Source organism: Corvus hawaiiensis, chromosome Z, assembly GCF_020740725.1.
Source record: "Corvus hawaiiensis isolate bCorHaw1 chromosome Z, bCorHaw1.pri.cur, whole genome shotgun sequence".
Lineage (NCBI taxonomy): Eukaryota > Metazoa > Chordata > Aves > Passeriformes > Corvidae > Corvus > Corvus hawaiiensis.
Window position 1 is genome coordinate 74,099,618 of NC_063255.1, and position 72,089 is coordinate 74,171,706.

Consider the following 72,089-nt stretch of genomic DNA (forward strand, 5'->3'; position numbering starts at 1 on the left):
TCATTTGTTCTGAAATCTTTTGTTGCATTTTGTCTTTTTCCTTATGGTTACGTATTTCATGAAGCACTTCAACTTTTTAGATTGAACAAGCTTGTTTCATTCAATTCTTTGTGGAAAACAAACTTCTCTGTAGTATTTCTGCACATTTTATCCTTCAGAAGTGATTTCATGTGAAGTTGAGGAAACAAGTGGTACACTATGGAGAATAACATATAAAAGAACTTTATCAAGTACGTTTGACTGCAATACACACATAAAAGTGCTGGTCATATTTGCCCATTTGATGAGCTTCTCTGGACTAGGCAAATAGATTATTCACCTCACAGTCTTTTACTATTTTTTATCTGAGCACTCTAGATACTCTCCGAGAAACCACTTATATTTTGCCATTTTCTGGTAGGTTTTGTATCAAGTCTTAAATGGCAAGAACTGAAACTTCTATAATGGCTTTAGATATTGTCTCAGAGTAAAGCAGTTTATAAAAGCTGGTTAAATCTGCTGCATTTCTCTGTAAATTGCTTTTGGGGACATAACCAGTGCAAAAATACACTATATTTTATTCTCTATCTCTCTCTTCCTGTCCCTGTAGCTTTCTCCTAAAATATGTGTTCTACTAGCATGGTACAAATTCTCAAAAATTCAATGCAATTTAATTTCCTCGATTATTAAATTCCCTATTTAATTTCCAGATTAGACCTACACTGGACACCACAATGCTACCCTCCTCCCCAGCTTCGTTAAAAATGTTGTTGGCTTCATCTGAACATATACTGAGCTCCACTAGCTTCTCTTTTTCCCTTCCGTTCTGTCACCTTCCTGTGGTGATAAAACAAAACCACCAGTTGGTAGAGTTACAACTAGATGAAGATAACAAGAAACGTAGCTGATCTGGCAGAGCAAGAGCGGTTTTCATGTCTTATTAGCAGTATAATAATTTAGCAATTTCATGAGTTACTCTTACTACACAAGTATGTAGGCACTCTAGCAAAAATCAGGATGTTGTTTCAAATGGCATGTCCTACTTTATTATAATTAGGAGGATATGAAAGAAAATCAAAAAATGGAAACACAAAAAGAAGACTCTACTATATTCTTTCTGAAACAGACTGGTGTGCCAGCTGGTTTATGCATATCCTTAGACCTCTCATGAAGCTGTTAACTGGGATATATTTTGATACCCACTTGAGGAAACAACATTCTGGACTATAGCCTGAAACTATAATTAATTTCAGGGCTTCAGATCGTCAGTGACCAGCAGAGGAATGCTTCACTGGAGAGCAGCTTTCTGTGCTCCTGTGGGCTTGGGAAGATCACTGCTGGCTGTGGGGGGGGACAGCACCTTGGAGGGACCCTGAGGTGGCCAAGGAGGAGAGTGGAGAAGGCCCAGGAAGTCCATGGTCCTCCAGCTCTAGCCACCACACACTGTCCCCTCAAGACGCCACAGAAGCAGCAATAACAGCTGATTTTCCATTTTCAATTTATCTATTTGAATAATTAGAAACATATTCTCTTGTCTAACTTACTTGTTTTCTTTTTACAGAAGAAAGTCTCCATGTAGTTTCTGTGCTGCTATATGAATACTGGAAAATGTGTGCTTCTCTCTAAGAACAGACAGTTGGGAATTCAAGACAATGCCCTGGCTTTCACTGTGAAACCAAAGTCACTGCTGATGTCTCCAGTTTCAATCCTCTTTCTCTTGACTCTAAAATGTCTTGGACTCTTAAAGAGGGAAGGACTTTTCAGGACTAACTCATACTGCCCAGAGATGATCACCAGTGGTGACAGCTAATTGATCCCCAGACTCTCTCCCAGTTATTCTTGTGCAGAGGAGTCAAACAATTTATACTAAATGCAAACAAACTCAGACTTTCTTATGCCTTTGACAAATTCTCATGGTTCATGTCTGCAATTGAATCAATGTGTTTAATGACTGGGAACTCCCGCACATGGAAACTTTCTGAGAGAATAGTATTTCAAAAGGATAGCATCTGCAAACGTCCATAGTTTTTGTTGTGGGCAGGTCATGTTGCCTAAAGTGGGAAAGTACTATATCTGGTACATTTTGCAACCTTTCCCTTTTTGCAACACTTACACGGAATGGGGTTTTTTGGGTTTGGTTTTTTTTTTTTTTCCCGTGTCGCAAAAGAAACATTCCTGATTACTTTTCTCAGGTACTTGGTGGGTGCTTTCGTTGTTTTTTTTTTTTTTTTTTTTTTTTTTTCCCGTCAGAAAAAATGTTGTTGGAGAATATCGACGTGCCGCTCTACCCGCCCGACGTTCAGTGAACCGCTAAAAGCTGTTGATACTACGCGGCCGTGGTGCGAGAGGACGTCCCTGCAGCGCCGGCCGCGAGGCAGGAGCGGGGGCAACCAGCAGGGCGGGCCGAGGACTGGCGGCGGAAGCACTGCCACCTGCCCGGCGGGGCCGGGCCGCCGTCGGGGTATTTAGCGGAGCGTTGGGCGCGGGTGCCGCTCGCAGCCGCGGCTGGCAACGGCCTCGGGCGCCATGAAGGGCGGCGGCATCGAGAATCCGGCGTTCGAGCCGCCCAGCTCCGACCTCGGCCGGCGATACGACGCGGGCCCCGCCGGCGCAGGTGCCGGCGCCGCGGCCCGCGCCAGGCCCTGCCCTGGCCCCGAGGAGGGGCCCTGCGGGTGGGGCCCCTGCACCCCTAGAGCTCTGCAGCTCTGCAACAATTCCGAGGGGTACTTGGCTGCCTACAGCCTGCTGGCCATCTTCCAAGGTAATCTGTTCCTGCTGCCCAGGGCACATGCTGCTCCCCGTCCCGGGGCTGGGGGGAACCGCCGGGAGCCTGGGCTGGGGAAGGCAGGGAAGGAGTGGTGATGTTTTTTGTGGTGGGTAAGGAGAGACAGAGTTCCTCTAGTGCTGTTTCTGAACATTGACGGTAATGGCTTGACTAAGGGGAAGAAAGTACACTTGTGCCCTCGATGGGGAAGTTGCACGGTATTACTCTTTGCAGTTCACTGTTTCTCCTTTCTTCTTTTCCCACGTTCTTTATTGACCACTGCTGAGTCCACGGTCCTACCAGCTCTTTGCTTCATGCTCTTGTCAATGCTGCATCCCCACTGATCACAGGGAAATAGTGCTTTATGTGCACCACAGCCAGAGACTTACAAGCCAGGGATTAAAACACCAATATAAATACAAAATTGTAGTACCTCTCCACTTTACTACCTGCTTACCAATTAAAACACTATCCTGGCCTGGTTGGGTGGGACTTTGTGAATCCCAGTGCACCCATCTTCCTAAAACTTAACTAATGGTTTAAGTTCACCCTTGGGAGTAACCTGAAGTTTAGTTTGCCCTACATTCCTGTTGTTCAGGTTCAGAGATTCTTGTCCATATTTTTGGTTTTCTGTAATGATTGGTTAGGACCTCAGCAAGCCTTAGGCTTAAAAAGTAGAAATTAACTGAGGGGAGGAGAAGAATTAGTGTAAAAAATATACAAAATTGACGTTTGTAAAACTTAGATATTTGTCTGCCAAAAGGATGATTGAGTTCATGTTCATAACCTTTCAACTTTATTTGACTAGCTAGAAAAGAAAAGGGTGTTTCCTGAAAAATTTGCTTTAAAGCTCATTGTTGTTACTCATAAAGAGATTTCTATAGAGGGGTAGAGGGAAATGTTATATATTTGGAGTTAGAGGAGAGGGCAGCCTACACCAAAGAAACATAGGGTTTGGATGTCTCTGTTCCACCTGGAACCACACTGAGGCAACTGGAATGGTATGAGAAGAGAATTAGAGGCTCTGCTTAAAACCTAGAAGGACTTTAATGCTACTTGTGATGCTTGGAAAGTCCTTGCATGAACTAGTGTCTTGGTATGTGTTTCTGTGAACTTTTTCTGATTTTAGTCCCTTCAGATTCTGATATTGTCTTAGCGTATAGGTTTAGCGTTAGAAGAGAAGTATTTAGAAAGTTTTGGGATAAGCCTGTTGTTTCTTGCTTGGATTTGAAAGGCCATGCTATAGCTGGTAGGAGCAGAAGATGATTACTGTTGCAGTTGTCCTGTCATATTTATTTTCTCTATAAATAAAAAGGGGGGGGGAAGGGTGTGAAAGAACTTCTTACATCATAGGTTTCAATAGTAGCTGAGTAGTAGAAGACTTTTAGAATACACATATAAATATTTTTGAGTGGCATAAGAATATGGATAGGCAATTGGAAATACCCTGAATATGACACGAAAAAAATTGTTAAACTAAACAAAGTGTCTTAACTATTTCTAAGATGTCTAAATTTCTTAAAATCAGTCCTTCTGATCTGATTGTTGAGCTGACTAACAAACTCAGCATACTTTAAAATCTTGTTTGTAGTCTGGTTAGGTTCCCGATCATAAAAATAACTTGTGTATCATAAGAATCTGTCCCCTTTGGAGGTTTTGGGTGTTGCTTGTGCCACTCATCCAGGTCTTGCTTCTCTTATCTAACTGTATATGTATGCCAGGCACCTAACTTACCTAGTTCAGGTTTAGGGCCTTAAAGGAAGGCTAACTAAAGGAAACTTAAGATGTTTGGTTTGGAAGCTGGTTTAGGCATGGCTATTACAGATCCTGTGACATTCTTGATGTGTTACCTGGATTTTCTGACAAGAACGTTTCCTTTGGTTAGAATATAAAGGAAACTGGGTGCTGAAGACTCAACCTGCAATTCTTTTGGAGATGTGGGAAAAACAAGGGTCATCAGTAAGAAATTCAGGGTTACGTGTGAAACTTTGTGAAAATATTCAGGTCTTGCAGCTTCAGAGTTTAGATAAAAGCAAACAAAATACAACTAGGATTTTGAAGTTATGTGTCCTAATACTGTACTCTAGTTTGGGTCTGATCATTTGACTTACCCTCCAAATTACAGAAAGCATCACTGTGGAAGATAAGATATATCTATTAAACTTTCTAATGCACCTCTAGAAAAGATTATTTCTTAATGCATTGAGGATTAATGAAGTAATCTGTAACACACTTTTGATGAATGTAAGTTGTTCTACTAGACTTTTTACATGAGTGAACATAGTAGGTGATTATCTGCAGTGACCTGGTATATTGTGAGTCTAACTTAAGGCATGTGTTTGTCAGAATATTTTCTAGCTGCTCTAGAGAATAGGTTGTTATCATTAGCACCTGATATGCTGTATTGCAACTTCTCAGAGGATTTCAGGTAGAACTTAACTCTAATTTCTGGCTCTTTCTGGTTGAAGTACATGTGAAACCTGTATTTCCAGAATAGAAAACACTTCTTTGCCTAGAATGTTTTTACATGACTAATACTTGCTTTGTGTATGGCACTTAGAGTTGCCTAAATGTATGATTGCATCTAGTAATACAGTAACTGGATATGCTGCAGTTCACAGTAGTAGAAAACAAGGTAGAGGTTATCTCACTATTTTGAGTACAAGAAGGACTGTTTATTTCTCATGTCATTAATAATTTTTAGTACATAAAGCAACAGAACCACAGTTTGAGACTGGTCCAGTCTAATCTACCTGAAGTCTTTGAATAATGCTAATATTTTATAGGCCAATTAGGCCTGGTACTTTTACCAAGGCCTTTTTAATTGCTATTTTTGTGTGCCTGTTGTTAAAGCCACCATTCTTATAACAACTGCAAAACACATATTTTTGTTGAATGGATGAAGAGAAAAAATACTCTTTTGCTTTGTGATAGCAAATAAAGTTGGTTTATAATTAATCTGGATTTTATGGGTCAGTACACACTGTACCTAAATCTCTTAACAGATGTGGCAGGACAACAAAGTTTTGGTTGAGAATAGTTAAAAATTAATTTCTATACTACAATTTTAAGTGTTGGGATGTCCTTGCAGAATTTGTTTTTCAGATCAAGTCATTATCAGGTAGTATCTTTTTCTTGGAGAGGCTTTAGTGATTAATCACTAGATTATGTAATTGGAGAAGTTATGCTGCCATTCATCACATCTGCATTTTTACAGATGAAATCTAATTATCCAGTATAATTACCTGGAAGGTTTTATGGCTTTTAGGATGTAAATTAAAGGTAGTGACTTAAACTACATAAAATACAATGCCTTCTAGGCTCTGTAATCCACTTGCTGTGTAGCATACCTTCACACGAGTGTTTTAAAGCCTTAGTGAATGTTTGAAGTTCTGGCAGATGGGAAAAACTTGTTTGTTCATTCCTTCATGCTAGTATTGTTCTTTGGTTAATGCTTCTAAAGAGGAAAATAAAGTTGCTGAATGTGTAACTAATGGCAGTGGAAGGACACCTGAATACTTGTGTCAAACCCATGTGCATTTAAGTGTGATGACTAAACTGACAGGTGAAATTGTCAGCTTTAATAAAGAGGCCGTAGTAGGGTATGGAACTAAGATTGTGCCAAGAGTTGTTTCCATATAGAAAGCTGAAGTTTGGCCATTAGAAAAACATTTATATTTGGAGTAATTTTTTTATTACATTTGAGTGCTCTAAGGAGATGTTGAAGTTTGGCTCAAGTAGTTGTACTTATGGATGGTGCAAAGCTTGTTGAAAACTAACTTGAACACATTTCTGTCACTAGTCTTGTGTTCTCATTTTAGAATGACAGTAGAGACTCATGTTGCAGTTTTAGAGTAGGGGTAGAGGCTCATCAGTCATCTGTAAGGTTACAGAACTCAGATGTATTTGCATCTCTGACTCTAAGACTTCGCAACTTTTTTTTCAGGTATGTATTTTATTATGGGCACAATTTAGTTAGGCTATGATAGATTAAGTTATCTGACAGTGTTATAATTACAGCGATCTATTGTGTAACTGAATCCTATTTTGGGACTGCTAAAACCAAACTCCTGAAAGTTTAACTACCTGGTCTTTCTCATAGAAACAGAATTTGAAGCAGGATGGAAGATTCAAGTTAGTCTACAAAAAATGCTTTTGTAAAAATGAAGAGAGTGTTTAAGCATGCAGTGGCAATTGCAGCTTACTTCTACTTTTGTATAATTTTTTTTGCAGTTCATCTGTGCTTCAGTAGGGCAGCTTGTGCAGTGCCTTTTTTCCAGGTTGTTTGATACTTTTGCTTCAGGGAAGTTAAAGATTCAGGGGGGTAAACCTTTTTTGCTCTGTTGAAGTAAATCCCCTCAGCTGCTCTGAAACAGCTGCAAAGAATTTTTAAATAGCCTTACACTTTTTGTATTATATAGGATACATGTTCATTCAGAAGCCTTCTTTTATCTTCCCTTTGTGGTGGTGGGGAGTTGGTTGTTTGCAGTAATTTGAAAACTATGTCCTGAACTTGCTCCAGTCATATCTTGTATTCTAATACAAGTTGTAACCTTGACTATTTTAAAAGTATCTTATGACATTGTAATGCATTCTATTTGAAATCTGTGCTTCTGACAAATCCACAGGTCCTGTGCAATTTGGCTGGCTAAGCTGGCACTTATTGATCTACTATATACCTGTATTTTACAGCTAATAAATACCATTTAAAGGAATCTTGTATAAATATATATTAATTTTAACCTTTCCATCACACAAGGGTAAATTTATCTCTGCAACTCTATTGAATTAAAGTATCTTTGACTAATTATCTCCTTTTTTTATTTTTGTAGGTATTGTGGTAAATGGCCTGATTAACATCAGTATTTCAACAATTGAGAAGCGTTATGAGTTGAACAGTTCCCTCACTGGCTTAATCTCTGCAAGCTATGACATTGCTTTTTGTGTATTGTCACTGTTTGTATCTTACTTTGGAGAAAGAGGGCACAAACCACGATGGCTTGCTTTCTCCGCATTTATGCTAGGACTGGGCTCACTTGTATTTTCCTTACCACACTTTAGTAGTGGAAAATACCAATATGGAGGTAAACTTGAAGGTAAGCTTATTGTTACCTTTTGAAAATTACTCTAAAAAATTTAAATCTCTGTATCAACTTGGTGCAACATAGTTAATCTCTGTCAAAGTCCTAAAATAGGGTGTTATCTGTAACTAAAAATAAGATGATTCTGTGAAATCTGTTAAGTCCTAGAGCTGCCTTTCTGCACAGTAAACTTTATTTTTCCAGAAGAAATTTGAGTGTCAATATCAGTTCTTAGTCATAAACAACATTTAAATAAAACGCTTTTTTTCCCTTGCCTTGATGAATGCAATTAAAATTCACTTTAAAGAAACAATTATCTGGCATCTCTTTGTGACTAGGAATCAAGTTAGGTCAGCAAATAGGAGAGATGTTAAATGTTAGACTTAGCATCTTGCTGAAAGGTAACTACTTCTTGCATTTCTTTGTGGTTTTGAACTATTAAAGGCATCTTGATTAATTCATTAACAAGTTTCTCTAAGTTCTTTTAAGAAAGATGTTGATTTTAACTTGCGGATTTATTTGAAATAAAGAGGAGACAAGCAGTACTGAACAAAGCAGTACTTAAATCATGGGTGTAGCTATCTGTCAGTTCTGAAACTTTTTTCATTAAACAAGACTTAGCGCAATATGATTAATGCCAACTGTATTTCAATTTAGTGACACATCTATAACTAATACAGAAATGTTCAGATATTTTTAAAGCAGGATGACTTGATCTTTTAGGATTGTCTTGTTTTTGCAGTCTTTAATCAAAATTATGCCTTCAATGACTAAGCATATTAGAGTGCTCACTAAAAAGAATCAGTAGCTAAGCAACCTGATGAAAGGTTGTTGATTCTCAAATTAATTTCTCTAGTGGTAATTAATTTGTCAACTTTTATGAGCTGTCTAGATGTTAGTTTAAAAAGTTTGGAAAGCTGTTTTTCCCTGTCTAATAAATGAGGATCTGAAATGGAAATTAACTGAACTTTTAACTGAACAAGGTCAAAGGAAAACATCTTTACAGTTTTGGGGGCTATGAGCAGATATTTACTTGTTAGCTCTTGGTAGAGGGGCAACAGGTTACTTGCTCCTGGGTCTGCTACAATTCAATTTCTCTAAAATTTTGGTTTCAGTATTGACCTTCTTACTTCACTATAGGATGAAAGGGAAGCTGAATTTAATACATAAAAGTTTAAACCTGATTTTAGTTGGTTTTTTGTGGTTTTTTTTCTGGTTTTGTGTTTTGTTTTGGGGTGGGGTTTTTTGTTGTTTTTTGTTGTTGTTGTTTGTTTTTGTTTGGGTGATTTGTATTTGTTTTCTGTTGTTGTTTTGCGTTGGTTGGGCTTGTTTGGTTTGGTTTTTGGGGATTTTTTTTGTGGTTTGGGTTTGTTGTTTTTTTTTTTTTTCCCCCCATTTGGGACAAGATACTGACAATATGGGAGAGCAGATTACCAGCTATTGCAACTGATCTTTCCCCTTTCAAACACTTCTGGTTGAAATCCCAAAGAATATGTTACTGTTTCATCCAACATCCATCATTGAAGATGGCTGTAGATACTGGTACCTTTATTAGGGACATTTTCTACATGGACTTGTGAAATCTAAAAGTAGTGGGGAATTTTTGAATTGCAATATGTTTTCTTCACCGTAGTACTGTCAGCTGACAGCATGCCTGCTGTTTTGACTGTTGTAATGCAGGTGCCTTTGCTGTGCCTGTGTGAGTACATTTAAGATCTTAAGCTGATTTAAACAAAACACTATCAAAGATAAATGACTAAGAGTGCCCGGAATGTGTCTACACCATGGCAGTAAACATAAATCTTCAGGTGCAGTGCAACAGTATCCCTTAACTGTCAAGTAAACCACTGTACAGGATGATGGGATGTCTGGTTTAGCTAGTTCTGAGGTTGATGAAACATTTTAACTGTACAATTAATTGCAGAATTTACTAGCACCACAACCCCAAAGGCTTCCTTTTTCATTATTTGTGTGAGTCACTTACAGAGATCTTAATATTTTTTCTTTAAGCTTGTATTTGAGGCTTTGTATTAAAATCTACCACTTAATTTATTTCTGAACAGCTCTTTACTAGTTGGTTACTTGATTAATAATGTTTGTCTGTTATATGTCAGTACAGTGAGTTTTACATGTAGGATAACTTTAAAGTACAGTTCGATGCAAAATTTAATATGGCTGCCATATTAATTAATAAGTCTAGTCTGAAATACAAAATACATCTAGCCTCCAGCATAAGTCTTACAGACTTCCTGGAACTTACTGCTTTATCTTGAGATAACAATTTACTTTTATTCTGAGGATATATGTATCCTACTCTACAAATATATTTGATCACTTATTTATCATAATACCTCTTCCTGGAAATAGTTTAATCCATGTCATATTGAAAGATTTGCTAATCAGTGGTCTGCCTATTATTAATCTTTTTTTTAAGCCACCGTAAAATGTGTTTTCTATTCTCCAGAAAGGTTTTAGACTCAAATTTGTTACCCAAGTGTGACCAGCTGTTTGTTCTCGTAACTTGTCCAAGTTGCCTGAGCTGCCGGTGCCGCAGCTGGCTCCGGTATGTGCAGTCGGGGGCTCCCCCTGCTGGTGTGTCCTAACAGAATCAACTTAATTTCATAAATCAGAGACGGCACAGAGGACTGTAAAAACTGCAGATATAATAAGCAGTGTACCTTTAAACTTCAGTCTCGGATTTTATTTTAAAAACTAAATATGTTTCAATATGTCTGTGACACCAAATGTGAATCATAGTTTCTCACCTGACACAAGGAAGATAACTTCATTGTGAAGACAGTCAAACATTGGGACAGATTACCCAGGATACTTCCTAAGTGGAAAGGAAGGAAGACTTTAAAGACTCTTCCTTTTGAAGTGAGGTTTTCTTATCCCTTGTGTTGGCCTGTTTCTGTGCAATGGTGCTGTATCACTTTTTGTGTGCTACAGGAAGTAATGATTAAGGTAAATTTTCTTAAATACCTAGTGTGTGGCCAGCACTTCCTTATGCTTTGTTTTGTGAGCCCAAAGTGTGGATTGATCTTGCCCTTTCTTTGCTTAAGTAAAAAGTGTTCTCAGATGTAAAAGAACTTAAGGAAAATAAAGTCTGTAATAATTTTCTGGTGAAATAATGTGAATTAATCGGTCTAGTTACCTGATCTGGAGGACATTTTCATATATTTGTTCAGTGGGGCTCATTGCTACCAAACTGAAGGGTTTATCCTCTTTCTTTGGGTTTTATGCCCTTATGTTGAGAAACACGGAAAGAACCATGCTCCTAAATCTTGTCACTTGGTATTCTGTTAACGAAAGTGCAATGATAGCAAGAGAAAGGAGAAGACAAAACATACTCCCTGTCTTCACTTCCTCTTTGCCTTCTTGTAGTGCCAAATATTACAGCAGCAGACACAACCTTACACTGCTGTACCACTACTTTCCTCATTGTGTGTGTGCACAAATACAGAGGATTTACATTAACTTCTCTTTTTGGAGGCATGGCAGTGTGTGTTCTATGAGAGATAGTGGCATAGGTTTTTAAGGTTTTTCCCTTTTTCATAAGCAAACACTTCCCAAAAGAGTGAACGTAAAGGGAGGATTATCTTCACATTTTCTGCACTTTCCATCCGGCCCAGATTTCCTCAGGTTGTTCAGGCTGCTCTGTCACTTAAGAGTGGAAGTTGTTAGTGCTCCTCAGAATTGTTATAAGGTACAAGAATAAAATGAAGCATCTGTTACATAGGAGTATTCATAACCTGTGGAATGACCATTTGACAGGTGGTAGGTTGTTCAGTTTTTTCATACGTCTGGTCAATAATACTTTCAACAAGCCAAAGCATTTTAATAGGGCTGTTCATGTTGCCTTCCTGGAGAGGAAACAGAAACCAAGCCCAAGAAAAAGTGTTTCTTTTGGGGGATATGATATTGTGGAAGGCTTGGCACTGCCATGTTAGATATATTAATAGGTATGAATATTAAAATGGGAGCTTGACGTAACAGCATTCTTTTGTAGTTTAGCTTTTGGTATAGATTTTTCTTTAAGTTGGACGTGATGAGTTAGGTTACAGAATTGTAAAATCTTGCTGTCTCTGTTTTTCAGACACGTGTCAAACTGCAGAAACCATCTTTGCTAATGCCACTTGCAGTGCCAGCACAAACTCTTCACTTCACAAGTATCTGTATGTCTTTATCCTCGGACAGCTGCTGCTGGGAGTTGGAGGAACCCCTCTGTATACTTTGGGGACAGCTTTTATTGATGATAGTGTCCCAAAACACAAGTCTTCCCTTTATATAGGTAACTTAAAAACTGTCCATATACATTGTCTGGATAGATCATAGACTGCAATGTCTTCCAAATGTTTTTATTAATTCCTCTAATTATACAGTCTTGTAATTATTACTTATGTACATGAAGTATTTCTACATCCATTACTGTGCAATTTAGTTATTAGTCTGCTCTAAGTACCAAGTCTTTTCAATTTTTATTTTGTAGAGCCTGGTAAAGCTACTTTGAGCACCCCTTCTGTCAATTTTTCATGTCAGTAACTAAAAATTGTTAAATGGTTAATGTAGCCCATCTGTTAATAACAGAGTAAGTTGTAGCAAAAACTTAACTTTTTAGTCACAGATGTTGAAAAATCTGTCAGGTCAGAATCAGTCAGGTCAAAATCAATCAGGTCAGAAGCTAGAGCATATTGTTGTATCCTTTAATATTTTTGATGTACCTTCTAATAGTAGGCTGTCCACTCAGTCCATAAACACTGCTGTGCCTCATGGGATCAATCCAGTTCTCTAGCCACATAGAAATTTGGCACTTGGCTGTACTGGAAGTACAGAGGTTGCTTTCCTGGGACTGTTTAAAAGCTAAGGAATACTAATACTTAGCAATGGTTTTTAATCTTTTTCAGTCACCATTCTCTAGGTTATGTGCAATTTTATTGCAAAGTTCCTTGCAGTCTAAGTGTTTTCTATGGGTATGAAGATATTTATTTCCCCCATCTTGTATGTAAGCTGATTAAAAGCATATTATCTATACTTGTAACTTAGAGGAGGAATTCAAAGCATCTCAGATTCCAGGACTGTTTTCCAGACTAAATCAATATTTTAAGGGACAAAACTGAAATAATTATCTGTTTGCATGCAATTTTTGCACAGTTTTTCCAGGCAAGCTACTTCATTAGATGCCAAGAAATAGGATGGTTGCAGATGATAAATCTTAGATGACAAAGACAAGTTTTATTTTTGCTGTTTCTTTATTTTGAGAGAGATAATATTACACTTTTTCTTCCTCCTCTGCCTCCTCCCCTGAAACCAGTGAAATAAACAGAGCAAAATTAGGGCTGTCTGCATGATTGGGGGAACAAGGAGTGACCTGAACACTCAGGAGAATGGTGTCAGTGTTCATACTTAAAAAGTGCACAATCTTCAGGCAACTGAGTTGAGTTCAGAAGAGCAGTGTATTCTGCTTAATATAACAAAACTGGAATGCAAGTGAGTGGGTTGGTAACTACACCTTGATTCTTTTTCTTGCTTCATGCAATGTATTAAGTGTTAAATTATATTGTGTTGCTTTACCTAATAGAAGAAGACTTATGCAAGGCAGAAAAAAACCAAAACCCCAAAAAAGCAACCCACAAAACAAAACCAAAATAAATCCAGAACCCACCCATAAAATTGTCTGTAAATAGCTGCTAGCATCTTTTACTATAAGCCTGCAACTCATAAGTTGTTGTTTTCTTTCTCTTCTAAACTGCATGCATTTTCACAAGGACTGGGACATCTACAACTAAAGCCGCTGAAGTTACACAATTCCAAATGGTATTTAAATTGAGTGTGTGGGAGGAAGTAGGCACTTTCTAAGCTCAGTTTGAAGTTCTGTAGGATGAATATGAACTTAACTCAGAAAGTTCCTATGACAATGTCACTATTCCCAAATAGTGGAAAAACTATTTGGTGGGAAAACCTGGGATATAGCTACTCAAAATTTATTTTGACTTACTTGAGTGTCACATTTTGCATTGCTTCCCCCCTCTTGCACTCCTCTCACCCTCCTGACTCCCCCATCATTTTCTCTTACTAACTAGAGGGAAATTAAGTACTTGTGATCCATGCACTTCAGAAACAAATGAGAAATCCAGATTGTTTCATCTGGGGAAACAGAAGGAATGCATGTTTACTAATTAAAGATGGATCTAGTTGCTATTAATTGCAAGCTTTAATCTGCAGAGACAGTGTTCCTGCTATCAGGGAGTGCTAAAATGCAACAGAAATCTGTCTGGTAGGCCAGGGATGCTATTGTGACATCAAAAAAGTCAGGTACTCTTTTGTAGGGTATGGTTCCACCAGCAACTTTGTAGGTTGGTGATTTTTTTGATGGTGTGTAATTTCTTTTTTTTGGGGGGGGGAGGTGTTTTTTTGTTGTTTGGTCAGGTTTTTTTCTTTAAAACTGTCAGGAGCTGTCAAAAGCCCTGGTTTTGTATTTTAAGGCAGATATTACTCCAGTCAGACACTTTAATGCAACTCTGTCTTCTGGTCTTAGAAGATCTAGAAACCAACTTAAGATTCAGAAGTATAAACAAGCAAGTTCTCAAAGATTGTGGTCAATACTGTTAATAACCAATGTTCATAATTTCACTAATTTTTTTTCACCAGTTAGCTTTTAAATGTAGGCACAAAATGGGCAAAAAAGCAATCTAATAATGCTTAAAGGTACAGTCAGTTAAATTAATTTTCCTGAACCTCTGATTTGAAACTTCTGAGAGCTGCAAATTTCCTTGTTGAGGCATAATTATAGATTTTGTCTTCTATACACCAGTGAAAGAGCAGGTTGACTTACACAAAACTTTTGGTCTGAAATTGATTTAAGAATTTTATTAAAAGAAAGCTTTAAAAAAATTTAAAGAAGTTATGGTGAACTTGATGTATTTTCTCTTCTAGGAATTGGCTATGCCATGTCTCTGCTGGGTCCTGCTGTTGGCTATGTCGTCGGAGGGCAGCTGCTTAAGGTTTATATTGATATCCAGATCCCAAAAAGGCAAGATACAACTTAGTTTATTGCTTCCTCTTTTTTTTCCTAATAATTTTTGTTAAAATCTTTAGCTTTTTTCCCTGTGAGGAGAAAGTTTTTCAGAAAATATTGCATTTTCAAGAGCTTCATTAACTTGGAAACAAGTTGCACTTATAAAGTCTTCAAGCAAATGAGTTACTTCCCAGAGTGAGTAGTGACTCCATTGTGTGTGAAAGTTTCTTTGTAGTGAAAATAGCTTGTTCTAGCATTTAAATATTTGCTATTTTAAACCTCAGCAGCAAAAAATACTTTTTCTTTTGCTTAGTTGTTTATTTGGGGTTAAGCTGCAGCTACTGATTCCTCATGAACTGTTTCCCTGAGTTGTAAGATGAGGGTTAGGATATTGCTCCTTAACTCCTAGGGAAGAGCTTGCTAGAAAATCTATCAGTTGAATAATAGTCCACTATTTAAAAAAATGTTTTAAATTTTAGTAGTGTAAACCAACAACTTCATTTAAACTTTTAGTTCCTCTGTTTTAGAGCCTTCTGGTCAATGCAATGGCACTCTAAACTTCTGAATTGGTTTTGATATAACTCATTGATTATGAGGAATCTTTCTAAATCCAGATTTTCCAGTATCTTAATAATGCCTAAGGATCTTGAAATCAGGGCCAAAGAATGGTCTTTAAATTGGAAAGACATTGACTAATGAATTGAAGGCTACATTTGGTGGAATTATTTTTAAAGTTGTGTAGTTGGTTGAAACAAGCAAACAATATATGTAATGCATGTAAAACTAAGAAAACTACAATATTGAAAGGCTTTCTGTTAAATAAGTATTAAAAGGAAATATTCCAGCTCACTGAAATCTGAAATTCAGAAAGGTAAACCTGCTTCTTCTGAATTACTTTTCCAGTACAAAGGTGGATCAAGATGACCCACGTTGGCTTGGAGCATGGTGGATAGGATTTCTTGTATGCTTTTTTGCAATTTGGCTTCTTATAATACCTTTTTCATGCTTTCCGAGGCACCTACCAGGTAAAGGTTTAGTAATACTTGGCTACTTTGGAAGAGAGATTGTTCATATTTGCAGGTTATAAACTACTGGACTGAATGTTTCCTCTTTGATTTTGTTTTTCAGTTGACTGTCTTTGACTAAAATCTGAGGACAAGTACTTTTTTTTTTGTTTCCCCCTCCAATATGAAGCCTTTAAAACAAGGCAAATCAGCTAGAGGGAGGATCTCGTGTATGGTGGGCTTGCCCATGGCCAGGGAATTGGGAATAGATGATCTTCAAGGTCCCCTTTCAACCCAAACCATTCTATGATTCTATATAATGATGTACAGTAGGACTGGAAACGTATACCTAATTATGGAAACTGGTGGTCAGACTTTGAGAGATGCTTATAGCTATGCACCCAAGACTAAAGATTTAAAGTTTCTGTGTTACCCACCAAGAATCATGTAGAAATTCCATGAGCATCCAAGGGGACTTACTATACTAATATTGAAGGAGAAATGATGGAGGAAAAGGAAAAATGGAGTAGGAAATGGGAGAATGTGAGGGTGATTTAAAAAAAAAAACCAAAGGGCTTCAGCATACTCTGAAGTTTTTAGGATGTCCCTGATAATATCTTATTGCAGCCAAGACCTTCCAATGGAAGGGTGATACTTTCAACAAAAGTCTTCTTTTAACAATACATTATTGATCTCTTTACAAATCTGTACCAATAAAACAGGCAAGAAGACCTATAATATCTGAAATAGCTTTGCCAAGTAAAGGAAGCACAAATTTTTGTAGTTTTTTGAAATTGTCTAAGAGTGCAGATATTGAATGTTTTCATTGTCGATAAATATGACCATTTATAGGAACTGCAAAAATACAGGCTGAAAAAATCTCTGAAACTCATGATGATGGAAGTCAGGTACTGGTTCAGACCAACAATATTGGACAAAGTTTTAAAGACTTTCCTATGGCTCTCCTGGTAAGAAAAATCTCAAATTTGCTAAAACTGAATATATTCTGAGAAATGAAATTCTTTACCAGATGTTAGATATCTTTAGAAACTACTTATCATGTTGTGGTATGGAAGACTTCAATGTTACTGATAATTTAATGCACATTCATTTAGTTGATACTTGAGATTGTTAGAAAAGCGTATTACTGAAGTTCCACTTCAGAGTATCTGCTTTTACAATATAGTGACTTCTACTTTAGTTGGTACCAAAATCAAATAATTTCCAGAGCGTTATGATAATTTCTCCCCATAGATACTGCTGAGGAATCCAGTGCTTATGAGTCTAATAATAGCCAGTTCCTCAGAAGCTTTAGTTGCTACTGGATTTGCCACATTTCTACCAAAGTTTATAGAAAATCAGTTTGGAAAGTCATCAAGTTTTTCAGCAACTCTTGGAGGTAATATGGCTTTTTATTTTAAAATCTTAAACATAATGTGTTGAATACTTCATTGACATTACAAGTGGAAGATTATATGGGTACCTTTTTTGTGTGAGATGTTTGTGAATGTACTTAGATGGCATACAGTAATCAGAACAGTATTTTTGTTATTCTTGCCTGCTGGGTACTCTAGTACTTAATTCATTAAGGGTGTAGCTCTACTTGTTGTTTGTAGGTTCTGAAGACTTGATGCTCATTTTCAAAGTAGAATGAGGATTTTGTGTGTTGATGACACTGTAGTTTATTCCTTTCTTATTCTTGGTGAAAAAAGTTTAATTTTCTTTATTTAAAATTGTCTGAAGGAACATTAGTATCTTAGTTCCTAAAACAATCAAGATGAAGGGCAGCTAGAAAAAAACAGTGCTTATTACAAATAAGAAGTTGACTTTGCCTTTCTCTTCTTTAGTTCCACACTGACAATTACAATGAGTTTGCAATAAAATGACTAATCAGAATATGTAATAAAGCTATTATGTAACTGGTTCTATAATTGGCTTACTGTCACCTATTTACTATCTGATATGTGGAAGTAATAGGTAGAACAGGAGAAAGCTATGAAAAACTGAGTGTTGGAGAAACAGAAAAAAACCTGATGGAAGAGCTGTGCTCAGTAGGGTCACATGATTAACTTCGACACAATTAATTCTGAAGAATAGCAACCAGATCAAGGCAGAAATGTCCATAATGCCAACAGATGCTTGCAGTATGCAGACTTAATATTTCTAGAATGTGTCTTGCTAAGCTGTAGAGTGCTGCAATATAACTATGGTAGTTGAACTGCTCTTTCTCCAACAAAAATGTGTTTGGGAAAGACTTTCTAAGTTACTTATTCTTCTGGGCAATACCAGATAGTATTGTTGCATCAAAACAAAGCATCTGCAAGTTTTACATGAAAATACATTGGAATACATGCTCAGTTGTTAACCTATAACCAGGAGTGAAGTGGAAAACTGAGTGTTGCCTTTTTTTGTCCATAGACCTTGTCTGAATGTCTTTGCATTGAAAATACCAACAGTGCTTATTAAATGTACATCTGTAAAGAAATTACTACAGTCATGCTGAAAACTAGCTGTACCTGAACTGAGCTAGCTAATCTAAGCATTACCAATGACCATGGAAACTATTTAAACTATCATTGACTATGGGTGTCTGTGGCTTCGGCAGTTTTGTCACCATACCTGAACTGTCTCTAAAGTTAGCTGTCTCAGGTCAGTGAAGTTATACTGAGATCTATGTTGTATTATAGATTAGCCATATAAAACTGCTCAGTTATTTATCTGAAGTGCAAAGAGGATAAATCATTGTGGACTATATGGACTACGACAGCAAAACTGACCCACTGATCTAGACTTCTTTACATCCTTCAGTAGATGTCTTACTGCATCTTATATAATAGTGGTTATGTTCTCTTATTAAAAAGCTCATAACAGAAGTATAAGAAAGAACATGGACACATCAAAAAACCACTGAAAGAATGAAAGTATTTTCTATTTTCATGGAGATGCCTATTGGTGTTCAGAGATTCCCGCCTCATTGTGCTCCTAAGTCATCTAGTTTGGCTGTCTTGAATTGGGTTTCGGACAACTATAAGTGACACTGTCCAGTTAAACCTCTGGAAAAGCTAAAGGTGATGTAACAGTAGAATAAATTACTCATGCAGTTAGATTCTGGAAGTATGGTTTGAAAACAATATCACATGGACTGCATTTTACAGCTGTTTTTATTTTTTCTTAGCATAAAATTGCACTCAGTTGCTTGCCAATTATGTCTTGCATTTTTATGTAACTGTTTCTGTCTTGTTTTCCTCTAGGACTTGTACTAATTCCAGCAGCAGCGCTAGGCCAAGTCATAAGTGGTGTCTTGGTTTCCAAGTGCAAAATGGATTGCAAAGGCATAATCAAGTTCATGATAAGCACTTGTTCAGTGGCCCTAATATTAAACACAGTGTTTTTATTTGCTAAATGCGGGAATGAACCTTTTGCAGGTGTCTCTGAAACGTATAATGGGTAAATATATTTTAGTGCACTCTTGGGTTTAATGTTAATATTTATTAAATTCCCATAGTTTCAAATAGTACACACCAGCAGTTCTTAAAAGTGGGAGGAAGGCAGCTAGCTATTGCATAAGTCTGCTCTCAAGTGGTCAGTTACTCTGTCATGAATTAACAGAGCCAGAGGCAACACCAACTGTTTGAGGGTCTGCCAAAGAGCCAGATGGTGCTGTGCCAGATAACTCTAGAAGGCGGATACCTAGGGACTGCTAGATGACATGTGACAAAATCATAGGCATGATTTGTGCTGTGTAAATTGGTGAATAACTTGCCAATACCTCTTTATTGTTTTCCCAAATCCCCGGTTTTAGACCAGGGCTACGTACCACTATCTTGTACAAAATTATGATCTGATAGTTCTGCTCCAATGCATAAAAAGGCACTTGAAGCTAAATAAGATGGCGAAGAGGAGTGTTGCCCTTTACTGACACAATAGCATGATGTGTACCATGAAAACAGGTAGCAGAAGATGGGTTGGGGAGGAAATTGGTTTTGTAGCCTCTAATGCACATGCAAGTTGGTGGAAAGTAGAAATTTACTGCTATGATACTCAAATATTCATTTGTATTTCCTTTTCCAGAAGGTATGCAAAGAGAATCAACAAAGTTCCATACACTGGTGACTGAAAGAAAATAAAAACCTTAAAGCTCAAGTTATGGCTCATTCTGATTTCATCTTTACAACTTGCTATATAAATTGAGAGTATATTTAAAGGCCAGTGTTGAAATTTGATGCCTAAAATATGGCTTTGCTTCAGAGTCTGAAAAAAATCTAGCAGACAGATGCCTTGGACAACTCAGAAGTGTGAAAATCAGAATTCAGCTTTTGGTTGTAAAAAGCTTATAGTTACATACTGACCAAAAGAATCTGTATTCATCAATAAAATGCTGAAGATATGGTATAGAAAATGGTATATGAAATTATCCATATTTTTATACCAGGTCCTATGATAACAAACAGCTGCCAAAAGTTACCATGAACCGATTTTCCTCCTAAGCTAAATACAGCTAATTTGTATTTAGCAGTTTTGTGTAACTTTGTCAGTTATGTAGCATAACTGTTGCTGAAGACCACTTATCTACAGCAATTTGGAGTTAACCAGTCCTGAAATATATCTTTTACCTCAGTATCCATTATAAAAAAATGACTCCGTTTTACCTAATTCAGTGTTACATGCTGGACTGTATTACTGGACATGTGCATCAGAATAGTTAGTGGCACCAACACAGTGTCAGTTCTTAAACTGTTTTCTACAAAGAAATAAAATATGTAGCAGCAGCTTTAAAAAATTAATAGATTTATAAACTCGTGGAAGAACAGCCAAGTGTTTGCCTCCTGCTTATGCTACTGAACAGATGCTTCTGAAGGAATAAATTATGAGCCTGCTCTGAGAGTTGAATTGGAATTTGATGTTGATTTTTGTGGAGAATTTCAAGAAATCCTTCATGGCAAGCATTATCTTCCTATTGAAAAATAGCCTGGAGAGGTGATGGAAAATTTTGCAGGTTTAGTCTCAGAATTATATGAGTACAGGAGGACTTGTTTGTGTCAGCATCTTGTAGTAACACTGTTTGTTACTAAATTAGGCTATCAGCAGAACTAACATGGTTTATTTTGTCTAACAGGCACTTTAAATAATTGGCTTTGCCAAATTCTATTGCCCAGTGCTTCCTTGAAAACTTGAAGGAACAGAAATGCAGTGACTGCTTCTGTACTTTGTTCATTTCCACATGTCTTTGGGACTCTTGTTTAAAAATTTGTATAGAGTTTTTTAAAGAGCAATTGATGGCCTCATCTGCTAGATTTTTTAGAAAAGCCAGGGGTATCTTTTTTGTTTTATTTTTCTCTAACTGTCCATAACTAAATAATCAGTCCCTCTTTGGAGGTCAGGGGAAAGAGACACTGTCTGCACATGTAGACAGGACAAATGCCACCAAATTGAAGAAATATTTCTAGGCTTTGCATGCCTCACAGGCTAGCAATGCACTGTATGTACAAATCTGTGATTAATGAATTTGCTTATGGTGCACTGTGGTTCATTCTTCATACTTAGAAGGATTGAAATTAGTTTGCTTAGGCTTAAAACACGAATTAGTTTAGTGGGATTCTGCTGTAGTACAACAAAATGGAGTTTATTTGTAGTTACGATGTCCCTAATATTCCATTTGAAGTTTGAATGTATGTAAGTTAATTCCTAGATAAACTGTTTCTCCTTTTAGTATTTTTTGCTATCTCAAATTCTGATGAAGAAACATGCCTTTTAGATAATTAATGTAATGTGGAACTTTCATTTTACAGTACAATATTTAAACCCTACTGGCAGTGTCAGTAACCTGGTTTTAGCTGACTGAACTTTTAACCTGTGAAAATTCTTTACTTATTAATGAACTAATATTAGAAAATCAATGGATGTTTTCATTCTCTCCAGTTAGGACAGTTCTCACAGAACCCAAGGTGATTTTTCATGCTAATAATATAGTGGGACTACATAAAATAAAACCATATGATGACCTGTATTGGAAGTAAATGCCTGAATTGAGAGTAAATACAGTAAGCAAGAGTTAAAGTAAACTCTGTTAGTTATTAGTTATTCCCTAAACAGCCAGAGAAAATCTTTAAGGTCCTTTAGGGTGTGTCATTGTACTCTGCATTTAACATATGCAGTCGTCTTAGTGCTCATACAATTTTGTTGTCTGCATGGAAGAGTTGGGCTGAGATACAAAATTTTGTCATCTCTTGTGAGTGGAAATTGGAGGAATAATCTTTGGAAGGAATAATAGCATAAAAATAACTAGGTGCATAATAAATGGAAATTCAAGAGCAGTAACTACTATGCTTATTTTTAAACAACTAAGTGCATAAATAACATGAATAGAATATTTTAAAATATGCTATAAATATTGCATTACTTATTTACATATCTTCTGTTTTTCAATTGCTTTATTAAAAGTCTATTAACTTCTGCTTTTCAGAACAGGCACTCTATATAACTTAACAGCACCATGCAACGCTAACTGCAGGTGTTTGCGCTCCATGTACTACCCAATTTGTGGCAGAGATGACATCCAGTACTTTTCTCCCTGTTTTGCTGGATGTGCCTCATATCTTTTTAACAACATGAAAAAGGTACTTTATGCAATGAAGATAGCTGACATGGTTTATTCTGGTTTCCTGTAAAATGCACTATATTTCAAAATGTTCTTCCCTTAGTATGACAGGAAATTGCAGTATTTATGAATTTAAGTGGCAGTTACTAAGAGATATACTCTGACCAGGTATTTTTAGACATTCTACTTGTGAAAGTGTGATGTTTAATATTAAGTTTACTTACTTGATGACAGTTGATGTTTCATGGGGTTTCTGATTTATCAGAGTGATACAAAATATGCTGAAAACACAATACAAATGTAGGTTGTATTTAGCAAAATCCAGCAACTGCAGTTCACTTATGGTACCAGTGTGACTCCCACTGCTGGTCTCTAACGTGTTCACTGTCACAGTGCTGGCCCTCCTCAGTTGTTGGGAAGGCTTACATGGGTTGAAGCCAGGTCAAGCCTATTGCTCTATAAAATGTTTCTGGTAGTTGTCTGGCTTTTTATACTCTGTTGGTTCAGAGTTCTGGTTTAAAAACCGTCAAGAACTGTAGACTACTTCCCATGATATTGATGTTGTATGTATGGTGGTCATTAATATAACATGTTATACCAAGTGGTATAACTTGCTATATACCAAGTATATAGCAAGTTAACCAGTGGTTTTGCTGCCTTTCAAATTGCTGAAATTTTTTTTGTTTGGATTTTAAAATGTGCTTCTTATTATGAATGTACAGCTGTTTTGCTTTATATTGAAGTTTGACCTGTTTTACCACTCTCCCTGTCCTTCACCTGCCATGTTTGTGCTGGTCTGGCTAACTTAGGAGTATGTTTCCATTCTCTTAATGAGCTCTGGGAGAAGCATTTACACCACTGGTTGATTCACTGAAGTGGCATAGCTGTTTCTTTTCTGTATAGCTTTCTTTGCAACAGTTCTGGTCATTCACAGCCTGCATTGTTTTGTGAGCTTTCTGGGCACATCACTTTTTCCCATCTCTGAGCCTCCCTTCATTGTAAGGGTTTACTGGTTAGCCACAGTATTTCTCATTTGTGTGATGCCATTTTGCAAATACTTCTACCAGACTTTCTAATGCTGATAATAAGTTAAATCTAAATGTACTTTACATAGAATTGACAATCAGAAAAGTCAGCAATTGTCTTGACATTACCTGAAGTTCCTATCTATATCTTTAAGCAAAATGCAATGTTTATTGTATACGTGACAATCTGAGTTTTGAAAACTTGAATGTCAGTAGCCCCTAATGCAGGAATGGTAAGCCATGAAAGTGCCTGGGTATTTTCAAGCCTTCCCAGAACTGAGGGGTTTTCTGTGCTTGTCTCTACTAGTACAACAAACTCTTGAGCAGGGATGTGGGAGGAATACAGAGAGATCCAAAAGTCAAGCTGACCCAGAAAAGGCCTTTCTGCTTTTTATATTGGAAAATGAGAGGAGGTATTATCCATAAGAAAATGTAGGAGACTAACTACTTCTTGCTGTGGAAATTTCACACTTCACTGACACAGTTTTGTTTATTTTCTTTGAAAACAAGCTTCTGTGGATTTAGATGAAGAGTATATTCCATTTTTTTCACCTGCTTATAAGAGTGGTCCTATATTGCTTCTATTCTTTCCTGCTTAAGTCTTACGATCTCACCTCTATGTCTGCATATGGTTTGGCTCTAGCTTCTGCAAGTTTTTTATGCTTGTTGCTAAAAGCTTGCTCCATACAAAATGGAGACTATTACTATATTTTTAGGTCAAAAAGCCAAAAGTATCTTTTGCTCAGGTGAGCTGGATCAGTCAAGTTCCGATGAACCAGTTTTAAAAATTAGTGTTAGTGTCATGTGCTCATCAGCAAATGGACTGTTTCCCATATGGTAAAGTCAATGTTTATTCTTGTCTTGTGTGATGCAGACACAATGAAAATATACCAAAATAGTTTCATTTTGTGTCATTCTTGGAGCTAAATTTTGTCTTATAAATTATTTGTAGACATACCACAACTGTTCCTGTATTGGGAAATCAAAAAGAGAAAATGGTTCAGAAGACTTTCTCTATGAAGCTGTCCCTGGGAAATGTCCAACCCAATGCAAATTTTTACCTTTATTCCTGACCTTCTTCTTTTTTGCTGTTGTTTTTACATTTATGGCTAATACTCCAACAACTGTGGCCATTCTCAGGTAATGTTTTTTGGTCTGAAAGAAAGGTAATATTCTTGTGAAAACTAGTATCAGTGAAATACTTCTATTTGTTTTGCTTTGCAATGCGCTGTTTGAACAAGTTTGCGTAGTAAGCAAGCAGTACTTTAAACAGAGGACTTTCATACCACTGTTCACTCGTTAGTAGAAATGTTTTGAATCTATTTTAAAAAATCTTTCTTACATGTAGCAAAATCCGTTTTATGGGAGTGCTCTTGACTGTTTTAGTTAAAGCAAAAAGGAATAACATGCCATTTGCTTCGATGAAGAAAATATTTGACTAGCCTGTCTATTGATAGTGTCAGTATTTCAAATTGTATCAGGAAATGGACAAAATAACAACTGATCTTGTATTTTCAGCCTTTTATTCCTGTCTCAGTTCAGAGTTCTGGTTTGAAAACTTGTCAAGAACTGTAGACTACTTCTCATGATACTGATGTTGTATGTATGGTGGTCATTAATATAACATGATAGCAAGTTAACCAGTGGTTTCGCTGTCTTTCAAATTGCTGAATTTTTTTTTTTTTGTTTGAATTTTAAAATGTGCTTCTCATTCTGAATGTAGAGCTGTTTTGCTTTATATTGAAGTTTGACCTGTACCTCTAATACTTCTAGTGAAAAGATAACCATGATGCATAGGCATGTTGCTTTGTGAGGATGTGGCTAGATGCCTTTTGGCATGGGGCTGAGGAAATCAATAACATCCTAAACCAGTGCTTTGTAGTAGCCTCCTGTCCAGGTTTGGTGTAAATCTGGAATTAACAGCTTGTCATATTGGTGTGCGGGCAGAATAATGTGAAGTTCTGCATTATCTTCAAAATTGAGCTGACAGTTTTATTTCACTAATTCTAAGCAGTAGCATTTGGATATTTGAATCCATATATAATTCAGCTGAAATAGTGAAACAGTTTTTATGGAAAAAAGGACTGTAAGTAGTTTAAACTTTCAAAAATTAATTAAAAAAGCTAAATGTCAGTAAATTTTACTGTATATCCTGATATCTTTTCAGTGAGCCTATTTTGTGCAATTTCAAACATAAAATCAAATATTTATGACAGTGTTCTATTGCTAGAAATATTCACCTGCATGATGTGAAACTCATTCTCCTTCTCTTAATTGCCTTTATGGGTAATAGGGTCCCAACACTGACTGCTGATAAGTGCTCCTCTGGGATGTTTTGATGTGCCTAATTCTCACACATACTCCATAATGTGGGAATAGCTTCTGAATGTGTAAATATGGTCTTTTTCAACAGTGTGAGTTTATTAAAAGACATGATAGTTTCTTAAAGGAAATAGTTCTGAAACTAAATTAAGCAAGTTATGTTGTATTTAACCTCCATGGTAGCACCTTTAAGACACTGTCATGGGAATGTTTGTTCCTGGAAAAGTATCTTAAAATAGGTAAGAGGTAAAGAGGTGAATTTTGCTACTTGTTAAATCAATATATTGGTTTGTATAGCAGAGGCCAGCACATTTATTGAGGTCAGATGAATATATGCAAACGTTACGGAAATACAGCATGTTCTGCTGTGCTGTAGTCTAGTCTCAATTCATGTATTGCTTCTTTAGGTATAATAGCTCAGGATTGCATCCTAGCACTGTTTTAATTTCCTTGGTTGTTCTATGGAAAAAGTGTTCAGCAGTATATCAGGGTGCTGATAGCAAGCTTCCTTTTTATTTATACTATTTTGTTAAACTAGTTAAATCCAAAATTTCTTGATGGGCTACTGCTGTTTTTTCTATCTTTTATCTAAACACCACTTGAAATAGTTCAGTTACTTGTTCTGCACACTGGATTTCTAAACCCCTCAGCAATTAACAGGTTAAAAGAGTATATAGAGATAAAGCATATTCACTGAGGGACACAGCACAGAAGTGGAACTTGTTTACTCTGTGTTAAACTGCAAATCTTGTTTACAGGTGTGTGCCAGATAAACAGCGCTCATTTGCTCTTGGAGTACAGTCAGTGTTTCTGCGACTACTGGGTATGACTTTCTTGTTGAAACATTTGCCTCTGAATAATCTACTTATTTGACAATTTTTTCTAGACTTTTAAATAATGCATTAAGAAGCTTTCAGAGGAGCTTGAAGCAGTTTGTCATTGGGTTATAGGATACACTTGTTGTAAGGTACCATCTGGATTCAAATTCCTTGTTAATAGGGTATTCATGCTCTCTGTAGCCTTTCTTAGTCTTATGAGCACAAACCAAATACAGGTAACTGTCCTTCTTTCAGTTAAAGGCATCTGTTGTTACTTTCCCCAGAAGAAGGCCTATTCTGAAAGCTGAGATAAGAAAAACTGATGTAATAGAAAACAGCTTCATGTAGTTAACATCTGAAATCCAGAAGTTAAAAGAAAAGTGAATAGGTGGAGCCTTTCCTCTTCTTTCTTCCTTTAAAATACCTTTGACTAGTTTTAGCATTTATTGAAATTGTAGATACTTGTACATAAATAATTATTGAGTATGATGTGGGAAATATAATACTTACATTCTAAATCTAAGCATCTCCAACATTTCAGTAAGACAGATGAATCTCCTTAACAAAGGAAACAGAGCTATGCATAGGTATTTTCTGGTCCCCGCTGATTCAAATTTTCTCAGACATAATTTAAATTCTTGTTTTCATAGTAGACTGTTTTTAAATGGCATATTTAATTCAAGACTGGGACAAGACACAAGATTGGCCTTCTATTCCAATATTTAGTACTGCAGCCATTCCCTCTCCTTTGAGATCACATATCTAACAGTGTGAGTTTTGCTTTGCTGTATTCAAACTGTGATTAAGTCATTCTACCAATAAAGTGTAACAAAAGCAAACATCCTCACAGGTAGAAATTAACTGGAAGATAGTGCTCAATGTTATATGAGGGTCTCTCTGTTTCACTTTACTCAGAGTTCATATATTTATGATACAGCTCTAACTCCTGAATTCACTGTGGAGAGATAGAACTTTTTGCACTGCCTATACTATGACTGAAGAAGGCATCAATTAACAGCATTACTTACCAGCAACATATTTTTGTTGCAGACTTCGGGAATCACACAAGGGTTTTAGGCTGAAGACCTAGTGAGGGACATAGCTACTTGGTTAGCTCTAGGAGAGTTTAGGCCTTGAATAGGTTGGGTAGACATGCAGTGATGTACCTGGTATGTTTATTCTAAAATTGGCTATACCTGGATCCAAGACACTTGTGCATTATAACACACAAAAATCACACGGAGTTAATAAAAGCTATGCAAGAATAATTTTAAACACTGTGCTTTTTTTTGGTGACATTTTTACTGGAAGCTTTGCTACATCTGAGGAATGGGAAGAAATGTATAACTGAATGCATAAACATAATGGTATTTCAGTTCTCTTCATTTGGAACAGATTGGTGTGTATGATCAGAAGAAAGGGAATTTCTTCCTTTCAGTTAAATTCCTGCTTCCTTGATTAGTTGTTTTCACCCCTGATTTTAATTACTTTTTTCTACAATGAAGACCAAGGAAATTAAGAAGCTCAAGTCTTGGAATAAACTTTTTGCTTAACAAAGTGAGAACTGTATAAAGAATTAACTCTATGCATCCTACCTATTAACTGAGAGCAATGTTAGGTGCAGACTTACTGTGTAATATGAGGCCTATGACTTTGATTAAAATGTTTTGTTTAGTGTTTGGTTCTCCCATTTTATCTTTCCCACCAGTATGGCATTTCACTGTACACATGAACCCCAGGTATGCCAAGTAACTCAAACATTCTAACATGTTACTGTGTTTTTTAGGTACTATTCCTGGACCCATTTTGTTTGGTGTTGCTATAGACAACAGTTGTACTCTGTGGGATATTAATGAATGTGAAACTAAAGGAGCTTGCTGGGTATATGACAATGAAAGAATGGCTTATTTGCTGATGGGCATAAGTAAGTCTTTTATATTAAATACATATACTAGATAATAGATACACTGAGCCTGGCTGATAGATGGGAATTATTTTAAAATAGAACCTTACACTTTTCATTTTTAGCAGCAGTGTTTTTTAAGTTGGTTTTTTTTTCATAAATGATCAGCAAAATATTATGGAAAGAGAAACACCACAGTAAGTAAACCTTAAAGGCTACTTAAAACACTCTTTTAATAGTAACATGAAATAGTTTTGCTCTTTGGTCATGCTTCATTGTCACACTAGATTTTTAAGGGACTGGCTTACACTTCAGTCTGTCTTCAGGGCAATGAGCATGATTAGGGATGTGAAGATGATTAGAGGGATGGACTACCTCTGCTATAAAGAAAAGGCTGACAGAATTGGGATTGTTCAGCCTGAGAAAGTGAAGTCTCCAAGCTGACCTTATGGTGGCCTTTTGGTACAAGAAAGATAGAGGAGGCCTCTGTCAGAGAGCGTAGTGATGGAACAAGGGGTAATGGATTGAAACTCAGAGGGTAGATTTTGGTTAGATATTAGGAAGAAACTGTTTACTCAGAGGGTGTCCAGGCACTGAAACAGGTTGCGCAGACAAGTTATGGATGGCCCATGCCTGGAAGTGTTCAAGGTATGGGGCTCTGAGCAACCTGATCTAGTGGAAGGTGTCCCTGCCCCCAGCACAGGGTTGGAACTAGACAGTCTTTAGCTTCTCTTCCAAACCAAACCATTCTGTGATTTTCTGGGTTGGTGTGTTGGCAGTTAAGGGCTGGGGAGCTTTCTTCCTCTTTTTGTATTTTAGTTCTTTTCCCTAACTTTATATTAAGTTCTTGAAAATATCTCTGAACACTAGTCAGAAAAGTTCTTGACTTGTTTAACGATCTGTTCCCTTCAAATGTGAGGTATATATGCTAGTGGGAGAGAGGGTAGGCTAAGCTTGCATCTGTGATAAGTGCTGTTGTCCTGTGTTCTAGCAATTTTGATATTTACAGTATGTAAACTGAAGTACTGATGACTAATTCTGAAACTGAAAAAGCAGTAGTCACAATTTCAGGTTTAAGGATCTCGTGGCATATTTGTGATAAAATAAAATACTGCTTTGCCCTTCTCCTTGGCCTTCCAAGTTGCACAAACACCTTTCTGTAACTTTTTAAGATGGCTGATCTTAACAGGCATTCTATGTGTGAAGTTTTAGTTTCTGGAAAATGGAATATTGATATAATGAATGACAGTACTGAAACAAGAAATAAGAAAGACTTGCACTTCAGGCTAGAATGGGGTGAAGAAATACAGAACTGAACAAAGGTAATAGCTGCTGCAAGCAAAAACTGGCAGGCAGGTGAGGGGTCCGAATTCAGTTGGATGACTGCTTTTATCTGCCCTTTGCTATTCATGTAAAATACATTTAAATGGAAGCTATGAATTTCAGTCTTACTGGGTGTATGTAAATCACCATATAAAGCCTTATAAATGAGTGGAACACTGTGTCTGCTACTGAAAGTGAGTGCAATAAAGACTCTCCTGTTCTTTGCATTCAGGTGCTGCTTGCAAAACCATCACAATCATCTTTGTGGTCATGGCAGTGTGTTTCTACAAGCCTCCACCATTAACTAAAGCCCTGCCACGAAAGACTTCAGAAAAGATATCTGTTATATGCACATAAATTATGAACAAATCAGGGACTTTTGAAAGAAAGCTGTAAAAATAAGCATTATTACAATACTTGTACCAAAGTTCTTGTTGCGTAAATATAAAAGATTATATTCAACATTTGAACAACTTGAAATATTTTGAATCTGTAGTGTTCTCTAATTTGCTAAACATTGTTTAGTATTCCATTGTGTCTATCCAAAGAAGTTACACTGAAATTTGCAGTCTAATTTTAAAAGTCTGGTATGTAACTTAATTGAAACAAGATGGAATACTCTGATCATAAAACAGGAAAACTGAACTGAGCTGACTGAGCCCCGTTTATCCTTAAATGTTATTGTAGTGGGAGAAAACAACTTACTTGGTATATTGAAGAGAACCGTGTTTGTTTAAAAAGGACTTAATGTGCACATAATCTGGGCTAGTGCCTTTGGGGATTTGTCTGCAGGACAAATGCAGACATGGGAATGTGTGAGTTTGGCTATGCTTTAGAAATATTTTTACATGTTACCTTAATGGCATAAGTTCACTTTTTAGTATTTGTAGGAAAATGTAAATAGTTATGATAGAATAGCTGGGTTGCAAAATCAAAATACTTGTTAATTTAAGTGCTTGAGTTTCTATCTGGAATATATACAGAAACTTGCTGTCAGTGGCTTTATTTAAGCATTGTTAAAATGTTTCTATAAAATTTGAAAATAAAACCTATTTTCTTACTACATCTGTGTGTGCTTTGTCATTTCCAAATGTGAGTTCTTCTTGACTCCAAGAAACACAATGCTGAAGGCTAGCAAGAATGTGTATGGAAGCATCAAAACTAAAATATGGCTTTAGTTGTTCTTTTTGACTTATATTTTATTATGTTATGAGTCATGCTATTAAAGCCATATTTGTATAGCACAATGCAAGTGGTCACAAGTTAGCCACTATTACCAAACATTAAACTGTATTGCCTACTACCTGAAATATCATTGAATACTGACAGGAAAATTTTAATGAGTAAGATATCCTCTATACTTGCTTTACTTAGGTAATATTTTTTTTCTCTCTTGCATTGGCTGTTCATGTCATTCTTATGAAGCTGTGTGCCCTCTTCCTTGGCTTAAAAGGACTGTACTCATTGACTCTGCTAAGATTTTTTAACCAAGTGCTAGAACAAAGGATTATGACATAGTGCTCATGTTTCATCTAATTCTTTATATGTACCTGTTAAATTAGGTGGAGGTTAAGTACGCAACTCAAGAAGATCTTCTATTTGTAAATAGCTGTCCAGGAAATAAAGCAAAATAGACTATACCCTGTGAAAGCACAAGACTTGATGGGTTTTGAGAGAGAGAAGGAAAGGGGCAGGATTTGCTTGCTTCATATAGATGAGTGTCTCCTGGTAAGTTCCTGATGAATGGGCTCATAGCAAGAGATTCATTACCCCTGAAAGAATGAAATACTGATCTTCCTTAATGTTTGGCAGTGTGGCCTAAAACTCTGAATTAGTTTTCCAGCTCTTGACATGGTTTGTGTGAGGTGTAGCAGGTCATGAAAAGACATATAGTATCATAGCTGGTAAACTTGTTTCTTTTTTCTTAGACTCTGAGATCATGGCTTACAGTTTCTGGTGCTTAATGTGTTGCATAGATTACAAAACTTGTGAGGCAGAGCAATGTGAGAGCTTTCTGCTAAAAAAGCTTTTTGTTTGAGAACTTCTCCAAATTTAATAGATTAACACCAAAATTTACTTGCAATGGCAAGAGTACATTCTTTCTGGTGTCATGAATACTGAGAATGGGGAAAATACGAATTTTATTTTGCATGTGGCTAGTTTTAATTAATATCATTAATTAGAATTTTAAAATATTTTGTATACATACCTAGTTTGTGAGGTCTCTTTGCACATGATTAGAAGTATCTGAACAAAATGACCTGAAATGTGTTGGTTATAAACAGAGTAGACCAAAGTACATCTGCTGACAGATTATGGACAGAAACATGGGAACCTTAGCAATGCTGCAGCATATTGGCTGCTTTTACATGTTTCTCAGTTGCTGACCATTACTGAGATGATGACAGTATGAAGAACTTCTTGTTAAAGCAGTTACTTTGTTAAAGGTAGGTTCAGGTGTAAGGAACTGTAAGAAAATTACTGAAATCTGAGTCTGAAAGCCTTCAAAAGGGCTGTGGGTTAAGTAGTATTTGTTTTTATGAATGAATGAATATAAAATACTTTCTTAATCTTTTGTTACCCTAGAAGAATGAATGTACAGTTAAGGTATTAGAACTTTAGACTTCTTTTGTTTGTTTGTGGGATTTTTTGGTTTTATTTATTTGTTGTGGGTTTTTTAATTGTGTGTGTGCACGCTTTTTTCCATCCCCACCAGATGGCTCTGTTTCTGCTAAAAAATAGCCAATTTTGTTGGGTTTTGCATGCAACATTGCAATTTTTAGAGTGCAGAGCAGAAAATATGCAGCTTTTGCAAAAATACTCAGTTAATGAAAGTGTAACTGGTGCCTTTTGTCTGCTTCATTTCTGCTTTTGCAGTGGCAGTGACTTTCTTTTTGTGGTAAATAAATTAATATGCTTGTTTATTACTTACTTTCTTTTCATGAGGTGTCTGTGAAGCACAATAGGCAGCTCTGTTTCTATATGGGTGGAGTACTTTTCCCCAGAAGACAGAAATCCACTGGCAGAAAAGATCAATGTTAGATTAAAGAAGCTTTACAGAAATACTGAGGAAGACAGTTACTCTTGTATCTCAGTAATATATGATGAAACAAATTGGGAATAAATTATTTTTGTGCTGCTTCCATGGAAAATACAGGCAGAAGAATGAGTCTGCTATATAGAGGAGTCTTGTGAAATTGGGCAGCCTACTCACGTGTATGCCTTTCAAAATCTGCATAATGGGAATGTTGGTAACTGGTTAGAAAACACGTGGTCCTCTCCAGTCTACAGAACACCTTCGTAAATGCCCAAAAGGAAGTACAAGTGGCACATATAAAGTTTCTTTCTGATCATTACTAATATTCAAGCTTTCATAATTAATATATTAATTTTTAGTATTAAATGGAGGTATTGAGCAAAGGTGAACTATAAACCAGAAAAATCATCATTCTCTCCAAATTAGTCATTTACTTCAAAAAATTGTTTGGCTAAATTGATACCTGTTTTGCCCCCAGTATTTTGCTCTGAGATTGTCTTTAAAGATATAAAATGAAGGAAGTATTTAATTTGAATAGAAATAAAATCATAAACTAGAGGTCTGAAGTCAGTGAAGGTTTTGCTGTTTATTTAAAGGGAATCAGAGTGCTTAGACAAACTGCAAGAAAATTGTTTCGTATTTGATGTGCTTGCCAGGTATCCAGTTGGAGGAAGTTTCTGTCACAAAACTGAAAGGATCTGGTAACCTATAAACCTTGTAAGAAATGACTGTACTATAATAGAAATGCAAGCTGGAGATAGAAATCAGTTGTTTTCAGAAATTTTTTTCCTACTTAGTCATGTTTTAGAAGTGTCTCACTTGTCATGTTTTAACTGGCTTGATGTAGAGTTTGGTTTAAAAGATTAGGAAAAGCCTGCTGATTAATGCAAATCCACATCTCCACCTTTGCAGTTCACATTTCTTAAGCATCTGTTGCCATTCCTTCAAATGGCAAACTGTCAGGCTATGGATAATAGAGGGTCCAAAACACTGAAGTAACTACCTTCAGTAAATGAACTGAAGCAGTTCCTTCAGGATATTGGCAAATAAACATGCTAGAACAGCTGTATCAGGAGATATGAAATAAAACAAATGCAGGCTGAAAATGTGACACAGGCAAATTCATATAGGAGATAAAGATGATTACATTGCTGTTGTATTTTATTCTAGTCAAGGTTAATGACCTGCATTTGAAGAGCCTTGTAAATCAGTTATTTGTGTCTACCAGAACACAAGGACATACAGTCAATGATTGCTTAGGCACTGTTACCGTGGGGAAACTGCAACACGCATATCAGTCAACGAGGCCCGTGGAAAAGAAATCTATATGGACCAATTCTTGATAGATGTTTCAGAGAGATGTTTATTTCTCCAGCTGCATGGTTGGAGGTTTGTCGAGAAACTGTAGCAATCACGGGACCCGAGGGTCCTTCCCTGCGCAGGGGAACACAAAACAAGCAATGGGGAACGAGGCTGACCAGGGGCTGGGAAACCCTGTGTCTCCCCCCCAGGGCCCCTCTCCCAGGACCACGTGGCAGGGGGAGGGCTCCAACATTTCACCCGTTTATTTTTAACAAAAAGAGATTTAAAACTTAACATTGAAAACAACTGGATAAACATGAGATAAGAAGGACAGTTTCAAAACAAAACAAGCCACCCTCCTGAGTCTTTAAATGTCCAAACAGATTCTCTGGAACATCTTAAGGCTGGCAGAAGGGAGACCGGACTCTCTGGGCATGCTTTGTGGAGAAACTAAGGCAGGAGAGGGTTTCTTCTATTTGTACCTGTTGGAAAGCTAAACAAAAATAGTTAATTTCTTCCCTCCCCCTTTTCATCCCCCCCTCGGCATCGGAGAGGAGTTGTAGGGAAAGAGAATTGTGTAGGGAAGCCATGGGGTGAAAAACAGAAATAAACTGGTGATGGGGTAGACTTAGGAAAGGGTTCATATTGGGTATAGGGTAAAAGGGGAAAGTAGGTTGTGGGTAGGGAAGTTGCTGGGACGGATATTGTTTATAATTTTGTGCATAATGGCTGCCTTTGACTGGAATACCCCCAGGCCCAGTAACATTTGCTGCTTGTAAACCCTTCTTTCCTTGCACTATATCAAATTGTACAACTTCCCCATCTCCTACACTTTGCAGGTAATTTTTAGGGTTATTCTTTTTAATAGCAGTTCTATGAATGAATATGTCTTCTTGGTTGTCACATCTTGTTATAAAACCATAATTTTGTTTAACATTATACCATTTTACTATTCCTAAAACCTTAGCTACAATGATCTTTTCCTTTTTCCGAGTGGTTGCTGTTGTCTGTCTCGCTGCATTTTTGCTTTCTTTTTCGCTTTCACTCGCTTCCATGTTGGAACTGCCAGGGTTGTCAGTGCTGCTGGGGCCGTCGGGGCTGCTCGTGCCTGCGCACTCTTCTTGGGGTCGCATTCGGGGCCGCACGGGCTGGGCCGGGCTGTGCCGCTCAGCTCCCCGCGCACCGCCTCCTCTGCTCTCAGCTGCACTGCCACTGCCTGGGGCCACGCCCACACCTCGGCCGGGCCCCCGAGCGACGACCCCCCCACGCCCTGCTCCAGCGCGCGTCTCGGCTGGGCGCGGCTCCGCTCCGCCGCCACCGCCGCCAGCCGCCGCCCACGCACCGCCCCTCTCGGTCAGGCATTCACGGGGCTCGCTCCACCATGCGCTGCACGGGGCCGGGTGAGCACCACCAGGTCACCCCACTCCTGCCGTGCCTCTCTCCACTGCTGACACTGCAGCTCACGTTGCTCTGCCCACGCATGGGAATTGCCTGCTGCTGCTCGCAGAGCGCTCGCTGCACGTGGCCTGGGTCGCATGGTCCCTGAAGCAGTTTTAACTTCACAAGGACACAGCTGACATTGTTCAACAGTCTCGGTAAGTAAATAATGTTCACGAAAATATTCTTCCATCGGCATATATTTTGACTCAAAAATCAACTGTGTCCAAATGGTCTTCCAAAAATCTTTGGTAAGAATTAAATCCCAGAAAACATAGAAAAAGTTCTTAAACAACCATGCCAGGAAGTGTTTCAGTTCCTTTTGAGCTTGAATTAAGCTAAAATTTACAAATCGTTGTTCAAGAATCTTTTCAAGTTTAAGATAAATGTCCATATGCGGCTCTGAGAGCCAAGAGTCTTTCCATGGTTCCTCCATACTTTAGAGATGGAACAGCAAAACAAACACAAGAAGAGAAATCCAGAGTTTACTCAAAAATCAGTCGCTGTCCTTAGGGATCAGGGATCGTTCTGCTCGCAATTCTCCACCATTTGTTACAGTGGGGAAACTGCAACACGCGTATCAGTCAACAAGGCCTGTGGAAAAGAAATCTATATGGACCAATTCTTGATAGATGTTTCAGAGAGATGTTTATTTCTCCAGCCACATGGCCAGAGGTTTGCCAAGGAACTGTAGCAATCACGGGACCCGAGGGTCCTTCCCTGCGCAGGGGAACACAAAACAAGCAACGGGGAACGAGACTGACCAGGGGCTAGGGAAACCCTGTGTCTCCCCCCCAGGGCCCCTCTCCCAGGACCACGTGGCAGGAGGAGGGCCCCAACAAGGCACAAAATCTCCTGGAAACAAACCTGGTAATGGGCACATGTAGTAAGTGTTGTGGTTTAACCCCATTTGGCAACTAAGCCACACAGGGCCACTTTTTTCCTCTCTTCTGGTGGGACAGTGGAGAGAATTGGAACAGTAAAACTGAAAAAAACCTTAGGATTGAGATAGATACAGTTTAATAAGTAAAACAAAAGCCACACATGCAAACAAAGCAAATCAGGGAATTCATTCACCCCTTCCCATGGCCAGGCAGGTGTTCAGCTATTCCCAGGAAAACAGGTCTACATCACATGTAATGTTGACTTGGGAAGAGAAGCCAAACACTTCAAACATCCTCCCCTTCTTTCTTCTTCCCTAAACTTAATATGTAAAGCATGATGCCATATGGTCTGGAATATCTCTGTGGTCATCTGGGGTTACCTGTTCCGGCTGTGTCCCCTCTCAAGTCCTTGTGCACCCCTAGCCTGCTCACTGGTGGGGTGAGAAGCAGAAAAGCCCTTGGCTCAGTGCAAGCCCTGCTCAGCAATAGCTAAAACATCCCTGTGGTATCAACACTGTCTTCAGCACAAATCCAAAACATAACACTCCAGATACTGTGAAGAAAACTAAGTCTAGCCTAGACAAACCCAGCTCAGGAGGATAGCTACAATGAAAAAAGATACATTATGTGCAGTTTAAAGGAGTTATCTTTCTGATGCTGTGAAAATTATTTGCCTTCTTTCAGGGCTGGATCTGTCATATGCATAACTAGTCTTTTTTTTTTTTTGTGGGTTTTGTTTACAAGATAATATGGTAATGTTTCCTTTCCAGCTAGCACTTTAACATTCTCTTGAGTATGGCTCTGTTTTCCTTTGGGTGCCCCGTCATTTGATACAGCACATCAATGAGGAATCTCTTTAACTTGATCTCCTAAGAAAACAAGGCAAATGTGACGTATTATTGTCAGTTCCATCCTTGCTTAAGTTTTCCTTCATGTCCTTCTTGGGAATTTTTTCACCATGACTGAATCTGTACCACATTTGACACAGAGAAGATAGAAATATCTGAAACTTCCAGAAAATTTCATAATATTCATTGGAACAGATACATGAGTGCCGTTCACCAGAGAAAGTTATAACTCAGTCACAAGCCTTTATTTATAGCCAAGAGTCAGCCAGGTGATGGCATGGAGATCTGGAGGAGCAGATGCCCTTTGTAGATGCTCAGTGAAATTGCACTGAGAAGCAACTTTATGATTGCTAATGGTTCCTTAAAAACTGGATGAAGAAACCAGAAAGTGAGGATTTATCATTGTCTTGGTTTTGAAAGACAGGTGTCTGCTAAGGAAGGCAGAAGCCTCCCTTGAAGTGGCAGATATAACCCCTTTTCCTCCAAGTTGTTATCATTTTGAAATCAAGGGCCTTTAGGCAAAGATGTGGGAAATAGGAATAACAGTTCTTTACTCTATATATATATGTATATATATATATATGTATATATATATATATGTATATAACCAGTCCAACAAAACAATAACCATGGCAGTAACAGCAATCACAAACCCAGTGCCAGCCTTCTCGGCTGTCAGGCCCTTTCCCCTCGGGTGCAGTTCCGCTCGCAGCCGGCAGGGGCGCTGGCGGCTCCCGGTGAGCAGGGCAGGTGCGATGGTTCCCCCGCGGCTGCAGGGGGCGCTCCGGAGCGAGCTCGGGGAGCACGCGGCACTGGTGCCCCGGGATCCCGGGGAGGGATTGGACAAAGAATTCAAAGACTTCACAAACCCCACACGGCTGGCTTCAGTGTCCGACTGGACTCTCGGGAACAGCAGGCTGGAGCGGTAGGCTGGAATGGCAGGGATGAGCACAGATCCCAGAGGACAGATGAGATGTACCCAAACGGAGAACCCCCCCCGGAGGTTGGGCAGGCAAGGCAAGCACGGCTACAGCGTAGCGAAAACTCGAAGCAGCAGCGGGGCAGGGAAAAACAGCTTTGGGATCCCGGCGTTGTTTCCAGCGGAAAAGAAAAACGGCCGAAGAAGAAGAAACAGCAGCTCCTTTCTCTGCAGCTTCTCTCTCCGAACGCTGAGAGCGAACTGACCCCACCCCCAGGTGAAACAAAAGGGTAGCCAGGTCTTTTTTTTGCTCTCAAGCACCCAGCGATTTATCATCTTAGTAACAGAATGGGGGAAAATTCCTTTAACAGGAAAAAAACTAGACCTCTTAAAACCCCAACACATTTAAACCTGCAATAACTAATACTGAGAGTGCTCCAGGTAAATATTTTTACATTGAAAAGTCTTTGAGGTAACACAAATGTCAGATTCATATAGGTTTCATTTAAACAGGGCTCTGACTTCATACAGATACCATTTTTGACATTAGTTAGTACTTATTATTGAAGAACTGTCTCTTGCACACTGTGTTCACTGAAAGAGATGGAAAAGGTCTTGCGTATTGTTTTGATCCCACCACTCAGTGAGCAAATGTTTAACTTCAGTCATTATTGCAGTTCCCTCAAAGTATCCTTAAATTTCAAGCTGAGCAGATGGATAAATTCTTGTAAGGAAAGTGATGTAAGCAACTCAGAGCTACTGAGGCAGTAGCTTCTACCATGAAATGGTTTTCTCATCACGTTCACACATTCAGACAGACACGTACTCTCACTGAAAGCATGAAGCCCGTAGGAAAGACTGTGAAAGCTATAGAAGACAATTGCAAAAGCAATTAGATACTATTACTTCATTTGCAGTAGTAGTAAGTCTACCCTACTTTACTGACCTTACTGCATTTTTCACTACAACTTTACAAGTTTTTGGGCATTTCTGCTTTCTTGAATACTTGATCTGGTAAGGAAAGTCTGCCTCAGGGCCTTTTGGAGTTAGAATTTTTTTTATTGGTATAGCAGAAAAAACACTCTTTTTTTCCTTGCCTGTTTTGCTAAAAAGCTCTATTGGACATTTTCTCAGTACTGAAGTTACCATTCTGGGAATAGTCAAACAGATATTTGGTTTAGTTTTAAATTATTTTTTTCAAAATTTTGAAGCTAGTTATGTGAACAGACCTAAGCAAGTGAGCTTTGTTACGTTTCAGAATTACGCCAGACTCATGAAATTTTTTTCCTGTTTAAAAGTGAGAGTTGGCCACTAAAGCATTGAAAGACTAAATGTCCTAGCCTAGTCTGTCTAAGGAGCTGCTTAAGAATTTTTAATATATTGTTATTTGGTCTCCCGTGGAAATGTTAAAAGTTCTTTACACAGTTTCCAGAAGCAGTCCTCAAACTGCCTGCAGGGATATTGACTAATGCAATGAAGGTTCTTCTGTGTTCTCATAGAATCACAGAATTATGAAGATTGGAAGATACTTTTAAGATCATTCAGTCCAACCAACACTGTCACCACTAAACCACACCACCCAGTGCCAGATCCAGGTGCCTCTTAAGTACCTGCAGGGATGGTGATTCTACCACCTCTCTGGGCAGCCTGGTGTAATGCCAGACCGCCCTAAGAGTGAAAATTCTTTTCTGTTATCTAATCTGAATCCCCCGTGTCTCAGCTTGAGGCTGTTTCCTCTGGTCCTCTCTCTGCAGGTACAGTAGTGGAGACCAACCCCCATCTCACTATAACCTCCTGTTGGAGTTGTAGAGAGCAATGAGGCCCCCCTGAGCTTCCTCTTTGCAACACTGAACAATCCCAGCTCCCTCAGCTTTTTCTCACAGGATGTGTTTTCTAGACCTCTCACAAGCCTTGTTGCCCTTCTCTGGACACTCTCCAGCACCTCAGTGTCCTTTCTAAAGGGAGGGCTCCAGAACTGGACCCAGCATTTGAGGTGTGGCCTCAGCAATGCTGAGTACAGGGGGATGATTATTTCCCTATTCTTGCTGGCCACACTATTCCTGATACAGGTTAGGTGCCACTGGCCTACTTGGCTACCTGGGCACAGCTGACTCATGTTCAGCTGCTGTCAAGCAGCACCCCCAAGTCCCTTTCTACTGAATTGCTCTCAAGCTGCTCTTCCCCCAGCCTGTAGCACTGCATGGGGTCTAGGTTTGGTTTTTTTCTGTTTGAAGGCATGAAAACTAAAAAACAGTTGAGATTATTTGTGAAAAACAAGCAATACATGCTTCCTGGGGTTTCTTGCATTACACTCAAACAGCACTGTATTAAGGCAACTTATCCAAAAGGTGCATTAAAAATGCTGTGCAAAAAATCTTTCGATTGCAACAGTCAAGTACCAGAAGACTAAGCTAGTAAGATGAGCCAGAACCAATAGGTAGTAGCGGTAAGTATTTTAATTTTCCTTGTTTTCCCTTTGAACTTGTACATTGTGCATGCTGTGCTTAAGATGTACTTGATTTAAAGTAATTTTAAAGCATTTTTAGCAAAGTCAATTCAGAACCCTGCTCTTCTAAATTAATTGCTATAATAGATGCATTTGGAATGTTACAGATGTGTGGAATGCACATTGTTAAATAAAAGTTTCACTTACTAATGTGACGGAGCTTTTTTTTTTTCTTTTTTTTTCTTTTTTTTTTCTTTTTTTTTTTTGTATTTTTTTGCTATGCATGGCTTTTATCCCAGATTGGTTTTTTTGAGGTTGGTTTTTTTTTTTCAGGGTTCTTGTAGCAGGAAAGATTCCTGTTGCTGGAAGCTGCACGCATTAATTGAGAAAAAAACTTTGGTTTTTTTCCCTCCCCTTTTAATTAAAAGAACAAACACAAAACTGCTTGGAACACCATGGGAACTTCTAACTAAAATTTCTGTAAAACTCACAAGCCATAATGAGCAGCTGTTATGATCACCACATGAAATATTTACAGAGATTTCACTGCTGGGTTAGAAAGAGCATCATATAATGGGATTATTGATATGCATGTTGAAGCCCTTACGCTGCAGAGCAACAGTTTGTTGGCAACAAACTCTGATGGAATAGACTGGATAGAATTTGATCTAGTTGAACATCTTTCCCAAATGCTGGAGTTAAGACGTATTTGTCATCTACATACAAAAGCTACATAAATAATGAAGAATCGGAAACACATCAGTAAGTTTTAGCACATTGTTACTTAATCAAAGTATTTAGTGTCCGTGAATACAAGAAGTATATTTCCATGATAATAAAACTGAATAAAAATGGGAAAAGGTATTTACACATTCCATTTAGGTGTTTTTATATTCAATTAGCTTTGGGCTAGTGTTGTTTCCTATTCTGCTAGAATATATAATCATTATTTGCTATGTGCTAATGAAACATTGTTGTATGAAGATTATTGTACGATGAAGTCAATTTCAAGAGAAGTCACTGTGCTGGTTTGGGCAAATTTAGAAATATATCCTCTGAGAAAAGGCAGGTTACAACCACCTCTCCCCCCACCAGGTTCAGGGAAAAAATGAATTTTCCTCGAAGAAAAGTGAAAGAGATAAGATCTATTTATTTAACAAACACACAGGAAAAGGATGATAATGCTAAATAATAAAACCTCTTGCTGTGGAGAGAAAAACCTCGGAAAATTTTTAGAGTCCTTCTGTAGATCTCTCTCCCCCTTCTTGGAGCTGGGACAGGGTGATGGGCCCACCTCCAGGGCCAAGGCCTCGGTGGAAAGTCCTCCCGATGTATTCTGATGTTGAAACCATCCAGCAGAGAAGAAGGGAAAAATCAGAGTCCCAGGAAAACAAAGTTCAACTCTCTGGAGGAAAAGGAGCTGAAAAACTGGCCAAAATCTGGCTGGAAAGAAAGCAAGCTGGGGTGCTTCCTCCTGCTCCCTCCGCTGCTCTTAGAAGCCAGAGGAGTCTGTGTCCTTGAAATATGAAAACAAACTGCAAACTGCTTTGAAGAGTTTGCTTGGTTTTCTCTCCCCCCTCTCAGGCCCAGTTTAAAGGCACAGAAAGGCACAAAATTAATTTCTGGGCATAGGGCAGCAATATGGGATACACATCATAAAGTCACCCCAAGACAGTCACAGAAAGAATAAAAGAAGAAATTAATTTGGTGCAGGAATGATTATGGAAAAAAATTGTGCAGTAGATTTGGTGGGCATTCTATGTAGTACCTTCATCTTTCTAATTACATGTTAATGGGTCTTTTGGAACTTACTCTTTAATTTCAGGAAGCTTGTGTTTTGCACATTGTTTTGTGATGGCATTTGAGACTTAAAGAAGTCTCAGTTCAAGATGATATCCCTTGCGTACATAAAGGGCAATATTAAAGTTGGTATGGTCACAGTGATTAGGTTTGCTTCATTTTGAAAAATTATCCAGATAAACCACACAGACAAGAGTGATCTAGTTAATTCTTCCATTTGTTGGTTTGTGTACTTTGTTTATATGCAGTCAATGTTAGCCAGTACTGGGGTTTTTAAAACAGCAGCAGAACTGACCTGGGCTCAGTAGGGCGAAATGCTGTTATTCTGTTCTCTGTGGAAAAATGCTAGGTAGTGTCTCATTTATAAGAATCTGTTCTTTGAACAGTTTATGCTTACTCTGAAGGCATTTAATTCACCCTGAACTCCTCAGTGGTTTGCATGGATTGTCTGGTGCACTCAATACATATTTTGTTGTCCTTCACTTTCATACTAAAACTAGCAAAGTGCTAGCTATTAGTTTTATCTCGTAACTTTTTCACATTATGTATGTCAGACAAAATATTTTCCATTCATTTCCATTTTATGATTTGGTTTAGCAAGTGATATTTGTAATGTGTTACATGGAATTAGAAATATAGAGGATTCACTTTTTGGGGTGAGGAAAAAAAAACATTAGAAAAATGTGCTCATTAGGTTTATTATTATTTGTCAGAACAATAATGTCCTTTTAGAATAGTGCTCAACATCACTTGTGGGTGGAAAAACAATGTTATTAGGAAGCTGGCATATTGCTTATTTTAACATGAGCCATGTGTTTTACTGTGGAGATTCTTCAGAGTGTTTGCGTGAAGCTCTACTGAAAGACTTGTGTCCTCAGCAATCTGAAAAATAAGTTCACTTAATGAGATATCTGAAGAGACTATCTAAGTGTGTTTCCAACTGGAGTACAATACTAAAGGTAGAAGCAGCTGCATTTATCCAACAACTCGGGCTTGTTCAGGCAACTTGAGGGGAAGTCTTAAATGCAGATCTCAGGGAAACCTGAGCTTTAACTTGCATTAAAAAGCAAAGTCTTCTGTGATTCCACTATCTGGCATTTTAAGTGTTAATTTGTTACTATCACAGGGAGCCAGGTCTAGTTGGTGTTAAGTAAGTAATTTCTTTTCAGAAACGATATTCCTGTCTTACTTCAGAGAGTAACTGAGATGGACAAAATGGGGCACTGAGATCCCCTTCTTTCCCTCCCTCTGCATATACTTCTGAACTATTAAATTAACTAGACTGTAATGACTACATGATTTAACAATGCAAGCATATGCAGCGGCTGCTCTCTTAAAATTAGGATCCTAATGAGAGTTTATTTCTTCAAGCAGTAAATTTATTTACTGAGATCAGCATATTTGTAGCAGAAAATTAAAATGGAAGTAAAATTGTAACTGTCAGCATCTGATGCAGAGCAATACACCAGTAACCATTAAATCTTACTGTTCTCTCTGCAGAAGGAAAGGGATGATGAAGATTACTTCTTTTAGTGCTTCCAGTTCAACCCTGTTGCCTGTTTGTTTTCAAAAACTTACGTGCTTGAACAAAATTCACTTTTCCTTCTATAGTATTAGCCTCAGCTTTTCCCTCTAGAAAGCTTCTTGCAAATCAGATTTATTGTTTTCACAGGCTAAAAAGGAGTAAAATCTGTTACATGGCATGTCAGCATACCGTTTTTTCCTTGACAAATTAAAACACTGTAGTGGAGTACAGTTCACCAGTCCCAAAACTCTTGACAAGTGTAATACCATGTAGTACTTGTGTCCACATTCCCAGGAAGCTGAGTCACTGTCAGGTACAGTGTATGTAGTGGGTCCAAATGGCTCTTGAGAAGCTGTGGAAAGTATCACATACTGATGCTGCATGCTTGGCAGGGATTCAGAAGGCTTGGTATTCTGCATTAACAGATGAAACTGGGAGGATGAATTTTTCAAGGGCCCAGCAGTACAGAAATTTAACTAGCACAAGTTCTATGCTATACTGGGGGGTTTTTTGTTGGTTTTTTTTTTTGTTTGGTTTTTTGTTTTGGTGGGTTTTTGTTTTTTGTTTTTGTTTGTTTGTTTGTTTTTTATGTAGTATTGGAGTTAATTTCAGAGAAAGCAGTAAATCTTTCAGAATGCCACGTAACTCGTTAGCCTATTTCAGGTCTCGGGACAAAAGATAGCAAACTTGTATTTTCTAAAAATGTAGCTCTTATAAAAATATGAGTTAAAACACTGGAAACACACACAAAATATTAAAATAAATCTGCTGGGGACAGGCTACAAACACTCTTTTATAGGCTACTATGTTTTTGTATTCAGAGTTGCATCCTATTAACATTATTGTTGACGTCCCAATAACAGGCCTTAAGTTGACAACAAAATACAAATCTGTAGCTGTTCTTGCCATACTCAAAATACTCAAAATACTCAAAATAGATGAGCCATTTCATCCTTCAGGTTGTTCTTTTTCCCTCCTCATTTAGTTCTTCCCTCTCACAACTTTTATAATATCATAGTTTTAGCTTCAGAATACTGCAAATGTATTCAAATTTATTTTGATTATCAAATTTTTTTGAAAGGATGGAACAACCTCTGGGTACTATTGGAAGTATTTTTGCTTTTGCTTGGTCCTGGGTTTTCCTGTGAAACAATGTAATTGGAGACTGAGCTTAAAGAAAAGTTGGGATATGGTCTTGGTTGTCTTTTTTTTTCCAACCAAGTTCACTGATGACCACCTTAATTCCTGATTTAAGTCAGCCACTGAGGCATAATTTTATATTTTTACCACAGACTAGTTTATAGTATCTACGTTTTACTGTTGTGTTTCCATGTTACAAGACAAAAGTTAGAGGAGAGATGTATGTGTTTTGACTGGGAATTCTTTCCTTCATTCTTTAGTGCAACTCACTCAGACATCTCATGCTTTGCTTGTGGAAATACTATCTGGGCTTCCAACACCATGGGGGCAGCCATGGGTCAGTGTTTGTCTTGGTTCAGTGATGGTCTATTTTAATTTCATGCTTTCATGCCAGTTGTAGATACCACATCTACAAGAAGGCTTGTTGATGGAGATACTCACATTCTCTTTAGTTTAGGAAAAATAATAAAAACACTAGTTCAGCTTTTCTAATGCCATAATGATTTTTAACTATTGGTGTAATGCAGAAATGTATTTTCCTGTTTCATAAAGGCATTCAGAACACCGGGGAAGCCACACTTGGTCTGAGAGTATTGCAATGTCATCACAAGGCTGATAACACTGAGATAGAGGTAGGACCTTGTCTTGGGGTGACTTTGCGATGTGTATCCCCTATCACTGCCCCATGCCCAGAAACTAATTTTGTGCCTTTCTATGCCTTTAAACTGAGCTTGAGAGGGGGCAGGAAAACCTGAGCAAAACTTTTTCAAAGCAGTTTGCAGCTTGTTCAAGGTCACACAGAGACAGCGACTTTTTTTTCCCAACTGCGGGAGGAGGGTGAGAGGGAAGGGAAGCACCCCGGCTTGCTTTCCTTTCCATCCAGCTTTCAGCAGTTTTTTTTCCCCAGCTCCCTTTCCTCTGGAGAGTTGAACTTTGTTTTCCTGGGACTTTGGGGTTTTTTCTTTTCTCTCTGCTGGACTGTTTCAACATCAGAATACATTGGGAGGACTTGTCCACTGAGGCCTTGGCCCTGGAGGTGGGCCCACCATCCTGTCCCAGCTCCAAGGAGGGGGAGAGAGAGATCTACGGAAGGACTCTGAAATTTTCCGAGGTTTTTCTCAGCAGAGCGAGAGGTTTCATTATTTAGCATCATTATCCCTTTTCCTGCATGTTTGTTAAGTAAATAGTTTTTATCTCTTTCACTTTCCTTTGAGGAAAATTTTTTTTTCCCCGAACCTGGTGGGGGAGGGATGGTTATAACCTGCCTTCTCTCAGAGGATGTATTTCTAGATTTGGCCAAACTGGCACAGACCTGGAGGAAGAAAGTTGTGTTTAGGACAGAAGTCCAGATTTTAGAATATGTACATTGTGGTTGCTGTCTGTCTCAGGAAATGCCCAAAGTCTAAGGTTACCTCAGTTTCTGTTTGCAAGCTTCTACAGATGCTTGAAGATGTGTCTCCAGGTAAATCTTACTAGTTTTATTTGAACAAATAGTATCTTTGTGCTAACGTCCTACCTTCTAGCTAATGGTCCTAACAAAAGATTTGATGAATGCGTTGTCATGGTGTGCAGCAAGCAGCTGGAAATCAGATCTGCTCTTGTTCTGATTTAACAAAAAAACGTGACATGAATGTGATAATAAGGCAAAATTGATAATTACTGCTGAAAGAAAAGATACTGTAGTCCAAGCTCACCACCATGTCAATGTGACTGTGTCTCGGGGTGATTTTATGATGATACTCAATTCCCTAATCATCTGCTTTATGCCCAGGAAGGCTGTTGTAGCTTTAAGAGGAACCAGGGGGCGGGGCCGGTGCCTGGGAACGCAGGCGCAGGCTGTGCTCAAACTCTTTCTTTGGCGTGATTGGCGGTTGGACGGACTGTTACTTCATTGCTGGGTTAATTTTCGCCAGCTGAGGCAAGAAGGTTCTGAGGTTTGTTGTTTTGGTTTTTTTTTCCCTTCCCATGGCCTGGAAGCTTTTCACCAGCAAATCCTTTTGACGGCTTTTTGGGGGTTTTTTTGGTTTTTTTTTTTGTTTTGTTTTGTTTTGTTGTTGTTGTTGTTTTTTGTTTTTTTCCCTTGAACTGTCTCAGTTTGCTTTTTTTTTTTTCCTCAGCCCAAAGAGCCTGTGGGGATGGCCTCGGTCGGAAGCCCTGGAAAGACCAAGCCAGAAAAAGAAGGGACATTAAACTCCACCAGCTTCGCCTGCTGCAAGGAGAAGACCTACGCCAGAAATCCAACAGGTTCCCAGCTGCTGCGTGAACTCTTTTTCTCCCCCCTTCCCACAGACAAAGAAGGACAGCTGCCATCTTTGCCTCTTGGCCATGCGGCGAGGTGGGGGTGGGGCGTTAGGTTCAATTTTCATTTTTTCCTGTGCTTTGTGGGTATCTTGCTTTGTTGTGGGAGTGTGTTTTTGTTTGGTTTAGTCCGGGTCTCCCCTCAGGTTTTGTAGTTTTGTATTTACTCAGTTTGTACCCTCCCAGTTCTCTGTCAATTACCCTACTTCCCTCCTTTATCTCCTCCCTGGCCCTTGCCAATCGTGCTGGTACCCCCCCCCAGGCTTCTAGAAAGCTCTGGCTGGGGCGTCGTGTGATTGGCCAAGGGAAAAAGGTCCCTCCCTTCTTCTCCCATGATTGGTTCCCTTATGCACCCTTCATCCTGTTCACCACACCCTTCCCTCCTCTGATTGGTTGTCCCTATGATCCCTCCCTTGTTACCGCTCTCCCATAAAACCTCCTGCAAGTACCTTCTGAGCTTGCTCAGAGCTGGGTGCCCCTGGGAGGTGGAACCTTGTGTTCGAGGGCATAATAAACTTCCCAGATTTCACTCAGATCTGAGTCTGCCTCCTCCCTCCACCGCTTGCCTCCCTCGCCGTGGTCCTGTGGAAGGACCCACGAGCCAGACCTCTGGTCTCCCGGAGTCCGGAGGCTGGTCCCTGCAGCCGACTGCGTCCTGAGCTGACCGGGCTGTGTGGGATCTGATCCCAGAGGACGCAGAGGCACTTTGTTAATAAACAGTTTTACTTTTTTTCCCCCTTTTTTTCCTTTTTCTTTTTTTTTTTTTTCCACTTTCATCCCCTGGTATCCGTTTATGTCACTGACAGAAGAAGAGGGAGTTACTGAAGCCCTCTCCTTTCAGAGGAAACGCTCATTCCAGGACATCTCCAAAACCGAGACAGACTGCATAGCTTAGCACACAGAAGGCATCTGACAGACAGCGCTGGTACCTGCAATTTCCGTGAGCAGCAAATACTGAATGGTTCCATACATTCTGCTGAACATGCACTATCTGCTGCAAACTTTGCTTCTGACATTTCTTCTTTTCGTATTCCATAAATGGGGAAGCAACTTTACTATTAGAAGAAAATACAATACATACAGTAACTCAAAATAAAATAGACAATAAACAAGAATCTAAAACATGGCTGTAAAACAACCACATAAAGCAAAGTTGGAAAAGTGTTTCTGTGAAAATGATGTCTTGGCATTCCATATTTATTTTTTGTTTAAGTTTCCAGATCAGAGCAGAACAGCCCACACAGGACATACAAGATGTGACTTCAGTTTTTCAGTAACTTCAGGCTGCAGTCATCACAGTCTTCAAAATTTTAACTGCCTCTCAGATGTAGCTTTAACCTGGTCATCTTTTCAGCTTGATTTCCTGACCAAAATATTTTGCTGGCAAAAATAAGTGGTTGTTGCAGTTCTAAACAAAGGTGGTGGACAAGGGGTGTTAGTAAGGAGGAGGATGAAGGGATGACCTTCTGATAGTACTTGGTGGATTTAGTGTGAGGTCAGTATTCCACATTAGTGGAATGATACCCACCCTGCCTTTGAGGGTGGGAAGTCATTAATGCTGTATCTCACTGAGTCAAGATGTAAACTTGCTCATCTATCATTTGCTTAATCATCATCTTTGCTTAATCCTTAACTCTGATTTTCATAGAATTATCACAGAATCATAGAATGTGCTGAATTGGAAGGGACCCACAAGGATCATTGAATCCAACTCTTGGCCCTGCACAGTTTAACCCTGCCTTGACACAGTTTTGTGTCATTCCCTTGGTCCAGAGCAAACTTCAAACATCTCTTGCTTTGTGTATGTCCCTATTCATAAGGTGACCGTCCCCATGATGTGACGTGTGGCCAGTGTTATTTCTAATAATTATTTCTATACTGCCTTTAGCTGTTAACATCTTTTTAAAAGCTCTTTTTATTGTTGCCACAGCCCTGGCCAGCTTCAACTCCAACTGAGCTTTGGATGCTCAGATTTTTCACTATAGTGGTGAGCAGCATCTCTGTATTCCTCCCATGTCACCCAACCTTGCTTTCACTTTCCTTTTTGCCACCTTAAATCCAAAGATCCGTGTTCAGCTAAGCTGACCTTCTGTCTCACCTGTCTGACTTCCAGCATTTTGGAATTGCCTGATCCTGTGCTACTAGAAGGTGGTGCTTAAAAAGTGACCAGCAGTGATGGGCCCCAGCACCTTCTAAAGCATTTTACCAGGGACCTCACTAAAGAGTTCTCTGAGCAATGTGCAGTCTGTGCTCCTCGTCAGGGAGGAGATCCTGATCCTGAATATCTCCTAGAGAGAGCACATATTATAATTCAGTGTGGGAGATCATTTGTATGCAGTCTGGTTTTTTTAAATTTTTGTTTGTTTTCTTTTTTACTAAATGACCTGAACCTAAACATTTTTTTGCCTCCTCTCTAATCTTCCTTGAGGAAAGCCAGTTCCTGGCCCATTACTGACTGGGTAAGTAAGAGCAGGCATATGTGCCCTGTATGTGTAGTGTATGTATCAGGTTGGGAGTTTCTTTTTGTGAGCTGGAAATGTTGACAGCTGAATGATGATGATTCTTTATGGATAGTGATTCTCCTTTCTTTAAACTAATTGAAGAAACTGAAAAATGTAAATTCCTTGTGATTTAAGGTTTGGGTGTTGAAAATGTGACTTAGTATCCAAAGAACTAAATGAACGATTCTTAATCGTGGTTGAATTCTTGTTCTTTTGCCAGTTAATGACCAGTTGGGAGCAGTTAATGGTCATCAGCTGCATCTTGGATCATTAACCACTGAGGAAAATATTTCTCAGTAAGTGCCTGCTAGTAAGAACTTTACTGTTACATGCTAAATGCATTTTAATGTTTTCTGAAATGCTTTTGGTCTTTTTTCCCCAGAACTTGTTTTGTGTATGTGATGTCATTGTGTGGACTTCTTATTTGATGTCATGTAAATTGTCAACAAAGAAAGCACCAAAATGAATATTCCTTCCAGTTTAAAAATTGAAGTAGTCAATACTCCGAAGTATTTTCTGTTATTGGAATTGAATTACATTCTTTTTAATATATATGAACAAGAAAGAAATATTGTGTAAAACCTAGTCTATTTCTGTCCTTCACAGCGTGCTTGGAGATAGCATGAAGATAAGGATGGTAATTAGATGTAATCTCCATAATTTGCAGTGTTATGTCTGAAGCATACTGGGATTGTGCAGCATCTAGGATAACTCTTTGGAATATGCCCACTGCATATAAATGTACTCAATGTGTTCTTTCTTTCCATTCACCTTTTATTATTTGCAGCAGCTGTACAAGTAAGTTTTAGATGAATGATCATGAAATGATCAAATGAATTGATTCACCTAATGTTAGAAAGGAGTGAAGTGGGGGAAACCCTTAAATGAGTTTATTAATGAGTTTATCCTGGAACATTTCCTTAAAGAACAAATATCTTAAATACCTTTAGTATTTCTAGCTACTGAGTCTGGAAGTTACAAATGCTCTAGAAATTCCTCATGGTTTTTATCCTCTTTTTTTCATAATTACAATTTTAAAATCCGAGGCTGTTCTCTTCCTATTAGTACAGGAGGTAGTATTCCTACCCCATAATATTACAGTAAGTCTACTTGTAGCAGAATTCCTAATGAAAACAGTTTCCATATTTCAGATTTCTTATGTCAGTTTTGAAAATTCCATAGCAAAACATACAGTCTTCTCACTTAATCTTCATAGGTAACCCAACCAAATTATGGTTTCTGACAAACAAAATATAATGAACAGCAGCTCTGTAGTATGAATTTTATGCTTGATTGATATGTAAAAGAGGAAAAGAGATTTTAGAGCACTTCTTCGCTGGCTAGGAGGATGGTATAGTTAAGGTAATTGCTTTTCTTTTACTATGATATCTAACAAGTCCTGATCAAGAGAGTTGCTTCAAATTAGAGAAGGTCTCTTCAGGCTGGTCTGCTTGTGCTTTATAGCTGATCTAACACTTACCTACAGAAAAAGTGTCTGCTATTTGGGGTTGAAGATGAACACTATATGATCAAGTAATATTTGGTGTTCAAGTAGCAAAGATAAATCCAGAAAGACTGAGGTGGGAATTAGTCTTTTTGGCTAAAATTTCAGAATTGCTTGGACTACTGAACAGAATATTGATGAAGAAAGATACATTCTTGCTGAAGGACAGCTTTAGAACAATAAAATGAATCAATGGACTTCTCTGCTGCCATAGATAAAGAGACAGAAATTTAGGTAGTCACCAGAGACGCTTTTGTAGGCTTTCGTTATATAGCAAACATTCAAAGGAAAGCAAGGCATAAAGGTCACAGAATGGACCTGAAAGGTTGGAGTGGGACATTTAGGGACTTACCAATATGTTGTACCTGGACCCCCCCTGATGATACTTCATCCCATTGTATCATACTGTGTCATACTGTGCTATTTGAAGGAAAGAGTAAAGAACTTACCAAGAATATACAGTGGGTATTGCAACTCTTTTCATGATATGAAAAGTAATGATAAAGTAGTATCATTGATTTCCTTATTCTATCTGTGTCCAACAGAACAGCAACATGGTTTTTTAGACAGCCCTGCTAGGTCCAGCTGTGTTCCCTCTGCTTTCTTCTGTTGTGGTTCAAGAGTGGAAATCTAGACAGGATCAATAGAAATGGAAAACTTGTACAGTAAACTGTAATGCTTCCTATCAACTGTTCCAGGCTCTGGCAATTTTCTGACTGAGGGATCTTTTTTATCCCTGTATTTATTGAAAAGACATGTAGATGTGGCATCTAGGGACATAATTTAATGGTGGATTTGTTACTGAAGAGTTAATAGTTTAAGCCAATGATCCTAAAGGTCTTTTCCAATCAAATAAATCTATGATTCAATATCAGTACCTAGTTTATTTTGAATCTCACTAGGGTGGTTCCTCGGTTTCTCTAGTCACCACTTTTGAGTTTCAGAGAATGTTGTTTTCTTCTCATGTTATGACTGATCCAACAGAATGTTTCACCTCATCTACTTTGGTTTGTTTGTTTGTTTTTTAATTCATTATTTCATATATGTGTCTCTAAATACCTTTTTCTTTGCTCTCATTGTGTCATTTTATTTTGCTTCAAAATAAATTATTTTTGCTCCAGTTGTTAACTTTTAGTGTGTGTCTCTAACACTTTCACTGTTGTGGGGTTTTCTGATGGGACTAGACTTAGTTTTGTTATTGATTTATATAAAACATTTTCAATATTAATCTATATATAGAGCGAGTCATAGAACATCTTACATTGGAAGGGACCCATAAGAATCACTGAGTGCAACTCCCTCACAGGACTACCTAAAACTGCACTATATGACTAAGGCCATCTTCCAGACAGTCTAGCTCTTACAGGTTTGATGCCATGACCACTTTAGTGGGAAACTTATTCCAATAACCTATCACTGTCTCAGTGAAGAACCATTTCCCAATTTCCAATCTAGACTTCCTCTGATGCAGCTTCATTCCTTTTCCTTGTGTGCTTCCAGAGAGAGGATACCAGTACCTCTGTCTCCACTTCCCTCTTTGAGGAACTTGTAGTCTGTGGTGGGGTCACCCTCAGCCTTCTCTTCTCCAGAGTGGACAAACCAAGTGATCTCATCCTTGTAAGCTCTGCCTCCCAAGACCTTGCACCATCTTGATTTCCCTCCTCTGGGCATACTCTAGTAGATTGATGTACATCTTACATTGTGGCACCCAAGACTGCCCCCAGCACCTGAGGTGAGGCTGCACCAGTGCAGAGCAGAACAGCACAATCCCTTCCCTCGCTTGACTGGCAGTGCTGGGCCTGATGCACTCCCGGACGTGGCTGGCCCTCCTGGCTGCCAGGGCACTGCTGACTCACTTGCCATCAACCAGGACCCAGACATGTGTATGTATAGATATATATACTTTTAAGTTGTTTTATTTTTTTACCATTCTGGACTGAACAGTGTAAAAAAGTGTAGTAAAGTCCAGGCAGACAACATCCACAGCCTTTCCTTCATCCACCAAATGAGTCCTCTAGTCATAGGACTGGGTTGATCAAGCAGGATGTGCCTTTCACAAATCCTGATCCCCTGGTTGTTCTCTATGTGCCATATGATAGCACTTGAATGACCTGCTCCATAGCTTTCCCTGGCATTGAAGTCTGTCAGACTGACCTTTATATCCTTTTAGGGGATAAAATACTAATTGTTGCCTGTCAGATCACTTGATCTCAGTTCTAGAGAGTTAGTGTTTCCTGTTTAGATTTATTTTTACCTATATTTGGAATTAATGATAATAAATCATAATGACCATATTTTACACATTTTGTAAACTTAGCTAGTTTCATGTTTACACTAAATATACAAGACTTGTGGAGATAAGACTTTAAAATGATAATAAGAACCCAGCAATGACTGTTAATTCTCCAAACCCACTTGTAATACAGTGGGGTTTACCCAATAGAACTGGCGCTTAATTTTATTATATAGCATGAAATTTAGTAAGTAAACACTAAAACGGCACTGTTGGAGATACTTCTGTAAAAGATGTCATTTGTGTATACTATATAAGCTCATATTGTTGTACCCTGGGCTGTACTGAAAAATATTTTTTATTTTCTGTAATGTGACCATGAATACATTTCAAATGTCTTATGTGCATGGAGCTTTGTTTTTTTAATTATTGTGCATTAAGTTAATGGAGGTATCTTTGTACAGGACTTTACACATCAAAAGTTAAGCTTCCTCACAACATTACCTTTTTGCTATCAATAACATTTTAAAGAACAATTTCCAAGATTTTGAAATAATTATTGAAATACAAATACTTTTTTTGTGTGTCTAAGAAAATTTAGATCTGTGACGCAATCCACGCCTTAATGGCACCTCCCCTGATGGGGGAGACTTTCTAGAGTCTTTGCCAGGAGTCAGAGACGAATGGGACTTTTAGCCTTCTCTTTCTTCTGTAGCTGTTTATTACGTCTTATCAGAAAAGTACAAGCCACTGACGTGACCCAGACATAGCATGAAGCAGAGAACACAGGAAAAACCAAATTATCAAGATTACACAGCCTTTTTAAAGGTAAATCACCCAATGAAAACTTAAAACGCAAGATATTTTCACTTTTCTACCAATGTCTAATAAATCATCTAGTCACGCAGGCAGGAACTGCGGAATTCTTTATCCAATCATCCCAGACTACTTCTACCGCAGAATATGGAGTAGATGAAGAAGAAGGTCTGGAGAACAACAATCCTCCATTTTGATGGTTTTTGCTATTATCTACTTACTATATTAATAAACCCAAAACCTCTAAATTTTTCACCCTGTGACAATCTTACATAGTATTCTATCACCTAATTCACACCAGTGTAGATTCTAATTTTTCCCAGCGGGTAAGCAATTTTCTCTATGGACGAAGGCCAAAAACAGTGTTGTCCAGGGGCGTAGAACCCTTCAAAACAGGCAGAGAAATATTCTCTGCACTCTTGGTTTCCACAGATCTGTTTTTAGATTTTTGGAGTAGACTATAACTGCAGTGTTGGAATGCATATCTATTCAGAAAGCCTGTCTTGCCGAGAATAGAATGCATCAAGGAGAGCTGATATATTCTATGAGAAAGTAATAAATAGCATTTTTGGGAGAAGTTTAATAATACAGAATATTACTACTTCATACACAGTTTCAACAGGCTGCTAAGTTGTGCTTTCTGTTTGTGTATATGTTTACATAGCTGCTAATATCTATAAATATATCTTGCAATGCAGCTCTTGCCAGTATAGCATGTTTATCATCTGAGCTGGAGGAGGACATTCCCTGTGGTTAGGACAAGCTATTGGGCAGAGTTTTGTAAGGTACTAATACCACTTTATTTTTTCCTTGAATCTCATGAGGTTTAACAAGGCCAAGTGCTGATGCTACAACTGGGCCAGGGCAACCCCCAGTGCCAACTCAGGCTGGGCATGAACAGATCCAGAGCAGCCCTGCCCAGAAGGACTTGGGGGTGCTGGGGTGAGAGCTGGACATGAGCCGGCCATGGGCACTCCCAGCCCAGAAAGCCAAGTGTGTGTCCTGGGCTGCATCCAAAGCCCCGTGGGCAGCAGGGGAGGGAGGGGATTCTGCCCCTCTGCCCTGCTCTGGTGAAACCCCACCTGCAGAGCTGCCTCCAGCTCTGGGATCCCAGCACAGGAAGGACATGGAGCTGTTGGAGAGTCCAGAGGAGGCACCAAGATGTTCAGAAGGAGGGAGCACATCTCCTAAGAGGAAAGGCTGAGAGAATAGGGTTGTTCAGCCTGGACAAGAGAAGGCTTCTGGATGACCTAATTGCAGCCATTCAGTACATGACAGAAGCCTACAGGAAACATGGAGAGGGGCTTTTTACAGGAGTACGTAGTGAAAGGACAAGGGGAAATAGCTTCAAACTGAAAGAAGGTTGCTTTAGATTAGATACTGGGAAGAAATTTTTCCCTGTGAGAGTGATGAGGCCCTGGCACAGGTTGCCCAGAGCAGCTGTGGCTGTCCCATCCCTGGAAGTGTTCAAAGCTGAGTTGGGTGGTGCTTTGAGCAATCTGGTCTAGTGAAAGGTGTTCCTGCCTGTGGCAGTGGGTTGGAACAAGATGGTCTTTAAGATCTCTTCCAACCCAAACCATCCTATGATTCTATGAACATCCCATGGGAGAAGGGTTTCCCTGCCCAGTTGCTTCTCTGCATTTTATTATTACAAATACAAATGCAGCTTGTATTATTACAATTACATTGTATTAAATTATAATTAAACAAAATTCTGATGCAAAGTTTTGACAGAATTTTCCCATGTTTTATGGCTGTTCTGGAAAGAATCAGGCTGTTACCTTAGGTGTCCGTATTGATAAAGTTATCTGTCTTTAAAGTCTATTTGAAGTCATATTTTAGAACATGATAATGGAATTAGACGGACTTCTTGTCCTTTGGAGTTTTGTTCTCCTGTCTGTTTCTTTCGCAATTCTAAATCTACAATTTCTAGCTAGTGTTCACTCACTGGTAAAAGAAAACATAGTGGTTCTGTCAAGAGTAAAACTGCATAATCTACAAATTCTCTCTTGCTTCAAGGCAGAGGTGAAGTACTAGCATTTTTTACCTTTGTCCATCTGGCTTTGGTTGTAATAAGAAAAGTAGTTTTACTTTTTGAATGCTTTATCCTTCCAGTGTTATAAGACTTCAGATGTTCACCTGTTTTATAAGTAATCCAGTGATATTTCCATAGAAAATTGAAATAAAATTCCTTTATTAACTCCTAAATAATTGAAACTAAGTCTTTAGTCCTTTTTATTTAGGAAAAAGAATTGTAGAGTGGCCTGGATTTTCACTCTTCTTTCAGTCCATAGCAGCAGAGTGACTGCATGTCTGTTCTGGACAGAAAGGCTATGTCACAATTATCTTGGTTCTCTCTAAAAAGGAAAATTTTATAATGAAGTTTTCACTTTCAGTCAGTAGCAGTTAAGAATGAACATCCACGTTTATGGTTTGGCCATAATTTGTGTGCTGAAATAGTTTTTGCAGACTGTTGAGGGAGTGGCTTTTTAGAGTAACTTGATGCCTTAAAGAACCTACAATAAAAGAACTCTCTTTTGAGGTAATATTAATATGGGAAGTAATATAAAGGCTGGTCTTTGTTGGAGGCCTCTGGGGCAGATACTATGGAAAATGCCTACCCCTACATGGAGTGAATACAGTTTTGTAAGTTTAGCAAATTAGCGTAACTTACAAAAATCCCCAATTAGAGACGTAAGTGGTGAGGTCATTCTCTCCCAGTTCAACCCTTTTCTAAATCCTCCCCCCTCAGACAGGAACTAAACTTTGTTTATGAAAATGTGTCTTGAAGAACTGGTTTCAACATTGGCTCCTAGGGAGAACCAAGGTAGGATAGGGGCCTTGGACCCCCACCTTGGAGCCTCTGGAATGTGTTTTGTCTTTTTGCCTATCAGGGTAGGGAGAAGGTAGGGAAAAGTACTGGGGCTGGCTAGGAATACAATAGGCTGCAGAGATACAAATATGTGTGTAAAGAATATAGAGAATATATAAAACAAGAAAGGCAGAAATTAATTTGGCATCAAACTAAGACTAGATTTATGGGCTGACATCTTGTACAAAAGTAAATTAATTTTTAAAAGGGTAATGATGTATGGTATGTTTCAAATCATGTAAACTTCCCAGAAACAGGGTTTATACTGTTACTATTGTTGTTGTATAAAATGATGTATTTATTATTGTCTTGGGGTGACTTTGTGATGTGTATCCCATATCACTGCCCTATGCCCAGGAATTAATTCTTGTGCCTTTCTATGCCTTTAAACTGAGCCTGAGAGGGGGAAGGAAAACTGAGCAAAACTTCCTCAAAGCAGTTTGCAGCTTATTAAGGTCACATAGAGATAGGGACTCTTTTTTTTCAGCTGCAGCAGGGAACCGAGTAAGCACCCGGCTTGCTGCTTCCCAGTCAGCTTTTGGCCAGTTGTTCAGTTTTCTTTTTCTCCAGAGAGAGACTGAGAGTTGAACTTTGTTTTTCCTTCCCTGGAATTTCAGATTTTCTCCCTTTTCTACTGGACTGCTTCAACACCAGAGCACATCAGGAGGACTTTCCACCAGGCACAGAGGGCCTGGCCCTGGGCCAAGCCCCAGCTCCGAGGAGACCAAAGGGAGGACTCTAACACTTTCCCAGGTTTTTTCCTCCACAGCAAAAGATTTTATTATTTAGCATTATTTTCCTTTTCCCATGTGTTTGTTAAATAAATAGTTTTATCTCCTTCACTTTCCTTCAAGGAAAATTTATTTTTCCTGAACCTGGTGGGCGAGGGGTGGTTGTGTTTCTACACAATCATGGTGATTCATTGAAATTTTGAATGTTTTACAGAGCATGGTGGGTGGTTTTTTTGTTTGTTTGTGGGATTTTTTTGTGGGTTTTTTTGTTGTTTTTTTTTGGTTGTTCTGTTGTTGTTGTTTTTTAATAAACTGCCCTTAAGTATCAAGAAATATTCTGATAAGTGCTGGAAAGGGTGATATATACTCCCTTCTAGGTAAAAGCTCTGATAAATCCCTGACCACTTGGTAGCTCTTGAGTCTTGCCCCGTATCACATCCTCTTTTTCACTAGGTGCTTTCACAGTCTTCCTGGGGACTGTTAGGGGCTGAGCTCTGAAGCACTCAGGATTCGTAGTCTGCACACCTCAGAACAGCCAGCAAAAGACAGTCCTGAGATCTCAAGTTCTGGTCTGCCAGCACTTGAGTGTTGATGAAGCTGATTCTGGTGAATTAAGATCACATTGTTTTAATTTATGTGCAGACCTTCTGGACTGGTATTTGCTGGGCATGGAGCCTTGTCTAATCTAGAGCAGAACCTCTGTCTTGTGATTCAGTTTTTCCTGATACTGACAGAAGACTGTTGTAGTGGTTTGGTCCCAAATACTCATTACTATTTACCTTCTGTGAGATAAGAATTAGGAGAAACGCAAAGCAGGCACCAAACTTGAAAGAATATAAAGAAGTTTATTAACAGACCTAAAAGAAGGGAAAAAAAAATCATACCACACCTTCAGAACACTTCTCCTTCCCTCCTCCCCATAACCTTTCTCCCTTCTCCCACTGACAATGTAGAAAGACTACCCTTGAGATGTTCAGTCTGTTTACCACTTCCATAATAACCTTGTTCAGTCCATTTAGGAAGAGGGGTCTCTCTTGCCCATGCTATGAAAACATTGTCACAACGAGACAGCTGCCCAGGTTGGTTCTCTGCTTGCATATGAGTCCCTTCCCACAACTTGCAGCTTTTTCCATAACTGCTTTCGAGGGTCCACTCTTGAATTACTGGGGGTACAATTTTAAGGTTGAGCTGTTCAGAAACAAAAGTTCTCTTCACCCATCTCTGGGAGCATTTCATCTCTAAGAATAGAGGCCCTTCTCCTTCCCTGGGAGCATCCCTCCTCATCTTCATCTCTAGGACTATCTCTGGCAGCATCTCTAGGAACTGAGGTTTTCTCCTTTTCCATTTGGAGCAAAAGTCCTCATCGCTTCCATCTCTCCCTGTTTAAACTTCTCATGAAATTACAGCTGCGTCAGCATCTGCTTATCTCAGTGCAGGTGCTTTTGCTCACAACTACAAGTTGAACGCTCCGCCCCCCATGCCTTCATGAAATTACAACGGGTACTCTGATACATCATAGCTTTACAACAGAATTTCAGCTTTAAGCATCTCCTCTTTCTCTTCCCTCAGGGTTTCAGCTCTTTACAGCACTAAAAGGGTCAATCTCACCTAGGCCTTGCAGCTGGAATGTCGATTATCGCTGTTGGTCACATGATCTCTGCCAGACAGCAGGGCAGCTTCAGCTGAACCTTGGCCACACTGGAGAGGGGGAGCCGGGCCGCTCTGGCTGCCCACAGCAGGACGGGGGTGGGGGGCAGTTCCGTGGGTGGAACAGGGCCCATTGGCTCCAGGATGGCCATGGCCCGGCCCGGCCTGGCCCAAGCAGGGCCTGGGCTGGGCCCGCTGGCCCCTGCACGGGGCCCGCAGCCGCCTGCTCCAGCGCCGGAAACGAGAGAGAGAGAGCCCTGCCCTGGGGTTAGTCTATTCTTAAGTGTGGATCACAGAGGCGGTCACAATTTAAGTGGCTCAAAGAATTGTCCATATTTAAACTGGCCAGCTGATAGGTTCTGTCAGGTCACAGAGGAAGCTGTAAGCATCCCTTAGCAAGGACATCCCTTCCGGGACTATGCTTGCTAACCCATGACAACTGTAAAAGACATTTAAAGAATACAAAAATATTGTTTGGAAAACATCTATGTTGCAGAATGGTTAGAGGATCAGGGACATGGATTATTGATAAAGGGAACAAATCGATAACAGAACTGTACAGGCAAAGGCCTGCAAGCAAAGGCCTGCATGAGAAAAAAACCTCCATGAGAAAGTGCCTGCGTGAGGAACAGGCCTGGGAACAAAAAGGGAGTTTTTAGGAGGTACAGTGCTGTTTTGATAAAGATGTGCTGTCCATGAGAAGGGAGGAAAAACTTTGATCTCTCAAGACAAAACATAAAGCTTGCCAAATGTAGTCTTTTATCTAACCCAATTATGTAGAAGTAAGAATGTGCTTTTGTAAGTTTAAACTAATTAAAGAACTGATAAGCATGTACACTTAATATTATATAAGTGGCTCTGTATTGCTAATAAACGAAGCTTGCTCTATCGATCACATTGATTGTCTGCATGGCTTCTCCCACCCAAAGTCGGCACATCTATGGTGAGAAAATTCTGTTTTCAACTGTATTGACAGGTGTCCTCCCAATTCCTTGTTCTGATGCTACAACTTACAACAAGGTCCTATTTTCCAGGGAAGTTTGCTAAAAAAATGGGATCTTTTAGGATTAAAATATACATATATGCATATTTTTCCCCCACAGAAGGTATACTGATGGTAGAACCAGTTGTCTAAAACTATGACAGCTCTAAATTTTTCCTACCTTTTCACTGGGACTGAGATACTACATAGTCTTCAAGAAGAGATGACCTGTCAGAGCACATTAAAGATGAAAGTTGCCCATTCAAATCAAATATGTCTTAATAAGCAGGCTTCTCATTTTTTAAGTATCCTCAGGTATGTTCTTTAGTAGCCTGACCCACTTTGTGAGAGAAGATTATCTCTCCCTTGGAGAAGGCTTGTAAATATTTCCTGCATCACAGAGCTCCATTTTGCTGCCATTCTCTTTTCTGAGAGCAAACAGGTCTTTTGTCTAGACCTATTACCTTAATACAAGATCAAGGAAAAGGATGCTTTTCCTTCTCAGCAACAGATTTGAGGTTTGAGATGACAGTCTAAAGTCTATTTCAAAAATTTTGATTTGCAATAATTGTTCCCTAATTAGCCTGTAGAAGGACAGCAGAAAAAAGTTAATGATCAGAAAATCTCTTCTCTAGTAGCCTAAATTTGATATCTGTGTCCTACCTTCAAAAAGTACCATGCAAACCTGCCCCATATTTTTCATTCTATGTTCTTACAAGCAGGTAATAAACCAATTTAGTACATAAATCAAGTGTGCAATTCATGTAAACTCTACTATAAATTTATCACACCTTGAGTTTCTGAAATTTCTCATTAACCTCTTGGTAATACAGTTTATTATATCTGGAGCGTAAGCTTGTCCTTTTTGACCTTCACTTGTGCTCAGCACTGTGGCAGCTGCAGCACACAGAACATGTTATGCTGTACCATTTATGGTTTATGTTCCACAGATTCTGTAGCTGCAAAATTACTAAAACCAGTGGAAATGAGGATTATGCATCTTGTGATTTGAACTCCAGATATTTTTCATTATTTTCAAGAATAAAAGATGGATAATCATAGAAACAGTAAGCAATCATCTATTACTCACCTTCCGCATGCCATTTGCAGGTTTATGTAGCTGTCTTAACCATTCTGAGTCATCTCTTTTCTAGGTTGATGAAGACTACTTTGCATAGTCTTTCCCCTCAACAGATCTGATTGTCCTCTGAACTTTCTCTAGCTACCCTTTCAGGGCCTATGAACATCATATTTGCAAGTATCAACAGCAGAGCAGAAAAAAAAATACCCATGCCATCAGCAAGCAAATATTCAGAAGTTTTTCTGGAATATCATAAGAATGGGTGTTACAAACATGAATTTTATAATACAGCACAGAGATACTAGTGTTTGAAGGAGATTTTGACACATAAAAGTAAGTTTATTGCCAAGAATGAAGTTCAATGAAATGTACTTCTGTGACTTTTGAAATCTCTTTTGTATAAACAGAGCTTCATTTATTTGATGCTCTTCTGGGAAGTTTTCAAAAATAAATTAATATTCTCGCATAAGTTTCATTCAGTGTTAATTCATTGCATTATATTTTCTTCCAGTTGATGTGATGTCTGTGCTACAGTGTAAGGAACCAATTTAATTTTTATTTATGCCTCAACATTGTTTGGTTTAATTCTCGAACTGTGGGTTAAAAATCCTTTTTTTTTGCATCGGGTGGAAAATTACTAGAGGGGCTGTACACGTGCTGGCAGTGTTAACACGCTGTCACATGCAGAGGGTGGCGAGCACTCATGAGGGGGAGAAGACCACCAACATTACGGTCTCTAACCAGGCACTCCTTTTAGAAAATGGAGGGAAGTTCTATCTCCAGGGAGACTGTGCCTGACAGCCAATACAGGGAGAGAAAATTCCACCAGTAGGCCGCAAGTGATTGCCCCTAGAGGGCAGGAAACCCCTGCTGCCATGAGAAGACTTCCCTGACTAACCCATGGACATCCTCAAGGGATTGGACTATGGGAGGAGCCTTGGGATATAAAAGCAATGAACTGCGTCACAAGAGGCTTAGCTCCTTCATTGATTTGCTTGTTTCTTTGTTGCTCCCATCCTTGTTCAGTCCAGCTTGTCCTGCCTGAGGTCCTTCTCCCTGTGGTCTACCCTGCTTCATTCCTGCCTGCCTGCCCTGCCTGCCTCTGCCTTCTGACCGTGCTTTTGCCCTGTCTTCGCTCCCACAGCAGCCTGCTGCGACCCCGTCCACGGTTTGGATCGACACCGCAATCCCGCAGCAACCTGCCACAATCCTACAGCCTATCCTGCCTGCTGCTCCACCGCCTCCCGCGCGCCACCTCAGTGGCAGTCCCGCCACTTGTTGCTGCAGAGGCAGCTGCCACCCACCTGCCACAAGTCGCACTTGGCCTCTCTTCCCAAGAGCTGTGCAGACTCTCCCAGGCTCACAGCATGCACTCACTGCCTACCCATCGGACACTGACAGTGCACCCCTGAGTCTTGGCGGTAACACCCTGTCTCGCTGTTTCTGTCTCTCTCTCCCTCTGATTCTTCTTTCCCCGCCTTCGCTTCTGCTTTTAGTGTCCTCCTCTGGTTTCTCTCATCCATAAGTGGTTTTCAGGTATAATATTGGTCTCGTTTGTGCTTATTTTTGTCCGAGATAGCCGTTTGAAAGAATCCTTTGCAGTTCCCCGTAGTGGAACATGACACACAGTTCTCTCAGTGTAGCCTTCAGTTACTGACTCTGCACGCCTCCAGTAATGGACCTCCCACAGCAGAGTACTTGTATGGAAATGTATAGCCTTCATGTGTTGCACCATATTGAACAAACCATCACTCCAGTTTGTTTTCTAGACTTAACTGTTACTTACTCAAGTCCCAGTTAAGTGCTTGTCAGTACTCTGAACTCGCAGCAAAGTACATACATTAACCTTGGCTCCTTTCCTGACTATAAACAACTTACTTAACTACATGTACTGCATCTTTTAATCAATAAAACAGGAGAAAAGAAAAACCAAACCCACAATGAATTAATATAAAAATGCAAAAAATTATTTACAATACCAAAGGGCTTTAATTTACAGTTGCTGACATCGTAACATCAAGTACTATATTTATGAAAACTATGAATATGTTTATATTTTGAATATTTATTCTGGGAGCAATTCAGAGAAAGTCCTGTTATTTTTTGTTTTCAATGACTTTACTAATCATAGAATCATAAAACAGCTTGGGTAGGAATGGGCCTTAAAGCTCATGTCAGTCCAACCCACTGCCAGAGGAAGAGACACCTTCCACAAGACCAGGTTGCTTATAGCCCATCCAACATGACCTTGTACACTTCCAGAGTTGGGGCAGCCACAGATTTTCTGGGTAACCTGTGCCAGTGCCTCACCACCCTCATAGTAAAAAATTTCTTCCCAGTATCTAATCTAAACCTACTGACTTTCAGTTTGAAGCTGTCTCAGTTTAGAGACAAGTTTAGGAGAAGAACGCTGGAATGAGTGTTTCCACTAACACAAAAGGGGGTTCCAACAATCCGTTTCTGCCAATGAGAAAATGAATACTAGTGGATGAAAATGAAAAAAACCCAACCATTTATTGACAAACTGTTTATTGACAAAGTGTCCACATGGCATGGGAAAAAATGAATAAATGCTAGATACTGAATTCTCAGAATCTTACCCCACACACACGTACACACCCCCACACCAGAACAAAAAACCCCAAAATTCCAGGGAAAGAAAAAAATGGCTGGCCACATGGCAAGGAGTAACAAAATGGTGCTGGCTTTTGTCTCAGGGAAGGAAGAAAGTTCACGCAGCAGCTCGGGAAAAAACCAGATGGGAACCTGGTGAATCTCTGATGTTGGTCTCCTCCTCACAGCAGATGAAGCTGGTGGATTCTCAGGGTCCTTACTTTTGCTAGGTCAGCCCTTTCTGAGGTCTGGGACTGGGACAGAGCAGCTCCTCAGGTCCCTGCCGGTCCACAGCGAATGCTTCTCCCATAGATTTGTCCTCTCTGATCTCAGAGCAAAAGCAAGCTGAACAGTTCAAGAAAAAACAAAAGCTGCTGGAGGGTTGCAGTCTCCAAGGCCAGGGAAAGGGGGGAAAAAAAGCTTCTTGCCGAAGCTAATGTCAGGAAAATCCACTAACGCCAGAGGTTTATGTCTGTCAGGAAAATTAATTCACAAGCACCAGAAGTTTATGTCCAAAAAGGAGACAGAGGAATCCTATAACTTTATTCACATAACGGGAGAAGCCATGGGTATTTCCCATGGGGTTTCTCGAATTGTTGGTGGATGCAACCCCTTTTTTATCCTAATTCCCGGCCGCTCCACCCTCTTCCTTTCCCCATTGGCTGAGATACTCAGAAGGTACAAACTTCTCAAATCTCCTATTCTATGCCCCCCTCTAATATGCTCCCCCCTTTTTGTTATATAAAAGAATAAAACCTATCCACAATTTTATAAGTCCTTGTTCTTTTTCTCTGGGTTCAGGAATTTAACGTGGCCTTGGCTGAGCAACAGTCTGTGTTGATTAGTAACATCTTCTAGAACTGAGAGTTTTCTTCTGTTACTTCCCTATCTCTAAGCTCCTAGCCCTATCTACAAGCAGATTCGCATGGTCTGTTTGTAAAGACACAGTCATCTTAGAAGGCGACAGAGGAGTCCTTCAACTTTATTTGAATAAACGGAGCATATGCCCGTGGGGTTTTCTCTCAAGGTTTTGGAGGACGCAGCCTCCCTTTTATACTAACTCCCGGCCGCGTCTTGCCCTCTTCCTTCCCCATTGGCTAAGGTGCTAGGAAGGTACAGCCTTTCTGAACCGCCTACCTCGTATCACCCCTTGAACCTACTGTTTTACCGCAAAGTTCAGAAGTTCAGGCTTGTGCTGACCCTTGTCTGTTTCAGGAGCCAAGCTGCGTGGGCCCGACAACGAAGGTGCTGCCCCAAGTCAGTAGAGACATTTAAGACCCATTTCAAAGATGTTAACACCCATCAGATTGTAAAGACATTAGCACACATCTTTCCTCTGACTAACAAAACCCCATGCTAGCTAAGCAACAAAGAAACCGCCAGTCCCCACCATACCAAGGATGCCAGGGAGTGAGGTTTTGAACAGCCCGTGTGAGAGCCCCAAGGCTCCCCCGCTTCCTCAGGACTCACCTCTGAGTCTCCCATGGGAGAGGTGCTCCATCCCTCTGATCACCTTGGTGCCTCCTCTGAACCTGCTCTGTAACAAGTCCGTGTGCTTCCTGTGCTGGGATCCCAGAGCTGGAGGCAGCTCTGCAGGTGGGGTCTCACCAGAGCGGGGCAGAGGGGCAGGATTCCCGCCCTCCCCTGCTGCCCACGGGGCTTTGGATGCAGCCCAGGACACACTTGGCTTTCTGGGCTGGGAGTGCCCATGGCCGGCTCATGTCCAGCTCTCACCCCAGCACCCCCAAGTCCTTCTGGGCAGGGCTGCTCTGGATCTGTTCATGCCCAGCCTGAGTTGGCACTGGGGGTTGCCCTGACCCAGGTGCAGCACCAGCACTTGGTCATATATATACATTGGTCATATATATACTTGGTCATAAATACAAGAGATACCCCTGGGCTCCCGACCCTCTGGATGTGAGCACCAAACCAATTCCTTATCCATCCAACAGTCCATCCATTGAATCCATCTTTCTCTAATTTATGGAGCAAAAAACTACTAATGTAGATAGCAATTGAATTAAAAGGCCAGTTGAAGCCAAAAGAAATTTTTCTGAGGCGCTGAAAGATTCAGCACTATTTACTTTTGACAAGATGTAGGGTGCTGGAAAAGTTCACAGTGCAGTTTCTCTTCCTATTGAATCACGTTTTCTCAAAATTTATGTAGGCTGTATTTGCATATGTGGCATCACATATTGTGTATGTGTATTTTTTGTGATTTCTGTAATTTCTGCCATTTGAAAATACTCTTAATCGGATTTATACAAAATAGCACTAATGGGAGTATGTGATTGAGGGGTTGTTCTAGATCTTTATTCTATACAATTAACTTCTTGTGAAGATGTGAGAAAAACAAGGCAACACAATTTTACAAGGCAACAAAATTAACATGTTATGGGCTTAGAGGAAAAAGCACTAGTTTAGCCTTGGATCTGTGACCTCATAGAGTACCTAGAATAAAAGTCAGCTACAGAGATGTTTGATCTAGCTTGAATTTGCAAGGTTTATTAGTAAGTAGAGAACAGCATCTTGCAGAGGTGGTGGTAATACCTTCACTATGCACCCATGAGGGTAAAGCTCAGCTCTACCTACCTTAGGGCTGTGTAACCTCCTGGCTTTGTGCCCTTTGCTGTGTGGGAGTGAAGGTGCCCTCCAGGACTTGCTAGTAAAGGTGAGGGAATAAATCCTCCTTGGGGTGTCCATTATTTCCCAAACTGGTGCAAACAATTTACAGTGCAGACAGAATCTGTCCTGGAGGAATTTGCTGCACCCGGTCGATTGTGAAAGTGTTTTTGGATGGACAGTTCCTTTAGTGGTGTGAAATTCCTGCAAATTTCAGTCCTCTGGTGTCAGAAACAGTGGTCTTACTTCTCTCCAGGTTCGGTATTAATCCTGGCTAAGTGTTACAGAGACATTTTGAATTTGGTCTGTTACCGACCATTTCACTAACATAAACATGTCTTTTACTGGGTGCATCTTGTTCAGCAAGTCAATCAGTAGATGAGAGATGGAGAGTAAACCTCAATGATTTATGTTTCATTTACTGATCAGGGTCAGCATCCTTATCACTAGGGGTGAGAGCAGCTTGTTTCTGTTGTAAGATCAAAACTGGTAATATTCGTGATGTTTACAGTGCTTTGTCACAGCTCATAGATTCTTTAAAAAACAATTATGTGTCACTCACAACAGTAATTGTTAACTGATTAACTTTTAATAAGGAACTTCATATGATGCTGTCCCGGTTTGAGACAAATTAAGGGAAATGCTCTGGGAGGAACGTCCCTGCCAAAGAAGGCAGTTTTCAGTCGCCCCTCCCACACCGGGTTCGGAAAGAAAATTCCTTGGAGGAAAGTGGAAGGGAAAAAACCTATTTATTTAACAAACACAATGCACGCAGGCACGGGAAAAGAATAATTCTGAATAATAAAACCTCTCACTGTGGAGAGAACCTGGGTAGATTTCAGAGCCCTTTGTGGGTGTGGCTTTCTCCTTTCCAGAGCTGGGTCGGCTTGGGCCCCCCGGGCTTAGGTGTAAGGGCTCCCGGCCGATGTTTTGGTGTTGTTGAAGAGTCCAGAAGAGAAGAAGAAGAATCCGAAGTTCCAGGAAAACTCCTTGCTTTAGCTAATGAAAAAAAAGCTAGCTAGAAAGCGGGAGAATGCCACTCTCTTCGCTGCTGCAGAGAGCCGAGCTGAGCAGCCGGGCAGGAGAAGCCAGCGAGCTTATCTCTGGTTTTGAACACAGCACCAAAGGAATTCCACCGGCTTCCCCCCGCTTCTCTCTTAAAGGTCTGCCTTAAAGCTACAGAAAAGGACACAGGATTCATGTCTGCGCATAGAGCAGGTGATAGGGGATACACGTCATAAAGTCACCCCAAGACAGATGCCTGGAATTTTTATTGTTATTTGAAACAACCACTTTAAAGTACTCTTAGTCTTTTTTTCTTCCCCATTATGGTCCATGTTTTAAAATGTCTTAGAGGTGCAGAAATATTTTACAATGTATAAACATTTAACAGGTTGTGATTTTTTTTGCTAGTAGTTTGTTTTTATATTAGCTGTTATTGTTGACTGATCCAAATAAAAGATGAATTCAAGTGAACTTAAAATACCATGTTTGTAGCACGGTTATGATGAGAAATGTGTGGATGTGAAATTCAGTTTGTACTACTACTTTGAGCTATTCACTTTCAGTGGCATGTATTCACATTCCGAGTATGTATCTCATGCTCCCCGTTGAAAGTATAAAATGTGAGTGACCATTGGGTGTCACTGCTGCTGCTGTTATACAGATTTTTTACCACCACTATCAAAAGAGCAGGCATGAGCATTCATTTAGAGAAAACAGGAGTTTGGATGGATTTAAGGTCTGCTTTTTTTTTCTTCTTGCAACAGTATTGTGACTGATAACTGTAAGGGAGAAGATGTAATTTCCACAGATATTCTGCAAGGTCTAATGTGTATAATTAGATGCAATTGCTCTGGGGTGATATTGTCTAAAATAAGATAAATTTTTCCATTAAGAAACAAATTTTCGTTTAAGTGAAATCAAACATATGTTTCTTTGTTAAGGGAATAAAAGCGTACTCCATCCTGTTGCTGTTGTTCAAAGCGAGTTATGGTTAAAAAAAAGGAATAATGAAAATCCTGAAACTGCAAAACAGCATTACAATTAGAACTCTTCACATATTCACTGATGAGTGAGAGTCTTATATCACCAACAAGCACAGCAGGTAGCCTGCGATCCTTGAAAGGCTGATATGTTTCATACAGTTGTCAAAATCAAATGCGGTTACATACTGGGTTGAAAATATGGCTCTGGTACTATAGCATGCATGCATTGTTATCTTTAGGCTCTTATGCATTGGAAGGCTCTGCATCTTCTCAGAAGCACACTGATTTTCACAAGATTCATTTCAGGCACCGAAGTTCTGTTTATACAGAAGTGCTCTGAGCAAAAAATACATGCTACAGATCAGGAAGAATGTATTGCTTAAACATCCTTTGTATTTGAGAAATCAAATCAACTGTATACACTATAAATATCTGTAAAATATAAACAAAGTGTTTCTAAAAATGAATGTGGTTAGACTGTGTTTACTGCACTTTGTGCTTATGCATCTTTTTTTTTCTCAATAATAAGAATTTTATCTATGATCTTTTTTTCTTGCTAGAAGTAAACTGTTAGAAGATCAACACTGCAATTTTATCATACCTTTTTAGATCAAAGACATGAATTTCTTATATAACTATAATATTACCAGTTTGCAAGTTCTTAAGATGTTTGAAGACTTCAGCAAAATAACTTTTTCTTAGCCATTTAAATGTTTAAGATTTTTATCTTGCTTTCATGAAGTCATACAATTCTATGTGGGCATCCATGAATATGTCTTGCATGGATAATGTTAAGTTTAAATTAGCCCAATATGTCCTATAAAAATTTTATAATGCCCTTGTATTTGGGAAAAATGAATTCAAGAGCTAAATTTATAGCAATATAATATGACAGATGGTTAGGGGTCAGTAGCTCTGACTGAGGAAGCTGCGACCGGTCAGGAGAGATGGTCCCAAAAGGAATTGCCTTCCCGAGGCCTGGTGTCTTCCCTCAGCTGCAGACTAGGAGGGCCCGTGCAGAAGCTGTCAGCTCTTCAGTGATTGTCAGCTCGTGATTTCAGCTCAGCTCTGCAGGGCAGCCTCCAGGCCAGACCAGGGAGAGAGAGGAGAGGCCCCTGTAGCTGTTCTGCACGAGGTAGCTTTGAAGGGGAGGCCAGGGACGGGCTCTCTCTCCCTTGCAGGGGCAGAGGGCTAGCTTTATAGGGATACAGGGGGTGGGTGTCAGAGGGTAAAGGCCAATGTGTTACAAAAGATCTGCATAGGGTCTCCCAGAGGATTCTGGGTCTGTCTTCTTCTTGCCGTAACTGAAGAGTAGCTGCCTTCCCAGGGGGGGTCCTGCTGGGAGATTGCTCAGTCTCCTTATCTCAGCAGGCATCCATCCAGGGCAGGGACTGGGCATACCCTACAACTCCCCCTTCTGTATTTATTAAAAAGGCATTTCCGGCAGCCTTTCTGCAGCAACGTAGGAGGCAAGAGAACATAAATAACACAATAATAATTACAATGAATACCTACAAAGCTCCCTTAATTAAAGATGCAATCTATCCCCATCATCAATGTAGATAAATTTCATCGTTGGACAGGGATGGGGCTTCTGAGAGGGAATATAAGTGAGATTTGTTAGCTTTGTGGTGAGAGAAGAGGTTTTGGGGTTTAAGGAGGTTTGAAAAGAGTTGAGGGAAGGGGGTATTTTGGGGTAAAAAGGGGTGGTAACATATAAACTAGGGATCAGTTTTTCAGGCTGTGTCTGGCCTACGGCTTGACTTTTGCTGTAGCTTCTTGTTCAGCTTTGTGTTTCGTCTGCTGCCGTGTGCTGGGACGATCTTTTTCCTGGTTGGTGGGCATTCAGTGACATCTTCGTCTCCATGCAGAACTGGTCTGGTTTTGGGGAGGTCCTGTATTTGACTCAGGAGAGTTCTTGTTGGTGTTTGTAGCAGCAGTGTTCATAGGGCCTAGGTATGGTTTTATATTTTTTCCTGGGAGCCACTTCGGGCCAGATGGTAGCTGGACACAGGCGTAGCCTCTCCCTCAGGTAATCAATTGGAAAGACCAAGAGACCTGGTGTGTTTCAGGGTCCTTCACCAGCACTGGTGGTTTCTCTGTGAGCTTAGCTTGGGTTGAATTTGAGAAGTGGTGGAGTACTGGGGGGTCAGGCTCTGATGATGTACCATTTAGGAAGTTAATGACATAGAGAGCCTTACAGAGTCTTTCAACAGGAGACAAGATTTCTGTTTCTCTCCGTTGCTGGTTGAGGACTCTTTTGAGGGTTTGGTGGGCCCTTTCCATGATGGATTGTCCTGTGGGGTTGCCAGGTATGCCTGTCTTGTGTTTTACCCCCCATTGCTTGAACAAATCTTCTAACTTAGGAGAGGTGTAGGCAGGCCCATTATCTGTTTTGATTTCTTCAGGAACTCCCAGGGTGGTGAAGGCAAGGAGAAAAAGCTTGATGACATGGATGGCACTTTCCCCTGCGTGGGCTGACACAAGCACTGCCCCAGAAAATGTGTCAACTGACATGTGCACATATTTGGATCTCCCAAAGGATGGGAAGTGGGTTACATCAGTTTGCCACAATTGGCAGCTGTTCAGACCACGGGGGTTGACTCCGGTACCCATAGATGATGGTATTTGGTAGTTCTGGCAGTTCGGGCACGTTGCAATGACAGCTTTTGCTTGATCTTTTGAGAGCTTTGAACATTCTGACAAGGGCAGGAATGTTTTGATGAAAAAATGCATGTGACAACTTTGCCTGGGCAAAGATGTCAGGGACGTTTGCAGTCTCTGCTGGCATGGCCAGTGCATCTGCTCTCCTGTTGCCTTCAGCAATGGGACGAGGGAGGTCAGTGTGTGACCTCACATGCATAATGTAGTAAGGTTGTTTTCTGTGGGAGATTAAATGAACTAACGTAGAAACCAATTGGTATAATTTTTGATTGGAGATTTCTTTTAGAAAAGCATGTTCAGCCCTCAATAGCTATGCCAGTGACATAAGCCGAATCTGTGACCAAATTAAAAGGTTAATCTTTAAATT

The 72,089-nt window shown here is 39.4% G+C and overlaps 1 protein-coding gene across 2 annotated transcripts; it reads left to right on the forward strand.

The window, feature by feature from the left end:
* The first annotated feature begins 2,264 nt into the window (after nucleotides 1-2,264).
* Nucleotides 2,265-30,895, forward strand: SLCO4C1 (solute carrier organic anion transporter family member 4C1). Of its 2 annotated transcripts, XM_048292508.1 has the most exons (14): nucleotides 2,265-2,740; nucleotides 7,576-7,839; nucleotides 11,921-12,115; nucleotides 14,758-14,854; nucleotides 15,743-15,864; nucleotides 16,696-16,811; nucleotides 17,098-17,242; nucleotides 19,095-19,290; nucleotides 19,915-19,917; nucleotides 22,307-22,460; nucleotides 24,419-24,606; nucleotides 26,547-26,611; nucleotides 28,393-28,530; nucleotides 30,065-30,895. In XM_048292508.1, exons 1-14 carry the CDS (start codon nucleotides 2,506-2,508, stop codon nucleotides 30,187-30,189), a joined length of 2,043 nt encoding a protein of 680 aa, XP_048148465.1. In that variant the 5' UTR covers nucleotides 2,265-2,505; the 3' UTR covers nucleotides 30,190-30,895. The 2 variants fall into 2 exon arrangements, with proteins under 2 accessions (XP_048148465.1, XP_048148466.1); XM_048292509.1 differs by lacking the exon at nucleotides 19,915-19,917 and having other exon boundaries at nucleotides 2,267-2,740.
* Nucleotides 30,896-72,089: the final 41,194 nt, after the last annotated feature.

Coding starts and splice junctions, on each gene's coding strand:
- SLCO4C1 (XM_048292508.1), top strand. CDS start 2,506: ATGAAGGGCGGCGGCATCGAGAATCCGGCGTTCGAGCCGCCCAGCTCC. Junction 14,855..15,742: donor GATATCCAGATCCCAAAAAG/GCAAGATACAAC, acceptor TTACTTTTCCAG/TACAAAGGTGGATCAAGATG. Junction 26,612..28,392: donor AGTGTTTCTGCGACTACTGG/GTATGACTTTCT, acceptor TGTGTTTTTTAG/GTACTATTCCTGGACCCATT.